This window comes from Condylostylus longicornis, unplaced genomic scaffold, assembly GCF_029603195.1.
Source record: "Condylostylus longicornis isolate FDR11 unplaced genomic scaffold, ASM2960319v2 ptg000135l, whole genome shotgun sequence".
NCBI classification, from domain to species: Eukaryota; Metazoa; Arthropoda; class Insecta; order Diptera; family Dolichopodidae; genus Condylostylus; species Condylostylus longicornis.
Window position 1 is genome coordinate 2752489 of NW_026578103.1, and position 53333 is coordinate 2805821.

At 26.3% G+C, this 53333-nt stretch overlaps 3 protein-coding genes across 4 annotated transcripts; 1 reads left to right on the forward strand and 2 right to left on the reverse strand.

The window, feature by feature from the left end:
• Positions 1-600: 600 nt before the first annotated feature.
• LOC129615384 (serine/threonine-protein kinase grp) lies at positions 601-24853 on the forward strand. Its single transcript, XM_055530553.1, has 6 exons — positions 601-1082; positions 12676-12899; positions 19285-19462; positions 19608-19750; positions 22291-22500; positions 23921-24853. The coding sequence occupies exons 1-6, from the start codon at positions 802-804 to the stop codon at positions 24580-24582; spliced, it is 1698 nt and encodes a 565-aa protein (XP_055386528.1). The 5' UTR covers positions 601-801; the 3' UTR covers positions 24583-24853.
• A 2743-nt stretch (positions 24854-27596) lies between these two features.
• Positions 27597-29199, reverse strand: LOC129615385 (zinc finger protein 626-like). Of its 2 annotated transcripts, none has more exons than XM_055530555.1 (4): positions 28957-29199; positions 28750-28897; positions 28133-28679; positions 27597-28070 (listed from the first exon to the last, which is right to left on the reverse strand). In XM_055530555.1, the coding sequence occupies exons 1-4, from the start codon at positions 29120-29122 to the stop codon at positions 27633-27635; spliced, it is 1299 nt and encodes a 432-aa protein (XP_055386530.1). In that variant the 5' UTR covers positions 29123-29199; the 3' UTR covers positions 27597-27632. The 2 variants fall into 2 exon arrangements, with proteins under 2 accessions (XP_055386530.1, XP_055386529.1); XM_055530554.1 differs by having other exon boundaries at positions 28750-28915.
• Positions 29200-40660: 11461 nt separating this feature from the next.
• On the reverse strand, positions 40661-51585 carry LOC129615122 (zinc finger protein 91-like). The gene is made up of 11 exons (XM_055530199.1): positions 51314-51585; positions 51104-51251; positions 50867-51039; positions 50689-50812; positions 49725-50622; positions 49207-49659; positions 42840-43089; positions 42639-42786; positions 42409-42581; positions 42207-42345; positions 40661-42152 (listed from the first exon to the last, which is right to left on the reverse strand). The coding sequence occupies exons 1-11, from the start codon at positions 51489-51491 to the stop codon at positions 40823-40825; spliced, it is 4014 nt and encodes a 1337-aa protein (XP_055386174.1). The 5' UTR covers positions 51492-51585; the 3' UTR covers positions 40661-40822.
• Positions 51586-53333: the final 1748 nt, after the last annotated feature.

The window sequence follows — 53333 nt, forward strand, 5'->3', positions numbered from 1 at the left end:
ATAACTTCACTAAAATCAACAACAACAAGAAGAATAAATTCTACAATCAATTTAAAATTAAAATAGAAAAAAAAAGAACACTTAAAGAGAAAAATTGTCGTTGGCGATTTTCCACAAAGCTCTTCCAAATTAAATTTGTTTTTTTCTTGATTTTAAGATTTTTATTACGTGAATATCTATAAAAAAGGATAAAACTTGTCTAAAACTACATTTTGAGATAAAAATTCATTACTATACACATATTTAAATACGTAGAGGTATTCTTCTATTTATAGATATTTGCAATTGTATCATACACAACAACAACAAAATAATAATAGAAAACTTACACAGTTTGTTATAATTAAATACGGCAGGCACAGAAATTTAAAAAAAAAAAAAAAACAAGAAAAAGTTTAATGAATATCCAATCATATACATATACACATTTATACAAATGTAAAATAAAAATATTTTTGTATTTCGAAATTCTATATCGCGACTTTGCCACATGTATGTATTTCTGGAATTGGACCTAAAAAACGAGAAGAAAAATAAAAAAACGGAGAATTCGATATAAAATAAGAAAAGAAAAAAGGAATACTTAAGCCAACTACAAATATACAAACTACAAAGACATTACAATTTATAAAAATATAAAATATTTCATACTTATATTTATGTTTAATAAATTATATACATACGTACATGAGAAATTATTAAAACAAAAAAAAATTGAACAGAAAGAAGTTGTAAAAAGGAAAATTGGAATAATTTTGTTTTTATTATAATATATAAATAAAGGATAGAATCAACAACAAAATGATGATGAACAACAGCAGTATAATGTCTTCAATACAAAATGGCAGAAATAACAACAGCAGTAGTAGTAGCAACTGTAATGGCAACAGCAACATTAATAACATGAACAACAACGGCAATGCAATTGTTGTAAATAGCAATAACCTTGCTAATAATATTACCGGCAACAGCAGCAACAATAACAACAGCAATAATAATAATAATAATGGTAGTAGCAACAATCGTGAATTTGTAGAGGGATGGACGCTTGCGCAAACTCTCGGTGAAGGTGCCTACGGCGAGTAAGTTTTTATTTCTTATCAATTCGTTTGTTTTTTTTTCTATTAATCTTTTTGTCCTTTTTTTTTTTTGTTTTACCTTCCCTTCATTTTTTATGTTCCTTCATTTTTATACTTTTTTCCCTTTTTCCACTTTAATTTTTTCTTATATTTTCGTTTCAATTTTTTAGTAAAAAGATACTATTACTTGAAGGAAATGATAATATATGTATATTTACATTGAAATATATATAATATAGAACAATAAGTATGTGCTCATAAAAGAATAAATATAAATAATAAATTGAATACATACATATGTGTATAAAAATACCTTTGTTTATGATAATATACTAAGATTTTCTTGTTAGAAATTTTAATCTTACATTCACATATAAAATTATAAATACAAACCTGGACAAAGAAGAAAATAAAATTTTTTATATATATTTGTAACATTTTTACTTAAGATAATTAAATAAAACTAAGGAAAATTGATTCAGAATCATTGTTAATTATATTTGCTCAAATTTTTGTAAATAAGTAAGTTTCAAAATTTCATAAAAAGCTTTATTAATATTAACTTATTTTTATTAACACTTTATCAATAATAACACTTGTCATTTACATGCATAATAGCACTATTTAATTACTTAGGGTAATTTTAATTTTTCATTTAAAATACCATTTTACGGTTACAATTGCACTTTGTTGAAAATTGGCCAGTCACATTTAAAAATCTCAATTTTATAAATATACCTGAAATGAATGAATATATATTATATTTATTTAGTGAAAAATAGTATTGCAGAATAACTTAGAATTACTATTATTTTAAATTGAAACTTTGGTAAACAATTTTTAAAATATAAATATTAAATTTTAAAGAACTTAAGGCTTTTACTTTTGGCCACGTTTGTACCTTTTAAAATCCATACATATATATATATATATATGTGTAAATATATACATATATAAATATATACATATATAAATGTATATATATATACATATATACATATATATACATATATACATATATGTAAATGTATGTTAGAAAATTATACGAACAGAAAAATTCTATTTATCGTAGATTATGTTTAGCTTCTTAATTTTCTTTATTATTCTTCCATTGTTGCATTTGTTTCTTGTAATTTCTCCTATTCATTACGTTATTATTACTACGATTTTGTCTCGAAATATCCTTATTAGTATCTATTTGGTCCTATATTGCAAATTGGTTGATAATTTTAAATTGCAGAGCGTTTTTATAAACAAGTAAACGTTTAATATTTTTATAATATTTACTTTAAATCATATTTATTTTATAATATTTACTAGGAATTAAGCTAAGATTTTACAATTTATTGCGTACGATAGTAGTTTAAACCTAGTAACATTTGCGAATTACAAGATATCTGTGTATAATACAGTACAATTTATATTAAAATCAGAAAGTTCATAATTATTATTGCGTTAAACAAATGTAGTTATGGATAGTTTTTAATAAGTGCAAATGAAAATCTGTAGTTAACAATTATTCATTTTAACATGTTGCTTATATATACACAAAGATATATTTGTTAAAAAAAAGCTAGCGGCTTAATTAATTTTGTATTTTAAACGACCAATAATTGCAAATTCATTTATAAGAAATTAATTCGTAATTTATTTTTCGTAGCATACCTATTTTGAGCTAGGATTTACTTTAACAAAACTAAAATGTTTTCTACTTAGACTAGGAAACAATTACTTGCCAATGTGACAAACATGTAAAATTTTAATTTGAACTTAACTATTTGATTACTTAAAGTAATTTTAATAAAATTGAATAGATTTAAAATACCTAATGTTTCAGTTTTGAATTAAATTGTGTTTAATTCCTTGTCAATCAAATTTTAATGTTTTATATATATTATTCATATTCCGTATGTAATACGTGTTTTCCTCGCCACTGTATACAAATTACATCTTATTCAAAAAATCCAACAGCTTGACCCATATTAATGTTATTTAAGTTAATTGTATAATAACACATACATAGTTTATATTTTATTTTCTACTTCTAAAGAATTAAAATCAGTGAACCTTTGATTTCTTATTCGATTTGTTTGCAATTTTAAACATTTTAATCACGTTTTGTGAAGAATTATAATGAACATTAAGTATAGATGAATATTGAATATTAAATAAAAATAATATTATTATACATATGTATGTATTTAAGTGTCAAACCACAAAAGGAATCATTAAAATCGCAATATTTAAAGTAAAAACATTCACAATTATAACTTATTTTGATAAGAACAACGCCTTCTCCCATGTCAGGATCGCGTTCTATTTAATTTGCAATAAGCTCTTTATTTAAATACATTTTGCATTTTGTTATAAGTACGTATTAAACTTTTTTAAATAGTTTTTCACAATTACGATATAATTAATACAGGCGTATAGCCGCATATTCTGTGAATAAATGATTGATAATTTAAATATACAAAATATATAAGTCGTCGCCAGGAATTTATTTCCTTTATTTTTTCTTAATGGTGTTTAATTCAATTAGTGGTTAGGAATTCAATTGCAGATTACATTGCTATATAAATTGATATTTTTTGGCAAAAACTTTTTTATATCAAATTCAGTTTTGTCCATAAAATTTATTAACAGATTATTAAAGTAAACAAAGATAAATCATACATTTTAATTATTAAATGATATAATTGTTATTAAGTTGCAAATTGAAGTTCCTTTTCTGAATATTAGCGGAAAACAATTGATATTGGGATACTTCAGTTTTTTTGAGCCATATATTCCAATAGTACCAATATAATGGTAAATAGTTTGAGAAAAAAAAACAATGAATAATAAATTACTTATGAAAAATAAATTATTTTTTCGAAAAATTTCGATTAGTATTTGAAAATTTTTTCGAGTAAATTAAAGTAAAATCAGACATATCAAATTTATAATTTGAAAATGTGCATCAACATATTATTATGCATTGTGTTGCTATGAATTTAGGACTCACATAAAATTTCTATGTAAATTTTATTTAAGTAAATAAACATAGTAATTCGGTATAAACTGAAATACCGCATTACGTAACGTATTCGTATTATTTTATTTTTTTTAAATAAGAACGAAAAATAAAGTTGATAACTTTAAAAATTTAAATTTAAATTTTTTTTTCTAATTTTTATTTTCACTTTTATAAATCACAAATCAGAAATGAATCATAAAAATTAAATTAATTTAATAAATCTTAAAACTAATTTTTGTTTGTCAATTAAATTTATTGATTTTTTTTTGTCTGCAGTATTTGATTATAATAAAAATTACTTTTGTATTTAAAAAGAAAATTTGTATTTTGTTTGACAAAATAGTGTAAATCTGTAAGCTATTGTAATATACAATTAGGCTTAGCTGAAAGAATAATCAAAGTTACAATACTTTGTAATTAAGTCCTAATTAGAGGAGTACAAAAATCCAGGATTGCAATCAAGGAATTGTACGATTTTGATCGAAAGCTTTTTTCTTAAATGTAAAAAAAATTGTGCATAATTGAAACATTTAAAGTAATACAACATTGTTTTGAGAACGATGATTACAAATTGTTCTTAATCCGTGACCGAGTTTTTTTGAAGACCAGTGTTTGTATATACGAGTAAAATATTTTATTATTTGAAATATTTTTTTAGCTATAATTACAAAATGTATAAAAATTATGACTTTCACATTAACCATATGTAACATGTACCTACACATATATATATAAATAGACATACATTTTGTCTTATATTTTCATCTTTAATATTCAATTACTTTCTATATATTATGAACATAATACATATATTTATTAAATTATAATTTAACCCCAAACGGTTTTTTTTCCTCATGAAAAAAAAATTTCTTTTTGTTTCAACTCTAATATCTGCAAAAAGTTTATATTGATAAAATTATATAGAAAATAATATACACTTACGAATATAAAATGAAAAATAGTTCCCCGTTTTACCTAATTTTCATTCTATATTTAAATTTTATATGTCAAAACTTTTTCAAAAACACAACAAAAAAGAACTGAAAAAATTCTTTTTTAACTGCAATTTAATTCCAAACAAATAAAAATAACTGAAAATGATGGAAAGAAAGAAATAACTTTAGAAGTTTTTATTACTCTTCTGTTCCACTGTGCTCTAATGTTCTCTAATTTTATAATATTTTTGTCTTCATTTTAGCTTGGAATGACACAAAAAAAGAGGAAAATAGTCCTTTTCATCTCAAATGTGCAATATTTTTATTTGTTGCTGTTGTTTTTTTTAGTTATATTTTTTTTGTAACATTATGAATATTAAATAATCTATAAAAAGGTAAAATTATATTTATATATATTTTTGTACATAAATTGTTTTTTTTTTATACAAAATTTCAATTCTCTAATTTTCATATAATGTTTATATTTTATTTCATTGTATTACCATATACCGTTAAATATGGAAATATACATACTGTGTTTATCCACGTACATTACGTACACATTATTTACTTACATCCCCTATTCATATACATACTTGTATGTACTTACACTTATATACGTACATATATATTATGAGAATATATTCTGTACCACTATAAAATATTCTAATCTAAGAAAAGAGAAAAACGAAAATTTTTCATACAACTTTTTTATAAATAAAATTGAAAAGGAAAGGAAAAAAAAATATATATATTACATATATACACGCAATAAAATTATTGTGTTTGTTAGTAGACAGAGAAAAAAAAAATTTTCATTCCCTTCTTCTCTCTTTCCTTTTTCCATGTTTTAATTTTCTTAATTTTTATCTTTGTGTGCAACGAAGATCTTTTCTTTTAAAAAGATTTTCCACTCCGTTTTTCATTTATTTTTCCTGTTTTAAAACAAATATACATACATATACGTAGAAACTTAATAATATTATGTGTATACATATATAGCATTAATTAAAAATTTATGAAAAAGTATATATATAAGTATACGTATGGATGTAAAGCAATGAGAATTTAATATACCCTATCCGCGTTTTTGCATAAGTATGTATACACATGTATATATATTTATTTGCATACATTTGAATAATATATTAAAAAAAAGAACAAGTGAAAATTTCGTTCATTTTCATTGTACGTGTTTTCGTATGTGCAGTTGCTTGTGTTTATTGTAATGTTTATAGTTGAATCTCATTCAAAAAAGAGAATACTGAAAGAAGGGAAAAAGGATAAAAAAAAAGGAAATATTCTTTGTTGAATTTTTTTTACTCATTTCCACCTTACGGTTTATAAAATATTTAAAATGAAATTACCTTTTTGTTATATTTTTGATTCATTTTCTTTGCGCGATTCGAAATTCAAAATTTTTTATTTCATTTTTGGGACAACCATTTGAAAATATTTTTAATATTGATAAAAAATGCTGTTGGATAAAAATTTAAAATCCTTGAAATTAATTTTTCAATAAATTTTACGAATTTTTTATCATATTTAAATTTTAATAGCGCAATTATGTAAAAATTTAGCGCGATCCAGAAACTGATTTTTGATTTTTCGATTTAGATAATATTATAGATGTGTTAGACTATATACAGATAATATTATTTTTGTGAAAGAGTTATACAATATCGTAAAATATCCACATTTATTTCAAAGTTCAAATTCTTAAAAATCAGTTTAGTTCAAATTGAAATACAACGTGGCACAAATCAACAGAAATCTCGCTTAAAATTGTTGGCGTGCTCGTCTCCGGCATGAAAGTTACATTATTGTATGTAACAATGTAAAATATAATGAATTTTAACTGTTTAAAAAATATTGATTTAGTTTTATAAAGGTAAAATTTAATGTGTTGTAAACTAATATTTTATGAAGTAGAAAATCAAAAATTTAAAAACGTAGAAATTTTAATTTTTATATTTGGTATATACCCCCCCATCAAATCAAGTATCTTCTGATATTTTGGAAACCATAACCCCAATTCGAAAAAAATATCCCCGACCCTGTAAAAGAAACTTAAAAAGCAACAAAAAATAAAAAAAGTAGCAAAAAATTAGCACAGTTATTGTGGATTCTACTTTTTATTATATTTACGGTCTTCGAAGAGATTTGCTTAAATTTACCACAGTTTTCAGTGTATTGTTCATTGACTTGTATGATCAATCACATTCTGTGATCGATCTTTGTTTGATCTTAATTAAAATATTAGAAACCATTGAAACATAAATAATAAAAAGCACGTATTTTTGATCAAAAACGTTAAAACAAATTGTTTGATATGAATATATCAATAAAATTTGTATGATTGATCAATGGCTGAAAACATGATCAGATCTGGAACCCTAGTATTAAGTTGTTTTTTTTTTGTGATTTGTTTTCATTTGTCATGAACTCGAAAAAAAAGGGACAATGAATTGAAATTAAAATTGCATGAATTGAAATTAAAAAACTCGTTTCTAAAATATTTTTCAATTTTTACATTCGTTTATAGACTTGGATAATCACATGTATATATCATTTGTTAATTTCCAAAAACTAATTTTTTTAACAATTCAATAACTTTCGTCGAAATTTATTTTTAGCTTGAGTGACACCAGTACTTGTGTATAAACTAAACGAACCAAATTTTCAATTTTTTTTTGATTCATATTATAAATTGAATACAATTTTATGAACGCATGTTTTATAGTTTTAAAAAGATATGTTAAGCATAATACACAATAAAATTATCATCTTTTTTGCATGTTAAAAAAATCTGTATCATATATTTATATGGTAAAAGGAAAGAAATGACATCCTTTTGAATTTAGTTTGGTTAAAAAGAAATTTTTGAAACTGCTTTTGTTTTAAATTTAAAATATGTATGAAATAATTTCATACTCTCAATAGTTCAAAATTTAGCTTTTATTGCAAAGAATTAACAGATCTTCGTTCAAAATACAACGCCCGATAAAGATTAAAATATGAAAGCATGAATATTCGTAATTTGAATCACAATTTATTCAACATATTCAACATCACATGGATTAAAGAGGAAACTTTTAATTTCATAGTTTATACTATCACTACAAGAAAAAAAAACTAAAATTTTGGAATTAATTTTTTTTTATTTTTTCATTTTAATTTCTTTATGTTCACATAGTTCATTGAGCGTCTTAAAATTTTGTTGTTAGAAAAATATTGTTCTATATGATCTAAAATTATCAGAAATTTTTTGAATTTATAATATTTCTTTCTTAAACTAGAAGAATAACAGAAACTTTTTTATAAATTGTTAATGATTATATATCTGTATAAAAGTATTGTACAACAAAATTTTTAATACTAATTAATATAATATGAACTTGAATTGTAAAACTTTTAAGTTTATTTAGAGTAACTTTGCATTTTTATACCCGTACCAACGTATGTTCGAAGGGTATACTAAATTTGCCTTACCGTTTGTAACGCTAAGAAATAATGGTCTGAAATATAGACTCAGATATGAGTCGATATAGCTTTGTCTGTCCGTCCGTCCGTCCGTCCCAGCAATAACTCAAAAACTAAGTTCACCAATTTTCACAAATGATTTATTGTAGTAAGTGCCAGAAATCTATTTTGATTAATTGGACATGATCGGGGTTCTGGTTCGGGTAGCAGCCATACAACTTCAAAATTTATTTAACTATATCTCAGAAAATATAAAACCTGTTATATTAAAATTTCAAACAAACGAATATATTAATGGGGCCAATATGTTTGTTAAAATCGTTGAAATTGCTTGGCTCTTTCTGGTAGCAGGCATACAACTCCAAAAGTTATTTGGCATTATCTCAGAAATTATTGGAGTTATAATATAAATCTCGTGAAAACAAGTGCATTATTAGGGTTGTTATGTGTGATAAAAATCATTGAAATTTCTTGACTCATTGTGGTAGCAACCATACACCTTCAATAATAGTTTGGTCATATCTTAGAAAATCTTGAAAACACAGTACTGAAATTTTACATAAATTAATATGGTAGTACGGCAACTTAAAGTCATAGTTTGTCGACACTGCATGACACTGCATGTGACAGTGCATGACACATTTATTCGCACAAAGGATAACAAATTCGTACGGGTATGACAGAGTTGACAGGATCAACTCTATTTTTTCTCGTTTTAACTGGCTTTCTTTTCAAAAAGCAAAAAGTGTATAATCAGTATATAGAATATTATATAGAATTTGAAACTGATTTGCTAATAACATATCTTAATAGTGATTAATAAATTATTTCAATTTTGTTGAACTTTTTTTTATGCAGATGTAAGTAATATAAAAGCATTATATTAAAAATTACGAAATTTACTTTGTATAAATGAACATTTTTAATTTATATGTTCAAAACTAGAATCTACATTTTTACTATTACTTTTTTTTCATATTGTTTGAAATCGTTTTAAAATTTAACAACCAAAAATTACGAATTCACACAAGTTCAAAAATTTTGTTTTATACATTTTTCTTATACGTACCTCTTTCTCTCTTTCGAAATTCAATTTTTAAAATTATTTTTAAATGCCAAATTATAGTATTTTACTTATTGGTAACTCTGTTCTTATATTTTATATTGTTTTCATTTTATATGTTGTTATTTTGAACATATACCGCATAAAATACAATACAGTAATTTCCAAAAATAATTTCCTAATAATTTTGCCGGCAAAATAATTTTTATGTAATTTAAAGAGATTCAGAAAGGACTAATTTTTGTGTTTTCATTTTTATTGTTGACAGGATCAACTCTATTTTTTCTCGTTTTAACTGGCTTTCTTTTCAAAAAGCAAAAAGTGTATAATCAGTATATAGAATATTATATAGAATTTGAAACTGATTTGCTAATAACATATCTTAATAGTGATTAATAAATTATTTCAATTTTGTTGAACTTTTTTTTATGCAGATGTAAGTAATATAAAAGCATTATATTAAAAATTACGAAATTTACTTTGTATAAATGAACATTTTTAATTTATATGTTCAAAACTAGAATCTACATTTTTACTATTACTTTTTTTTCATATTGTTTGAAATCGTTTTAAAATTTAACAACCAAAAATTACGAATTCACACAAGTTCAAAAATTTTGTTTTATACATTTTTCTTATACGTACCTCTTTCTCTCTTTCGAAATTCAATTTTTAAAATTATTTTTAAATGCCAAATTATAGTATTTTACTTATTGGTAACTCTGTTCTTATATTTTATATTGTTTTCATTTTATATGTTGTTATTTTGAACATATACCGCATAAAATACAATACAGTAATTTCCAAAAATAATTTCCTAATAATTTTGCCGGCAAAATAATTTTTATGTAATTTAAAGAGATTCAGAAAGGACTAATTTTTGTGTTTTCATTTTTATTGTTATTTTTTTTTATTACAAATAAATTTTAATAACAAAATTTCAAGCATGCGCAATTAAAAAAATTTTCAAGAAAATAAAAAAAAGAAAAGAAAAATCTTATTGGTAAAAAAAATGGAAAAGTGGAATTTTCATATTTTTCTCTCTGTTATTTCTCAAATATTTACCTATACACATAGTACATACATGCAAGATTAAATAAATTTCATATGCACATATGCATATAATTTTATACAAAGATATATTAATCAGTGTTAGTAAGTGAAAGGTTATTACAAATCAGTTATTTGTTTTTCTTTTTCTTTAAATAAAAACTATATTATACTAATTTATAACAGGGGCTCCAAAAACGCGCATAAACTTCTTAGATTATGAAATTTGATTTTTAGAATTAAAAAAATTTGTTTAATTTTGTACTTACTCTCATTATCCCTAGTAACTAAAAAAAAAATAATTCTGAAAACTCGTTTTAGGATTTTTTCTTCCATCTTTACTCCTTGTGACAGCATAGGAATTCTGCTTTGGGCCATATTTTTTATTTCTGCTCACATGTAGATAACTTTTTTGATTATAGTTGTACGGTATCTATTTTTTGGGCACCCAAAACCTATTTTCCAATCCTTGAAGGTTCCACTCTAGTACCTGTATGGCAATTGTTTTTTGTGGACGCCTCAAAGTGTGCCCAATCCAACCAAATTTCATTCATCTTATTGTTAAAGCCACCAATATTTTTTCTTGTTTAATTAGGCCCCAAGAGTTGGCGTTGCTTTTATATTTTTCAGATAGCACCTAAAAACTTGTTTACAAAGACCTGCAGTTTATTTGTTATCTTTTTGTACCATCAAGGTCTGAATGACAAGAGCGCGTTAGTACTTCAGGACTGATTTCTCATTTATTAAATATTTAACATTCTTTAATGTGTAATACGTTTTTTGAAGTATTTCATTTTTAATTACAATATACTAAAATAATTAACAATGCACAATAGTTAATTAAATATTAATCGTTAATATAAAGGTTCCATAAATATTTGTTTATTATTTTAAAAACTGAAGTCGTTACGGAAATAATATCTTAAACAATTTACCTAATCACATATGGATCTTTGTCATGTTAAGGTTAAAACAGTTACTACACCTTTCCTTGCAATGACGAACTGAATTTTAAATTTAAAGAGTACTGTTTAAAACAATTTTTTTAACTCTATATACATATGTACATATGCTTAAATCATCCACTAATACTATCACTGCAGTGTTTTTGTTTATACCTGTGGAGAGAATAAGCAGTTCAATTGGGGTGGAAATGTATCCAAATTAAAAGCAAAAAAACAAAAAAAATTACTAATTTTAGCATCAACAAAAAATAAGAGTGGAAAATATCAGAAAATAAAAATGAAAGAATATTAATAACACAAAAAATACTATAATAGTTAGTATAGAAATTCGAAATTATAATCGTCGCCGATGAATTTCTCTCAAACACAAAAAAATTATTTTCTTGTTTAAATGCTTTTTCATGACTTTACCTATTAGAAAAGAACTCAAAGAAGAAGTGCAAACTTAGAAGTTAAAATGTAAAAACAATTGTTGAGGAAAAAGAAAATTAACAATTTTGAATAGAAGTTTTGAGTACAGCAGCCGTTGCGCATCCTTGTTGCGCTTTTTCTTGAAAAAAGGAAAAACATTTTTTTTGTTTTTTTTTTTTTTATTCTAGTGCATTGATTGTTATTTTCTTCCTTCTCTTTGTATCTTTTCTTAAATTTTTGTTATTTTTTTTTAAATATTTTTTTTAGTATACGGCCAATATTGGCAGCACAATTATTCAAAAATTCTCAATTTCATTGTTCATATGTATGTTTTTGTGTGTATATTGATGTGTGCTAATAAAATAATATGCTACTGTTTTTTTCTATATCACGCTTTTGTTTTGTTATTTTTTTTTATAAATTGAAAATAAGCTAAATGGAATAAATTTAAAAAAAAAAAATTTTTAAATATTTTTCTTTACCACTATTTTTTTTTTGTTTTTATATCTGGGTTTCTGATTTTTTTTAAAAGTTTAATATTTCCTTCTTGTCATTTTGATATCCAAATTAATTATGAAAGTTATATAACGCATTCATTAAATATTATAATATTTATTTTATTATATTATATAACGCCAAATTAGTTTTTTAATTATTGTATTTTTTTTAGAGTTAAATTGCTAATTAACCGACAAACTGGTGAAGCAGTTGCTATGAAAATGGTTGATTTAAAAAAACATCCGGATGCTGTGCTATCCGTACGTAAAGAAGTTTGTATTCAAAAAATTTTACAAGATCAACATGTGTTAAGATACTTCGGAAAAAGATCACAAGGCGATATTGAATATATATTTTTAGAATATGCCGCTGGTGGTGAATTATTTGATCGAATTGGTAAGTCAAAATGAAGGGGGAAACAAAATTAAATTTTTGATTAACGGATTTTTTTAAATTTCATAACATCATTTATAGCAATTCTGCATATAATGGCATAAAATCATTATTTATTTGATTTTCAACCACTTGTAATTAAACCGCTAAAATTGAAAATCAAAAGAGATTTTGCAAAGTGTTCAATCTTTTATTTGTTCATAAGAGTTCATTCTTTTACACAATTACATAATCAGTCATTTTCATTATTTATTATTTAACGTATTTAGCTTTTGTATCATTATTATTTTTCTTTTTTTTTTAAATGCATAGATTGGTAATAGATAAAGAACTTTTTGAATGCAAGCTCAAGTAAACTCACAAATTATCAAAGATAAACAAAATTTTGATTATTATAATGAAAACATACAATAATCGTTAAGTATATTTCGATTTTAATTAGTTTTAATTAGTTTGCAACAAAAATTAAATATTTTTTGTTATCCTACAAATTAAAATTCTTTAAATCAATCTCAACGATCATATAAATACATACATACATAAGGCATATGGAAAAATTTATTTTTTTAATAATTGACAAAAATTTTAAAAGAAAAAACAAGAAATCCAAAATAAAGTTATTTCACAGCCGAAAAAAAAATCAAACTACACATTCCCTATAAATATGCTAAAAAAAATTATGAAAAACTAAAAATAAAAATTTAAATTGAACAGAAAAAAAGACACGAAATGAATAAAGAAAAAACTCATGTATTTTTTTTTCTTTTCGTTTTGATGATTTTCGAATTTGTTCGTTTTTTTTCTTTCTTTCTTGGTCCTTAAAAAACGAGAAAGAGCGAAAACACAAAATTAAAAGTACATAAAATGTTATAATAAGCTTTTAACTAAAATTATACATAACCAAAACGAAAAAAAAGACTTAGTGAACCATGACATTTAATTTATCAACTTTTATATCCTGTTTTTAATATATGTATGTAATCCATGTTCTTCTTTCTTCCTCTTTTTACTTTTTTCTCTTTTTTCTTCTTTTTAGTTGTTTTGTATAGATATATGTACATACATACATATATTAATATATTTGTATGTTGTTATATGTTATGTATTCATGCCACACTTATGCCACATTGGTTTGAGTATTAACCATTAACATATAACATAACATAGAGTAAAAAATTTCTTTGTTTTTCTTTGTTTGATTTAAACTTTTTGGTCCACACAAGGAAGAAAACAAAAAGCAAAGAATGAAAAAAAAATTAATTTTTTTTCCTTTTTTGTAATTGTAATTCATCAACATTATAATCATTAGTATTATCAACATCAGTATTGTCAATCATTATCAGTATCATCCTCACTATAATCATTCATGATTATGAATCCTTACCATTTTATTTATTTATATATTATTATTATAATTTTTGTTTTTATTTATTTATTTTTACGACTTATATACTACTCCTGTTTTTTTATTATTATTATTATTATAATTTTTTGTTTCGTTTTCTGTTGAACATGTTTTTAGTTTTTATTATTTATGTAAAATAATAAGTAACGCGCGATTTTCCAAAAGACAAATAAATATTATATAACTTTTCTATTTAGATTAAATTAAAAAGAGAAAAACGTCATCATGAAAAATAAGGAAAGTGTGTTTTGGAAGAAACAGGAGGGTAGAACGACTGAGAATGAAAGAAAGAAAATGTGTATGTATTTTTTTTTTGTAAGGGGGAGTTGATCAAAATTAAGGAAGGATTCTCTTTGTTACCGTTTTAAATTCTGTGTAGAATTATGTTTGAGAAAACATTGAAATAACAAAATAAACGTGTTTATGGTTCTCTTTGTGCTACTGTAAATCTCAAACAAAGAAAAATTTATATGTATGTGTGAATATATGTACGTAATATAAGCTGTATATTTAAAAATATTCACGAATATCAAATATAGGTACATTTTATATTGTATATTTATATTATTATTTATACGACATACATTTATATGTTTAGTTAATCAGTTTATATATGTTCACAAATATTAATAATCGAAAATGATGCAATATATCATCTTTGTTTCATTCTTTTGTTCTACATAACGTTCCTTTATATTATATGTCATTGCGTATGGATGTATAAAATATCGTTATGTAAAAATATAAACATAAAACTTATCATTCCAATCATTTTTATCAATATAATATAAACTAACAAAAAGAACATGATAAAGATAATATAAGGATGAAAAAAGAAAATAAAATATAAGCATGACTGCTAACATCAACCAACCACTTAACAAAGTGAAGTGATTTAAGTATTAAGTTAACTATCAAAGAGGATACAAGTAGTGTATAATTGTTGTGTGTTATTCTTTTATAAAATAATATATTTATATTATGCACTTTTTTCAATTAAACTGATTTTAAAAACGATTGTCGTTTCGTTGTTTTCGTTTACTCATTTTATTGTCCTTAAATCTAATAAAAGAAAAATTAAAAATTATTATTGAATAGTGCTTTTTTTCGTTTGTTTAGATAAATTTAATAAAACAAGCGTTTATAGTTTAAGCGGGAAATATAAATGTTTTTGTTTTTTTTTAATAAAAATTTAGTGGGTTTTATATTCTAAGAAAATATTGCGTTTATTTATACTGAAAAATATAATATTATGAAGAATCTAATAAAAATATGAAAAGAATTTATGACACTAGTTTTGCTATAATAACGTTGCTTGAATCGATTTTTCTTGATCTCTTGATTTTGCTTACAAGGTTGTAGTATATTCAGTTTATACGAATTATAACCCTGAGAAACAAAGAACCATAAAAAACATCATAATTAAGAACATCGTAATGTCTTTTGTGTAAACCCCACAAATACCTTACTTAATTTCGCTTTAGTTACTTCTTGTTTATTATAGAAATGTTTTATATTATTTAAAACATTTCTATAATAAACAAGAAAATCTTATTACAATTGTTGGATAGTAAAAAAATACATATATTTATATATTTTAAGTGTTAGTATTTTGTAAACAGTTAATTAATTTTAAAAATTTCAATAATATTTTCGAAGTAATTGAAATTACAAAGCAATAACATTAATTCATATACAAAATATTTTCGTAAGGTGAATAAAATATTGATCATAATTTGCATTCTTATCATATACATATTACTTCCCGAAATTATTTTGATTTTTTTTTAAACGTTCTACTTGCACGTCCTTATTGCACAGTAAATGTTTCTTATGGAATAACGTATGTTATGCAGTTTTCAAAATAATATACAGTTAGTAGAAAAAGTCTGCGTACACTGAGCGTTCCTATATATTTAGCGTTAAAAAAACATAAATTACATTGTTTAAAAATTTCATGTGGTTTATGGAGCATAAACGACACCGAATATCTTACAAACTAAAGAAAACAGGAAAAAACGGTTTGTATCACGTAAAAGAGCACTCGTCAAAATCTATTAAACCAAGCTTAAGTCAAAATTTTCAAAAATGGCTTATGGAGCAAATTAGAACTCATATTATTCGTTTTTTTGGGTCAATATAATGTGTGTGTGTACAAAAATTCATATATATTTGTTTTTATTAATATTGTATAAAGTGTTATATAACTTCACATTATAATCTTCATTACACTATGATTCCTTGAAATCTTAAATTTTATTTTAAGATAGAAAACTTTTTCATAATTTATGCCTAAATATAAGTTGTCGAAATATCTGTTTGATAGTTGTAAAGAAAGAAAAAAAGTTCACTGACACATTTTCTCCATTTTGATTATCCCTTTCTTTCTCCATACTATTGCATGATTCTACCTTGTTTGTAGAAGTTTTTCTTCTTCGATTATTGCAAAATCGATATGAAAATGTATGACATGAAATATAAAAAAAGTCATAAAAACAAAATTTGTCCTTTATGGTTTTTCATTTTATTCTAGGTTAGGATAGAAAGAGAAAGGATCTCTGAATCTAAGATTTTATAAGTTCAATTGCTGCATTTTTGAACAAAAAAACGAAAAATAAATAGAGAGAAGTCAAAAATATAAAACGAAAAGAAAAAAGAATGTCGACATTAAACGGTGAAGAAAATCCTTTGAAATAGTTTTTAAATTTAGCTATAAATGTTTTTTTTCTGCAACCAAGTACAAAGTAAATTGTTGCCTTAATACATGCGATTAATTTTTTTTTAGACAAAAGCAAATTTTTTAAATTCTAAGTCAAGTAATGTGAAATGGCACAAAATTGCTTCTTGTGCGTTACTATCTAAATTCATTAAATTGTAAAATAAAAGTTTCACAAAATTTTAATTATAAAAACCATAAAAAATAAAAACTGACATAGAAATAAGATGTTCAGCAATCTGGTGCATCATGGAAGTAAATAAAGCGTTAAAGATGAATATATGTATTAAGGAATTACATGTTGGAACTTAAATAATCGCTGAATAAGTCTGTAGAATGACATATAGATGGCGATACAAATACCGATACCGTATGGTTTTTAGAAAGTAAAAATGTATCCAATTTCGAGAAAAAAATGTATCCAATTTCGAGAAAAAAATGTTTCCAAAATGTATCCAGCCTCCTAAAGTAGAATTATTATACTAAATCGTCTTATTTTATACCAATAAACTCATAAATAATATTAATTTGCTTTATTCAACAATGTGAGTTTCGTTATTTATAGTAAATTTTTTTAGAAATCACACGCAATTTCTATTACATTTTAAAATTTAAGGTCAGAAAATATATGTTGTTTATCTGTTGAACTATGCGGTAAAAACGGGCAAATTTTATTTAGTCAGCAAATAATATTTTTTGGAAGATAAAGCAATTTCACGATTTAATATTAGTAACCTTAAAAATTTTGTAACATTTATTTAGTGTTCGAGAAAGAAATGTATCCATATTTCAGCAAAATTTTTGAAATGTAGCCAATTTCGTCATTTTAGCAGATTTGAGTATCTTTGTATCCAAGCTAAATTTTAAAGCAAAAATGTATCCAAATGGATACAATTATATCCAAGTGGGAACGTTGTGAACGATTGAATCAACTTTTGTGAATTGAAAAAAAATGAAAAAATCAGAATTTCGTGTATTTCTCATTAAGCATTGTTTTTTTATGATAAAAAACACGGTGCAGACCTTCATAAGTATTATTCGGACTCCGTTCCCTCGAGGCGAATGGTTGAAAAGTGGTTTGCTGACTTTAAACGTGATCGTACAAATACCGATGATGCTGAACGCTCCGGTCGGCAGTTACTAAAAAAGCATCAAAAAAATCCATAAAATCGTCTTATTCGACCGCAAATTAAAATTGAAAGAGATTGCCGACACTGAAAAGATATGAAAGGGCAGAGTACTTACTATATTACACGAACATTTGGGTATGAGAAAGTTCTGTTCGAAATGGGTGCCGCGTTTGCTAACACCGGACTAAAAACAACAACGAATTGATGATTCTGGCCCTATTCTGGCTTGCCTGGCCCTATTTCACCGTGTTAAAAAGAATTTTTTGAGTCGCTACGTCACAATGGGTGAAACATGGTCAAATCGACAGTCGGCTGAGTGGACACCAGCGGATGAAAGCCGCCCAAATCCATGGAATATTGTTCATTGATTATCTTGAGAATGGTAAAACGATCAACAGCGAATATTACATGGAATTATTGGAACAATTGAACAGCATATTTTGAAGGAAAAGATAAATAGTGTATCGCCTGAAGCATATTTTGAGCGAAAAGAATGACTATATCGCCTTAAAAAGAGACTATGTTGATGAATAAAATCAAATTATATTAAAATGTTATTGTTTTATTAGCCATCCTACGGACTTATTGAGCGATGCGTTAAGTTGGAAATTGTGTTCGTAAAACGAGCAATTGAAGTACACAACTCAAATAATTAATGACACAAACCATAAACTTCTTATTGCATTTTGGCTTGATAAATTTAATGAAACAAATTTGTGTTACTTTTTGTTTCCTTTTTTTTCAACTAATTGTCTTTTAGTTTAATTTCTCCATAGCTTCATAGTATCGTTTAGTTTTTTTTGCCAGTCCCTATTGTATTTCTGATACAAATTTAAAAATTTCTCCATTTTTTATATTATTATTGATTACACATGATTTTTGTTTCTTTATTGATGGATACTTTAATATTTAATGATTTGTATGTATGTGAACAAATTTTTTTTTTTTGCAATTTTTATAATGCATCCGTCGGGAGAACGAAAAATTTCACTATAAAATCTTAATTTTAGCTTTTAAAGGATGAATTTATTTTTCTTTGTTTCACCTTATAAAATTATTAAAAAATCGTTACGAAACCAACATTTAAACATGTATGCATTAAATTTTTCATTCACTTTTTTGTTTTTTTAATTCTAGAGCCAGATATTGGTATGCCGCAACATGAAGCTCAACGTTATTTTAATCAGTTATTATCTGGAGTTAAATACTTACATTCACGTGGTGTGGCACATCGAGACTTAAAACCAGAAAATTTACTGTTAGATGAGCATGATAACATTAAAATATCAGATTTTGGCATGGCAACCATGTTTAGGTATGATGGTATAAGCTTTGTTTATAGTAGAAAATGCGATTACATAATATATTACAAATTATTTATTAAAAAATTATATTTTTATGTTATTGATGTCTACATACATATACATATATGTATTTAAATTTTTTATAAAAAAATTTAGAATGAAAGGTAAAGAAAGATTATTGGACAAACGATGCGGGACACTTCCATATGTAGCACCAGAAGTATTATGCAAACCTTATCATGCACAACCAGCTGATTTATGGTCGTGTGGTGTCATACTTGTTACAATGTTAGCAGGTGGTAAGTAAAATAAATTATATATGAAATATAATATAATAAAAATTTCTATATACTATTAGTTTTGTTTATTTTTAATTAATAATACTTTGTACTTTCTTGCGCGTGTAAAAGTTTTATTATGTAGTTATGATTGCTTATATATGTAATACACCTTTAAACTTAGTTGAAAAATAGATTTATATAAATATTTTAACAGCTAACATTTGCCTAAAACAAAATTCCTAATATATGATTATTTTACATTTTTTGGCATGCTAAACTTTATTCTATTAATTATGTTATAAAGAGCATTCTGGCCAAAAACAAAGTTAAATTTTTATTGTTGTTTCCTTTTTAATTTTAAAAAAACTTATATAAAATCTTAAATTTTATAATATTTATACGCAATAGAAACAAAGCATCAATTTTGTGTATGAAGTGCCACCAAATTGCATACGCAGCTTCCAATTTTGTCTAAGAATAGGCTTAGAGGAAATTGAATACATAAATGAACTCGTTTCTCTACTTTTCAAATTAAATATGTTGCAACTCAAAAACCATATATGTATATTTTTGTAGTCAAAATACTCAAGTTTATTTATTAAAATTAGACTCGAGTTTATTTTGTTAAACAAATATTTCGTTTAATTTTGTTCTTGTTTGAATCACCGAAACTGAAATGATTTGGTTTTCATAAATTTGAGTTTCCTTTTTTTGAAAGAAGAACGCGTTTGCGTCCTAATTTAATGTAATTTTTTTTAATTGTTTTTTTTTTATATTCGATAAGGACATCGGACTAAAACAGACGCATCCATATTTAGTTTAATTATCCATTTTTCGAAATAAAATAGAAATTGCATGTTACATCAATCTTCATTTTACTTTCTTGATTTTCTATTCTCGTTTTATATATTTTTGCTATTCATATTTTATTTATATATTTATTACTTTTTAGATATAAAAAAAGCAATTAGAATATGTAAGTTTCGTGCAATGCAAAAAATTTTATGTAAATATGTATATAAAAATCAATTGTTATGTGTCATGTGTTATGTTTTTTTTACTTTGAATAAAAAATTTAATAGGAAATCCCAGAAAAAAGAAATTGTTAAAGTTATATTAAATAAGTATATGTGTATGTAAATAAAATAATGTTGGGTCAAACCAATGGTTTGTAATATGATACTTTTCCCTTCAACAATTGAAAATACTGCTTTTAAAAACAAACTAGCGATGTACTACATTTACATTACTTTCATTCATATACGAATATATTTCAAAAATTTCATACCTTTAGGATGATCAATGTATTCAATCTATCTTTTTGTATTCAATCAATTTTAAGATTTAATAGCGTGAGTTAAGGAAAATAATTATATATTTTAATGGCGTAGAGTTTACCGTTAGTTTTCTGCGTTTATAGAAATTTGAAAAAGCAATATAAGGTGCCAAAAATCCAAATCTTACAAATTTCTAGTGGCGATAATTTAAAGAGTTCATTTCGTTAGAAGAAAAAAATTTTTCTTCTAACGAAATGAACTATTTATAAGTTTCTAACAGCTGTTTAAATATCAGACTCCCACAACGTACGGTGTAGAAGAAAAATGGTATCAAAAATTTAGAAAAAATTTTGATACCGTTTGGATTAATTTAGACTTCATATAACGGTAAATTGTTAAACGGCCATTTTGTTTTTTTAAAGTTCAGGTATGATACGCCGCGGTAGAAAAAGCCAGTCAATATTTGCGTTTGCTTATGGTTTCACTTCAGTAAAATACTTATGGTTTCACTGCAGTAAATGGTTGAAAAATGGCACTTTTAGAATTTCAGGGGGTTATAACTTTTTAAGGGAGGGGTGAGATAGGAAAAAATTTTCTGTTTCTAATAAAGATTTATGTACATATAAAATTTCAGCTTTCTATCTTCAAGGGTGTAGAAGTTTTGTATACAAGTCCACGGGCGAACGGACGGACAGAGTGAAAATATTAAGCACTTTTTTCAAAAATTTTTTTTGGAAAAGTGCTTAAAAATACGAAATTTTCATTATTTTTCCTTGTACATTTTATACATACATACATATATAAAAAATATATCTACATTTTTTGTTTTGTCTTCATTTTTCTTTTCTTTTTGTTTGTTTAATTAATTTAATTTTTTGTTCCAAGTTTTTTCATCACATTTTTGCAGGTTCTTTGGTATTCTAGCTGTAGATTTTATATTTGAATCCATCTAAAGCTTTAATACCAAAGCTCCCGCTTAAATTGCTTGCTGCACATATTTTTTTTTACTTATTTAATTTTTATTACAGATTTCATAAAACATTTTTATTTCATCTTTTTTAATTTATTCTATTTTCTTCTTTATTTTTGTTTTTGTTTTATGTTTATTCCATAATTAATATTGTTGAAATATTTTGAAAACAAAAAAAAAATTAAAAAAATGTATGTAAATATAAATAAATTCTATACAATAAGTTTTTAGTACATAAAACAAGAGAATTTAATTAAAAAACAGTATTTTAATAAAAATTAAAACAGAAAAAAAATTATTGTAAATTTCAGAATTACCATGGGATCAGCCGTCAACAAATTGTCAAGAGTTTTTGAATTGGAAGGAAAATGATCGATGGTCTACAGCAACACCATGGAGCAAATTGGATACATTAGCGATTTCGTTACTTAGGAAAGTTTTATCAGTAAATCCACCAAGCCGTTTAAAATTGGATATTATTTTAGAACATAAATGGTGTCAAATTCAATTTACTGATTCAGGTAAATTTTTTTTTATTAATTCTAAATATACCCGTGTTTACTTGTTTCGTCAACATTATTTTTATTTATGTTTGAAGGATTAAAAAAAAGTTACAATAAAAAATATAAAATATTTGAAAAAATTAAGATATTAAAGAGACCTTGATATATTTAATTTATTTATATTTTAAAAACAATTATTGGTATTCAGAATTTTTGGTCAGGTACTAAGTGACTCTCAGTTAATTTTTTTTTATATATTCTGCGAGTAACTTGGTACCTAACTGAAAGTTTTGATAGAACATACGTGATTTAATAATTAAAAAAAAATATTAGCATGTATATTATTTTATTTCTATTGCGTGAAATATAAATCTTTGATCTTATTTTTTTTTTTATTTTTTTAGGTACTTTAATACTCTCAAAAAGAAAAAATTATTATTATTACTCGAAACAGAACAATTGTCATTGCTTTGGCGCTTTAGCTGTATGATAGAATATATAGTTCATAAAGCTAGATTACCAAAGCATTGACGGTATGTTATTTATCAACAAGTGTAAAAAACAATTCTGTCGGACATTTGGGAAAAATAATTTTTGTTTACAAATATAACGAATTTAAACAAAATCCTGAAATCCACCAAATTTTATAAAAAAAATTATTTACAATATATAATATTTTATATATTTACATATTTTATTATACAATATATAACATTTTATATATATAAATAAGGATATTTTATAGATATGTATTATGTTATGTATAAATACAGACAAAATATATATTTCGATGTAGTACATTGATTGAACCTTCACAAATTAATTGGAAGTCGGGAACAATTAAGCGGTCAAGCCATTTTTCTTAACTAGCAAAAAGAACACCATATTTTTATATTTTACGATCACTTTTATTTTTATAAGAAGTTATATACATCTATAAATAGAAAGAAGCTATATAAATAGAATTTAATATTTATATTTTTTTTAATTATTTGAATATTTAATTAACAATTATTTGCATAAGATATTAATACATATGTATTTAGTTATTTAGTATATTTTATTTCTCATTTATTTATTTGTTTTATTTTTGTTTAATTTATTATTTTTAGCTATTTGGACTTTGGTGATTTTTGCTGTATGGTGTTTAGAACTATTTCCATAGAGCTTTATTACCAAAAACCAAATGGTTATATTTTGATTTTCTTCGTTTTTTTTTTGTTTTAGGTTTTTAAATTCTTTTTTTGATTTTACAAAATTTTATATTCTACAAAAATTTCTTTTACAATTTATACAATTTCAAATAATGAAAAAAAATATATCAAAAAAATAAATTTTATTAATATATCATATGACTTATACATATTTAAAATAGTTTTAAATATTATTTTATTTTCTGCGAATATTATCTGATTTTAAATTTTACAAATAATTTCAGATCTTAAATCAATCGATATAACCAGTTATGGTATATCACCAAAAGCCAAACGACAACGTTCAACATTAGATATATCAAATCAATATGATGATTCAATAACTCGAAATTATTGTTCCCAACCAATGCCAATTATTAAATGTGATAATAATGAATTCTTTCAACATGGTGACATACATAGAAATGGTGGACGTACTGTTAATAAAGGAGATGAAAATAATCCAAATTATACAGGATTCTGTTTTTCACAGCCAGCATTATTGGATGATTTAATATTATGCTCTCAAATGAATTCAACACAAACAGCTAGTCAAAATGTATTCCAAAGATTAGTCAGACGTATGACCCGTTTCTTTGTTAAAACTAAATGGGATGAATCTATTAAACATTTGACGGAAGCACTTGATAAATTAGGTTATACATGGAAAATGAGTGACGACTCAATAATAACAATATCTACAATTGACCGAAGAAAATTACGTTTAGTTTTTAAGGCACATATAATTGAAATGGATAATAAAATTTTACTAGACTTTAGGTTATCAAAAGGTTGTGGATTAGAATTCAAACGACGTTTTATAAAAATTAAGCAGACTTTAGAGGAATACGTCCTTAGAGGGCCAATTAGTTGGCCAATTGCTATTGCGACTAACTCTGTGCCTTAGAGTATATATTTTTAAAATGGATGATCATATTAATTATTTTCCTATTTAAATATGTTATAATGTTACTACATTTTCAAGCTAAAAATTGTATTTAATTATTTTGTAAAACTTATTTTAAATTTTGGAAAAAACTGTACAATTATAAGTTTGTTAAACAATGTACATGATAGACAAATTCTCTCGTTCATGATCGTTTCGCTTAGTTCGTTGATTTGAGGTTTATGAAATATAATGTTTAGAAAAAATTTTTTATTAATAAAAGACTTTTCACTAAAAAAAAAGAGTATTTTTATTTCAGTATTATACGTTATTGTAATTATATTCAACAGGGTTTTATAACATTAAGGATTTCAATAATATGAACATTAAATAATTTTTTTAATTAAATAATTTGAATACCGCAATTTGCTGAATTTACTCGAAACAGTAAAACTGGGATAAAAATACATCGAGCAAATTGAATAATACTTAATAATAGACACAAAAAAGTAAGACTGAAAAATGTATTTAAAAAGAAAAAAAACGAATAGGGGTCTTATGACACCAACCACTCTTTACTTTTTGTAATGAATTAATCAAAAAATTTGTAATTTGTGTATTGCATCAAGAGTCAAAATACTAATGAACTATACTTACAACAATTACATAATAAGTAAATATATAAATAAAGTTGCAGTACATATGCAGTACATATTAATGTAGAACTACTTTGCATGTAGTAAAATCCAAATTGCCAAAATTGGGTCTTAACTGAGTTTGGTCGCAGTAAGAACGCAAACATCGTAGTAAAATATGTCAATTACTAAAGTTATTCAAATAATAGCTAATCAATAAATTTTTGAGATATTTGACAACAGAATTCATTCATTTGACATTCATTCCTTTTCAAGGGTGTTTTTGATAATGCTTTCGCACTTCTTATTTCGAACTAAAATAACTTACTGCATTTTTGATAATTCAATTCTAACTTAGTACTAAATATGTCCCACATATATAAGACTGCATGTTAAGATATTTAAGATTTTTTGCGCCACAATTCTGTTTTGATTTAACTGCTGCATGACCTATTTTGTACTTAAAAAATACTTTACCATTTTTTTTACAATGCAGTTGTTTTTAAAGTTTGCTTTGGTATTAACACTGCAATTAAACTGTAGTAAAACTTTTTCACTGTATTTATGATGCCACGTTATTTTTTATGACAGCTTAACAGAAAATTTTTACGTTAAAAGAAAAATAAAAATATGATTCGTAAAATAAAAAAAGAAAGCTTTTAATCCGAAAGGCACTTTAATTTTCCTTATTGCTTAAGCACTTCTTTAAAGTCTATTTAATGATTCATATGTAAGTTGTCCTAGTAGCCTCGCGAGCGCACGTACAAATTTTGTTATATTCTTGGTATAAATCAGTGATTCCCAAAGTGGTCTATATAGACGCCCAGGGATCTATGAAGACTTGCTAGGGCCCTACGAAGGTAGAATAAATTGGGAATGAAAAGTAAATATGTGATAATATTGACTGAAAAAGCAAGTGATATGTATAAGATTGAATTTATTTTTTGTTTTGTTTCGTTCATGTAAGAATTACTTTACTTTTATTTTAATTCAATAATTAAATTATTTAAATTTAATAACTAAATTAATTAAATTTAATAAAAAAATATGAATTTAATAAATAAAAAATTATTTATATATGCAATTAACTATTAAAAAATATGAATAATAAGTTTTTTTATTTAACTTTCTCACATCATAGGTGTATTTTGCGACTGTTAGAAATTTAAATGCATCAAAAAAATTGAAAACCACGACAAGGGGTCTATGAGAGAAAAAGTTTGGGACCCTCTGCGATAAATAAAGAAGGGTGCACAAAAACTGTCTAGAAGAACAACAATTGTGTTATCATACTATTTCACATTTTTGTATAAAAGGCTTACACTTTTGGTGGTCTATAGTTGGTTTGCAGAACACCAATTTTCATATATGTACATATGTATGTAGGTCCTCAGACCAAAGTCGTACATCTCTTGGAAATCTTTTTTAAATATTCTTCGCAAGATAGCATTTTCTTTCAATTTGAATTCTTTATTCTTAAAGGATGTTGGAGTGAAAGCTTATTAATTTAACAATACATAATTTATATATCAATTTTAATCATTGTCATCAAACCATGGAATCTATTTCCAACTTGTCGAGACATTTTAAACAGTAAGTTATTTAACTATATGTTGTGAACTTTTTTAGGGCTCTTGGGGACTATTTTAGGACCTGCAACTTCAAAGAGATTTCCAATAAAGGTGGAGAAATGCGACTGGATGAGGTATTTGAAAGAGCATTTCATATGGTCACATTTTCTGAACTTTTCTGCAAATACTGGTTAAAAAGCCCTATCTTAGGGCTGAAAAATTAACATTTAATTGTAGTAAAAATACTTAGTATTCTAAAAACTTTTCGACAATGCAATAGTATCGTGTTACTTTACCTAAATAATATGTATGTAAAAATAATATTTATGTATGTACATTAACAATTCATTATTAATAGCGGCATCTACAAATAAAAAATAATTTCGCATTATGTACATTATGTAGGTATTAGCTTTTACTTCTCACACGAGTTCTTTCATATTTAAAATGCAAATAGTTTTAATTTTATATCCTTATAAGTATTTTACATTTTTAAATTTTTAGTGTGAAGAGAGAATAACAAAAATTTTATTTATTTGTACGAATCAGGCCATCAAGCTCAGAGAGCAAATCAAAAATGAATTCCAAATTTGCATGGAGTTTAAATGGAAGGTGTGTCAGAATTTATTTGTGTGAAGAAAATTATTCAATATTTTTGGCTCTACTGATTCTACATATTTTTTGAAATTTTAAATTTAAATTTTAAAAAAGTCGGTTGGTAAATAATTGCATTTTGAAAGACAAAAAAAAGGTCAAGAACAAGTAAAAACACTAAAAAGTTTTTGTAATTTTTGAGACTTCATTAATAAATGAAATCTCAACTATTTTATTTTCCCTATAAATTACACCCTACTTTTACCCAATTTTAATCTAATACTTCCTCGTGTCTTTTTCTATGTTTAATTAAGCTCGCTATCTGATTAAAAGCCGAACCACAAGCTTTGCAAACATATTTTCGTTCATCCAAATGTATTTTCATGTGCTCCTTAACGCTTGCTGGTTTTGTAAAACGGGTCGTACATAATGGACATCCATACGGTCTTTCTCCAGTATGAGTATATGTATGAAATTTCAATTTTTGTTTTGCGCAAAATGTTTTTTCACAATACTGGCATTTATGACGTCTATTGCTTTTATCGACGTGCCATGTATTTTTATGTGCAATCAAATAACTATTAGAAGGAAAGCACTTACCGCAATATTGGCATTGGAATGGCAAATCTTTTGTATGCAATATTTCGTGCAATTTACGTGTACGAATACTTTTGAATTTTTTACAACAACCGTCGTGCGTACAAGAAAACTGTAATAAAAATTAAAGCTTTTTATCTTCATTATTAAAATTCTTCATATATTTTGGCTTACTGGTCTTTCGTCATTGTGGCAAACTGAAAAATGATCTTTCAAGCTACTCTCATATCTAAAAGATTGATCACATTTTTCGCATTTATGAAATCTCTCTTCTCTTGGCAACTTTTTATGGTGATACAATCGATTTGCAGATTTTTCGTTAATTCCTTCCTTTTCATTTTTTTCTGCTTTAGAATCCAAATTTTTTGTATAAAAATTTTCAATAATTATACAACTTTTTTCATTCAGATTTTTATTTTGTTTAGATAAAGTGTTCATATCATTGCTGTCTAATATTGTTTCATTGCAGCTTTCCGATTGGGATTGGCATTCAGACTCCGAATTACTATCACTAGAATCAAAATGTGATTTTAATATGTGATTAATAAAACTTTCTAAACTTTGGAATTCACTTTGACACTTCCAACAGATGAATTTCAGTTCTTTATTATGAATCATTATTTCACCACATTTTTTGTAATTTTTAAACTTTTCGTCTTTCTTAGATACGCCACGTTCTGAGGCTGAACAATTCTTTTTCCCAGTTTGTAATAAAACATCACTAAAAATTTATATGCGTACAATATACATAATATGTAAAAATATATATCTGCTTTCAAAAAATTTTTTACTTTGAACTTCTAATATCTGGATCTTCTAATAATAACTTCAAATTTTCATAATGAATCCAATTAATACCAATCCCTTTTTCAAGAGCCTTACGTTGAAATTTCCTAAAGCTATTTTTCAAACTTTCCCATTTTTTTTTACAGACCTCGGCTGAAAATGAATAAAATCCTTTCAAATAAAATTAAGAAAAACTTTTATAATCTGTTTACCCGGTAGTCCCAATGATTCCTGAATTTCTTTCCAAGCACTTTTTCTTTCGCCAATCTTTGTAGATCCCTTGGAAGCATTTTGATACAAAAAAGGTTTTTTTTTAATTTCGTCGATCAATTTACTTTCAAAATCTAACACATCTATTACGTTGTTCATTAATGCCATAGAAGAATAAAAATTAAAATTACAAACATAAACAAACTTCCAATTAATTTATTTAGTGGATTCGTAACTCTCTTGGATTCTGTCAATCCCAAAAATAGTAAAATCAACGAAAAATCCCAATAAAAATTCAAAAATATGTTTTGTTTTAAGTATATACATATATGTTTTTGTCGCTGTCAAATTCTTTAATATTTTTTTAAGGGCTGCACCATGGTCTAAAAATTTACACAATATACTGGATAGCTTAGCGTTTAAGAATAAATGTCATCAGGCAGAAATTTATTGGGGGAAAAAAGTACTTGCTTGTAATATCACTGAGACTGTATGTCAAAATTCAACAATAACTTTATATAAAATTAGAACCAATATAAAAATCACCCCACAGGGCTTTTCAAAAACTTGCAACAAATTGACTTTTACAAAATCTGAGGCAAATCTGGTGCGAATAGAAAAATTTCAATTATATACTACCATTACACTTTTATATTTATATTACACCAGAACCTACTTTTTTGTGGATGCATTTGTAAATTGCATATCGCTGGCAAACCTGTAATACCACGTAAGTGCAAATATTTCCAAAAGTACCCTATCAATTTTCTGTTTATGAAATCTCAAACAGTCCATCTTTAAAATTTACGAAACAGTAAAAACTAATAAATAATTACATATTCTTTAAATAATTTTCATATTTTCATAAATTTAAAACATTTCCTAAACAGAAAATTGGTAAAGTAGTTTTGGAAATATTTGCACTTACGTGGTATAACAGCCAGCGATATGAATTTTAGGCGAAATGACATTTCTGAAGAATCATTCTTTTTTTGTTGTTTTTTTTTTGGAAAAATTACGATTTTTGCCTATTTTCATTTCGAGTTTTCTATACGAAAAGTTGACTGAAACCTAAAAATTTTATATTAAAATGAAATTTGGAGTTTTCTGAATAACATATCAAAAATTTAAATTCTGAATAACATATCAAAAATTTAAATTTCAATTCAAAATTTTAACTATAATTTTGATTAAATATATTTTCGAGTTTTTTCCGCATTTTTTTGTACCGCCATGTCAGGCAACATATCAAAGAGAATTGAGAGCAAAAACTGATAATACAGCGAATAAAAGAAATTTGGGGCTATATTTTTTTGTGTAGATACACAACTTAAAATAAAGTTTATAAAAATTTTATTAGATTTAAATTTAAAATTTAAGTTTGTAATTATTTGGTTTTAAGTTTTATAATTAAGAAAGTACTTTTAAAATTTTATAATCATTATAAAAGATGCGGCGTTTGAAGTTGTCCCCTACATATACACAAACATAATAGAAATATCATAAAGAAACTTAAACAAGTTTCAAAGTTTCTGATGCAGTAGTTTAGGTAATTCAGTGAATTAGCCTTACTAACAATGTGAAAATATTTCCTAATAAAATTAAAATCACATACATACCTAAAAAGAATTATATGACTTTAAATATAAAAAGAATTCACATATGTATGCTATAATTTGTATGAATTTTGAAGCATATGAATTTAATTAATATAATATACAAATGAAAAATATATAGATAATTTATATGTGATTATATCAGAAGTATGCATTTTGGGAAACATATCATACAAAATTAGCAAACTCATTAATATTAAATGTGCATTTTCTCAAATTTGAAAAAAAAACAGCAAAATCAACTAAATACTTCGAAAAAAAAAAATTGCACTATTTTTTTTTCCTGTATTGTAGCATTTATTGAAATCTAAAAAAAATAAACGGAACCTGGAGGGTTTTTTTTAAAATCATTCTTTTAATTAAAACATTAAAAAATTTAAGAATGTAAACATTAGTGAAGTAGAAAAAGACTGAATTTTAACTTTTTCTAATTAAAAACTTGAAAAAAGTTGATCTTCTGGCAGTTTTGTGATGTTAAAAAGAGCCCTCTATAGATCCCATAAAAATACGTTTAAATTCGTTAGCTGTGAACTGTCGCTTTCTTAGAGTCTAAGCCTGTTTTTCTTTCAGCCGTGCTTCCTTTAGATCAAATCGAATGTCAAACGAAGTTTACACTTACCTAGAAATTTCGATATGTTACAATGAAAATTTGATATGTAAATGTCCAATCAAATCAAGCGAAATCAAATGAGAAAAATAAAGTCTTGTCCAATTTTTCACTTAAACTTTTTCGAAAGAAATAAAAAAATAAAATGCCGAAAATAAATTTTACTTGTTATGTGCGTTGTGATTAGCTAATTGTGTTCAATCGGTTAGTTAGTTGTAATCAGCGAAGTTTAGTATGAATGTTCTTGCACCCTATTTTAAAATTTATTTTTTATAAAATTTTTGAAAATTTATATTAAAAATGCCTCAAAACAAATATTAGTAGGCGACAATTTAATTCAATTTTTTACATCAATTTATTCAAAAGATTATAAAAATCTGTAAAATAACACAAAAGCATTAAGAAAGAAATTCGGAATAACAAATGAAACGGAAAATGAATGGATAATAACTTAAAATACCAGACTATGTGGTCATTCAAATGTATCATGCTGGTAAAATTTTTAAAGCACAGCTAGCAGGTTAAAGAGAAATTTAGTTTCAACGTCGAATAAGGAGTTTTTGCTCAAAGATAGTTTTACCCATATTTTGTTTTTCCTTTTTCTTTTCTTTTTTGATTTCCTTCTTTGATTTATTCTTGACTCGATGAGACAGATCAAAATGGTAGCAGCTCTATATCTGTAAACAAATTCATTGAAAACTAATTTAATTTTAAATTATTATTCATTTTATCTTTAATTTAAGTGGTTTACTTTTCCCTAAATTTATTTTAAATTATTTACATACATATGTATGTTTCGCTTATTTTTGTTTTGCTAATAAATCAATCACTTTTTAATTTTTCTGCCTTGAATTCTTTGATTATGTGATCCATCTATTCTAAAGTTGTATGATGGAATTTCTATTAGTTATTCTCATATGAAATTAATAATAAAGATAAACAATTACACGTTGTGTTGTAGTTGTTAAAAATCAGTAACATCATTAGTGTAATATTAGTGATACACTAATAACATTAGTGCATCGAGGATTTAAAAGTAAACTTTAATCTTAATGATTCTGATTGGGCAAGTGATCCAAGCGATAGAAAATCGTTCTCAGGATATGCATTAATGATGTGTGGAGGTCCTATAACAAGAAAAATACAAAAACAAAAAACTGTCTCCCTGCCTCAGAAACTACAAAAGAAACTTAATTTTTACGCCAACTTCTCAAAGATATTGGTTTTCAACTAAAAACTGCAACAACAATTCATTGTGATAACCAAAGTTGAATACAATTTATGAAATAAATTAAATAAATTTTTGAACTGAATAAGATTGGTCTGGAAAAAAAAATATTAATACTAAAATAAATCAATATAAAATCAGCGGCACGTTTTGATGTACTGAATTAAGAAGAAATTTTATTCTAAAGTGATTAGGTAGAAATTGAAACATTTAGAATAGAAACAATTGAATAGAACAACATTTGAAACCTGTTTTGAGAAGGTAAAAAAGTAAAAATAAAATTTTGTTTCTTCGATTTTGCACACTCCATTTTTAAATTTATTTTGTATTTGGAGAAAGACAATACAGCTTGATTCTCTAACTTCGAAAATTTTTGAATGTATATTTATAATGAGAGAAAATTGTATAATATGTAATAAAACTTTTTCACGATCGAAACCCGAGTCTATATTGTGTAAAGGTGGATGCGGTTTATCATTTCATGTTAAATGTGTGGGTTTAGCAGCATATGATATCAATTTATTAAATACTAACAAGTATGTTGTATTAATGTGTAATGATTGTAAGGACAGAAATAATAAAATAAGAATAATTGAACTACATATTGCTGCAATAGAGGAGAGCATTGGTGAATTAAAACATGGTTTTGATAAGCAAAGAGAATCTTTTAATGAAATACTAAAGAGTAGTAATAATAATGAATGTTCTAATGAAATGATCGAACGAGTTAAGCAAGTATGCATTAACTCGCTTAAGCCTTCTTATGCAGAAATAACAAAAAAATGTTCGAATATTATAATTAAGCCAAAACAAAAACAAAATAATAAGCAAACCAAAGACGATATTAGGCAGAGTATTGATATTGTAGAAAATAATTTATCTGTGTCTAGTATTGAGAATGCGAAAAATGGAGCTGTAGTAGTTGCATTTTCACATGTAATGAAACTGTGAGTAAATTAAAGTCTGTAGCTAAAGAGAAATTGAAAGATGCATATGAAATAAAAATTGCCAGTGGTAGAAAACCTAGAATAAAAATTGTAGGCATATCTGATGAGATAGAAGAGGAAGATTTAGTTAGAAAATTGAAAATGCAAAATGAGGTGTTGAAAAATAGTGATATAAGTATGAAAGCCTTATTTAAAAACAAGTATAAATTTAATCCATATGTTGCTATTGTAGAAATAGATATAGAATCTTATAATAAAGTAATGAATGTAGGCAAGGTTAAAGTGGGATGGGATGTATGTAAGATATTTGATGGTCTGTATATTAAGAGATGTTTTAAATGTTTGGGTTATGGACATGATATTTTGAAATGTACTTCTGTAAGAAAAATTTGAGGTGACTGTGCGCAGGAATATAGCATTGGGCATGAATGTAATAATAAAGAGAAAAAATGTTGCAATTGTGTGCGTGTGAATAGAGATATGAATATGAATTTAAATATTAATTACAGTGCCTTTGATTTTAACTGCAATGTATATAAAAAAAAGGTTGACATAGAAATAAAAAAAATATTCTAGCAATTAATAGATGATAATATAAGAAAAGATAATGGTACTTTTAAATGTTTATGTTTAAATATACAAGGTGCAATCAATAATTTTACTGAATTGGAAGAGATAGCATATGGTCACGAATTTGAATTTATAACGCTTTCAGAAACACATTTGATTAATGAAGATGGTGATACTCTGATTCACCTTAATAATTATAACATAATTCGAACTGATTCAAGTAGTCGTCATACTGGTGGGGTGTTATTTTATATAAAAAGCACTTGGAAGTATGAAATAATAGAAGAAATTATTATAGGTGTGAATTTGTGGTGTCTCTTGATCAATGTACACAATTATGCTGAAATTTAATTTTAGGAATTTTGTATAAGTCACCGAACCAACTGTATAGATTTGATGATTTTTTTAATACTTTTGAAGGAATGTTGGAGAAGTTAGTTGAGTTTAAAAATGACATTGTAATTATGGGAGATTTTAATATTGATTGGTTTAGCAACACGAATAAAAAAACTCGAATGAATCAAATTTTTGCTGATGCTGGTTATAAACAAATTGTAAATGTTCCTACTAGAATAACAAAAAATAGTTCAACCTTGATTGACTATGTCATTACAAATAATTCTAATACAATTAACATAATGGTAGATAATAGATGTAAAATAAGCGATCATGAAAGCATTTCTGTAGAAATTCAGGCTAAAAAAAATTAAAAGAGATATTGCAAAAACAAAAATATTGAGATATAATAAAGAGAAATTTAGAAATAAATTATTTTTCAGTCAGCTAAACACTAGATTTTTTGTAGATGGGAACACAAAAGTACAAATTTTTAGTTGGAATTTAAAAAATGTAATTGATGAATTTTTAATATTCAAAAATATCGAATCTGCATCGACTTCTTGGTTTACTATAGATTTACAAGTGCTAAAAAATAGTAAAATTGACCAGTATAGGAGAACTTTGTGGGTTAATAATGAGACTGAATGGCGAAAATACAGGCAAATAAGAAATTTATATTCAAACAAAATTAAAGAAGCGAAGAATAAATATTTGATTGATAAGGTGTTCAACGCGACAGACCAAAAGTCGATGTGGAAGATTATAAAATGCCATGTTTTAAACAAAAAAAAAACACAAATGTGATACAATAAAAGAAATATTTTTTAATAATACTAAAGTTACGGAAACAGTGAATATTGCTACAAAATTTAATGAATTTTTTATTGAGAGCATTAAAAACATAAATAATTGTATTCCACATATGGAGTTTTATAACAATGTGAACAATTGTAATAGTGTGTTCAAATTCAATGAGATTAATATTGCAAATTTAAAATCAATTATGAAAAAAATGAATAAGAAAAAAGATGTAAATTTAATGAATATTACAATACTTTTACATAATTTTGACATCGTTGGAGAATTTATACTAGACATTATTAATGATTCAATTAGAGCAGGGAAATATCCAGATGTATGGAAAGAATCAGTGGTAATTCCAGTTCAAAAAATTAAAAATTCAAAGAAATGTGGTGACTTTCGTCCGATTAATATGATATTGACAGAGGCAAAAATTTTGGAGAAAATAATAAGTATGCAACTTGAAGAGTATTTAGAAAGATTTAATTTGATATAAGAAAATCAATCTGGTTTTCGTAGAAAGCACAGTTGCGAAATACTTTTGAATTTGGTTCTGTCCAATTGGAAAATGTCAATAAATGAAAAAAAGATCATAGTTGCAGTGTTCATTGACCTTAGGAGAGCATTTGAAACAGTTGACAGAAGCTTGTTACTTAGAACAATGGATAATTATGGCATTAAAAGCATAGAACACAAATGGTTTGAATGCTATCTTAGCGACAGACGTCAAATAGTAAAAGTTGATAATATACTTTCACCATCAGAAATGATCCCGATAGGGGTTCCTCAGGGGTCCGTGTTAGGCGTGCTTTTATTTTTGATTTTCATAAATGATATGGAGAACGTAACGAATTTTGTTAAAGTTATGCTTTTTGCAGATGACGCGTTGGTATACTTTGAGGGAGAATCAGTAGATGAATGTGCAGCAAAAATGAATGCAGATCTAGGAAAAATTAGCCACTGGTTTCGGCAAAATAAATTAAGCTTAAACATAAATAAAACAAAAGCTATGATGATAAATGGAGTGTTGCAAAATCATTTAAAAATTTATAATCAAGACATTGAAATTGTAAAAGAAATTAAATATTTGGGTATCGTGATTGACGATAAATTGAATTTCAAGAGCCATGTTGATTACATGTGTAAAAAAATCTCAAAAAAGTTGAATTTTTTGTGGAGAATAAGAAATCAGTTATCGATGAATTCTGTTATTAATATATTCAATACTATGGTAAAACCTCATTTCGAATATTGTTCTACTGTGATAGCTTTTACTTCTAATGAAATGCAGTATCGGTTACAAAAACTACAAAATAGAGGAATGCGCATTATTTTGAAATGCAACAGATTAACGCCAATTAGGTATATGTTACACACGCTGAAATGGCTGGATATAAAGCAAAAATTTAAGCTAAATGTGAAGCATAATCTTTTACCGCAATATTTGAGTAGAAGGCTTATATATGTGCAAGATGTTCAGCATTATTATTTGCGCAATATTTTTAATTTTAGATTAACTTTTTTTAGAACGGAAAGTTAAAAAAACACTGTTTTATATAATGGATTAAAAATGTATAATGAATTGCCGAATAATATTAAATCTATTAATACTCGTAATTATGTAAAATTTAAATTTCAAGTAATTGATTTTTTGAAAACTAGTTAGAATAACTTTTATTGATTTTTTTCAAATGGATGCAATTTTTTGTTTTCTTTTTAAATTAATTTTTATTAAATTATGAGTAATTATGTATATAATAGTACTTAACACTAAATAAATGAATAAATAAATAAATAAAAAACAATGCTCGTATATAAAGATCAATTGTGAAGGTTAAGCAAAATAATTATATTATTTAATGGCATGGCATTTACCGTTAGCTGCCAAAATTTCAGACTCAAAATAAGTATTAAAAGTTTTAATTTCTCATTAAAACTTTTAATACTTATTTTGAGTTTTTCTTATTATAATTTTTCAATCACTATTTTTATAATGATATGTTTAAGTTTAAGAAAATAATTATAATATCTAAGATACATTCAATAACCATTTAAAAATAACTACAGAATGCCTTGAAATTACTTATTACTGAAATTAAACTTACTTATTACTGAAACTAGAAAATAAATCTGCTATAACTGCGGCCCGGGAAATATTTGCTTTTTCTCATTTAGCCCAATTTAAAAAAAGGTTGCTCATCACTGTCTTAAACGGTGTCTTATCAAATAAAATTATCTGTATCAGTGTAGTAAACTGAAATTATCTGTCACAGCTCAGACCTTAAGTCAAACATCAATAACTTTCTTTTTTACTTTTTTATCAAAATATAACCATTAAAAATCAATGTTTATGGATCTCTTTTTTTTTCAATAAAAACTCTTAACGAAAACAATGTTTTTTTTTAAACTTTGTTGGCAAAATTACTTTATAATAAAAAATTAATTACATTAATGAGATTATATTAATTAAATGAAAAATTAATTATATTAATCATAGGTATATGTATATGCAATATAATACATGTATGTATGTATCTAAAGTCTTGAAATCATATTTTTTTTTGATGTATGAAAAACGAAACTTTCTTTTTTTCGGAATAAAATACTTTTATTTCTGATAATACGAGTATATTCGTGCGCGCTACATACGCACTTTATGAGAGCTGATTTTCTCTTTTCACCTAAAATACATTTAAAAAAAAATTTTATATTTTGGAAAATAACATGATCCACCCATCATGTTTGGTTAGCCTGTTTTTCTGTCAAGTCTGTTTTTTGTTCAAGATTCCAAAAATGTTTTAACAGCCAAAAAAAAGTATAAAACAAAATCTTAAGTTCCACAATGTAAAAAAAAACGCTTTTAAAATGTTAGATATACATTTAAAGTTTTGAATTATTACAGAGTCTTGTTTAAAAACTAATGTATCACATTAAATATAAAAGATTAAGATTGGACATTTGTGCGTTATAAAGTTAAAAATGCACACATCGAACAAAATTAAAAAAAAAACCAGTGATCCACGTTTAATATAAAAAACTGGATTTCAAAAATGTCATATTTCTTTAAATTTATAAACTTACCCAAAATATTAAAAATTTTTAAATAAAAAATTTAGGTTAGCTGTAATGTTTGACTTTAAATTGAACTGCTGACTTACCAGTATGTTAATAGGTATCCATAATATGAAAAATATAGATATCTTCCTACCTACCTACATACATACTTATGTATACTATGAAGTTCATAATGTATTAATACAGTCTTTAAATTAACTTTAATTCAGAAATTAATGTTTAAGTACCTTTGTATTACCACTATACACCAATTTTAACTTCCGTTCTATTTAAGTTTTTACTGAGAGCTAAGAGAACACTAATTATCTAATTTACGAATATGTAGATATTAATTGTTTTTTTTGTTAGATATTTCAATTCAAGTTTAACATTTTGTTCAACAAAAATGATGAACACTTAAAAGCTAAAAATTTAAATAAATATTGAACGTAGAAACCAATATTAATTCTAATTTGTTATTCTAAATTATCTAAAAGTTTTATACTGATAAATTAAATATTTAAAATCCATCTATTTCTTTTAATATAAAATCGAAAAATATTTTATGTAAAATTGTGAAACTCAAAAATTTGCTATAGCTGAGTTAATAATTCAATAAAAATTTAATCATTAAAAATAAAAATAGCTTCACAACTAAAGAAGAATTCTTACGCGATAAGGTCTTTACTATACGGAACAATGACAAATATAATTGCGAATTAATATTTTTTAATTCAAAATTTAATATTTTACGTATATTTCGGAATAATATTCAAATTTTATTTTAAATTTTTGTTTTGATTCTGAGTCTTTACATAATCTTTAGTGTTATACTGTTTTATAATTTTTACAAATACGTGCATGCAAAGCTAAATTTTGTCTTTCGTTTCTTGAAAAATAAAGAAATAGCAAAATGGAAAGGGAAAACTTTATTACTTTTAAACTAAAACCCATTTATTGGCAATCAATTGATGAGAATAATATTATAAAAAAAGGTTCGTTTTTGTAAAATCAATAAAAAAAATGCAAAAGAACAAAAACGTGCTTCTTTTGCATTTACAATAAAGACGAGAAAAAATAGAGTTGACCTTGTCAACTCTGTGATACCCGTACGAATTTGTTATCCTATGTACCCGAATAAAGATGCCGTAACTAACTATGGGACAGACTATGACTTTAAGCTGCCGTATTAGAATATCAATTTATGCAAAATTTCAGTACTGTGTTTTTCAAAATACTGTGTGTGCCAAACTACTATTCAAGTTGTATGGCAGCTACCAGAAAGAGCCAAGAAATTTTAACGAATTTTATTAAGCACATCGGCCCTACTAATATATTTGCTTGTGTGAAATTTCAATACCTATTAGTATTTATAGTTTCTGAGATATAGCCAAATAACTTTTGAAGTAGAACGACAGCTACCAGAAGCAGCCAAGCAATTTCAACGACTTTTATCAAACACATTAGCCCTACTAATATATTTTCTTGTGTGAAATTTCAATGCCATAGCTTTTATAGTTTCTGAGATATAGCCAAATAACTTTTGAAGTTGTATGGCAGGTACCAGAAGGAGCCAAGTGATTTCAACAAATTTTATAAAACACATTGGCCCTACTAATATATTTGTTTGTGTGAAATTTCAATACCACAGCTTTTATAGTTTCTGAGATATAGATAAATAAATTTTGAAGTTGTATGGCAGCTACCCGAACCGGTACCTCGATCATGTCCAATTTAAATAGGGTTCTGGCACTTATTGCAATATCTCATTTAGGAAAATTAGGTGAACTTTAATGAATAATTTTTCTGCCTTTAACTCGTTCCTTTGATTACGTCATCCATCTGTTCTGCAGTTGCATGAAGAAATTTCCATTAAGATAAATTAGTAGTGTAATAGGCACATTCTTATTGATTCCGCAACTATAATGTTGTATTAGTAAAATTCATAATATAATTAGTGGAATAGGCACTATCCTATAAATATACTCGTATATGTTCTTGTTATTGTGTGTTTCAATGGATTGTATGTAGCAATCAATGTAAACAAAAAACAAATACTTAGTAATCATGTGAATTACAGTATAAAAGCAATGTAGAGAACATTTCGTCGGCAATTTCTTCATGCCTCTGTAGCTCAGTTGGTAGAGCGTCCGCCTAGAAAGCGGTAGGTCACTGGTTCGAGTCCAGTTCGAGGAGAAAAATTTTTTAATGAATAATTTTTCTGCCTTTAACTTGTTCCTTTGATTACGTCATCCATCTGTTCTGCAGTTGCATGAAGAAATTTCCATTAAGATAAAAAAGGTGAACTTAGCTCAATTAGTTTTGTGCGACGGACGGACGGACGGACAGAGAAAGCTAAATCAACTCAGAATTTGACGCTGATCAAAAACATACACTTGAGTCTATATCTAAGACCGTTATTTCTTAGCGTTACAAACGGTAAGGCAAATTTAGTATACCCTTCGAACATACGTTCATACGGGTATAATGATGACTGATTTAAATGAAAGATTGTCATTTTAAATTTGTTTATTTATTAGGTAATAGAATTTAACTAAAATTTGCTTAAACATATGTTTGAAATAGGCATAAATGATTATATAATTACTAATTATAAACATAAAAAAACGTCTTTTAATATTTAAGACTTTCCACTTAAATTAATTTTATTTAAACTCGTGAAAGAGCTTTTACTTTACATATTTACTATTCAGTCACTTTTGTTATGCCTTCATGTAGTCTTTTTTTATGTCTCACTAATCCAGCTACTTGGTTGAAAGCTGCTCCGCAAACTTGACAAACGTAATTTCGCTCACCATAATGTATTTTCATATGTTCTTTAACACTCCAAGGTTTGGTGAATTTAGATGTACAAACTGTACAACCATAAGGTCGCTCTCCTGTATGTGTATAAACATGATATTTAAGATTTTGTTGAGTACAAAATGATTTTGTACAATGAGGACATTTGAATGGCCGATCATTTTTATCCATATGCCATATACTACGATGCATTCTCAAATCATAACTCCTAGGAAAACGTCTACCGCATTCTTCGCATTGGAAAGGTAAATCACCACTATGAATAACTTCGTGTGAGGTTCTTGTCCTTTTTGTTTTAAACCTTTTCTCACAACCTTCATGCCTGCATTGAAATGGCTTGTCTTTTGTGTGTCTAAATATGTAGTGTTCTTTTAAATTATCATATTGCCTAAATTTTTTCTCGCATATGGTACATTGATATGGACGTTCTCCTGTATGAATTCGTTTGTGTTTACGTAAATCATGTTTGTATTGAAATCTTCTGCCACATTCATCGCATGTATGTACGCCAGGCTCTTTTTTCTGGTCTGCTGCACTTATTAAATTTTTACGGTGTGTTTCTTCATGTTTCTTCAAGTTTTCTTCTTTATCAAAAGAAAATGAACAACTTTTACAAGGATATTTCCCAATTTTTTCAATTTTTACTGATTTGTTTTGTTCTTGAATTCGTTTTAGGTCAGAATTAGTCGTAGTGTTATTTTCATCACCTTCTTCAGCAAGCGAATTATCTTTTATTTCATTTTTAATACGTTTCAAAGGAATTGAGTCGCTTTCGTCAAATTTTTCATTTTCTTCATTGGAATCGACATCATCTATCTCATTAAAAAAGTCATTTTCGCTTGGGACTTCAAGTTTTTCTATAGGATCGTTGTCAAATAAAGAGGAACTTCCATTCTTTCCCATGTGCTTATCTAAAATATGGTTTGTAAAGCTATCAACAGCTGCCATACTATCATTACAAATACTGCATTTATACGAAAATTTTTCGTTTCTTGTGATTAAAATTTCCCCACATTTTTGTGGAACATCGCCAGAAAATTCTGGTTTTTCTTCATCCTCATCACAAAAGCTTTCCAAAATATCACTAAATTCCGTACAATCCACATTTTCCGATTTTAATGAAATATCTCCAAGAGGAGGCAGATTTCTAAGTTCCATGGGAATTTCCGGTTTTGAAGGATTATATGTATGAGGAGGTCTTATCTCATTTAAACTAAAAAAATTTTTTTACTTATTTTCGTTTTTTTAATTTGAAGAGTTCAATTACCAGGCTGCATCATATTCCAACAAAAATTTCAAATTATTATAGTGGACCCAATTTATTTTTTTATTATCGTTTGTCTCTTTTTTATGAAATTTTCGAAATGTATTACGCAAATAATTTAATCTTTTTTTACACATTTCGACTGAAAATTTAGAAATGTAAATTTAAATAAAATCGAGATTTGAAAACACGCAAGCGAAAATACCAGAAGAATTCATGATTTTGGAAATTTCCTCCCAAGTTTCTGCTCTTTCTCTTTTGTTTCTAAAAGACTCATTCATAGGATCGTATAAATTCTTTCGTTTAACAATTTCCACAATAAGTTTAGCATCAAATTCCTTTTGTAACTCATTCATTTCAGAAGGAAGAGTGTCATCGCTAAAATACAAAGTCAAATAATGGAAAATGAATAAAGCAAGAATGCTAGAAATTTACACTTTAACATGCCCATCGAGAAACTTTAAATTTTGATAATGTGGCCACTTTATTTGGATCTTTTCCCCTTCTGCATTTCTGTTTTCTCTTTTATAGCATTTTCTATAAGTATTTCTTAGTCTTTCCCATTTTCTTTTAAGTTCATCAACTTCAAGATCAAAAATTTAAATAATCTGAAATATAAATAAGATAAACACTTACCAGTTTTATTCATATGTTTTGAAATTTCTTCCCAAGCATCTATGCGGAGTTGGAACTCGAAAAAATATTCATGAGTTTTATCATACAGAAAAGGTCTCCTTGCAATTTCAGCAACCAATTTTGCCTCAAAATCGCGCCCGGAATATTTTTTTGGATTTGTTTTTTTTTTAATTTTTTCCTCTTGATCTGTGTTTTTTTTCGGAGCTCTTTTTTTTTTAATGGTACTCATTTTCACATACCAAATTTTATATTTTAAAACAAATATTTATTTTTGCTGCCGTCTGTTAAGCTCTGTTTGCTGAATGCTGCGCCGAATCTGTTAAACTATCAATGACAGTTGTTCTTAGTAATTCACAATAACAAAAATGTATACTTTTCTGCAAAATATAATGTCGATAGAGTAGTCCCCGTCTTTTTGTCAAAAAAATATTCTATGCTTATACTTTAATAATTATTTGATGCTAATCACACATATTGGTGGTGCTTTTACTTTATGGGCTATGGTTTGTTATAGTCATAGGCAATATCGTTCATTTCAACGATTCGTTCTGAACGAACTACTTTTTTTCACTGACCGATTATAAAATCTCGTTCAATCGTTCATTTCGTTCATTTCCCTTCTGCATATATAATTACATGTTTTTTGGTTATAATTATATGGCTATTCGTATTTATGTTAAATTTTAAAGAAAAATATATGTAATGGGTTTTGTAAATTAGTAATAAGTTTTGAACCACAAAATGTCTCTACTTATATAAACCAAATAGTTTAAAACGTAAAGAAAACTTTAAAACTTTTACTCAAAAAACTGTTAAATTATAAGTAACCGTGACTTCAATAATTCTTTATAAAAAGTTTAAGTACGGTATTAATACGATTGTAGTACCGTCTCAGAGCTTTCAATACCCTTACATTGTAAAAAAAAAATGCTAAAACTTTTGATACATTTAGAATACAATTTTTACAATATTATATCATACTTTGAAGTTTGTTGAAAATTTCAATTTAAAGCTCTGTGCAAATGTTAATTTTTAATAAACGTTAGCAGTTAAAAACATACATTTTTATGCCGCATTTTAGAAAAAACTTAATAACTAGCACTCAATTGCTGAAAATATATACTAATTTATTTAATTGGTTATTTCTGGCAACATTTATATGACTTGTATAAAAAAGCGTGCTCGATTTTTTCGATACCCAATATACTTTATACTTACACAATGTCAAGAGCTTTTGCTAAACTTTTTGGAATGTGATACTTTGTAAAGTTTACGTCGTTAATGCATTATTGAAGTCACAATAATTTCTTAAATTTGAAAAAATAAAAATTTTAAACCATTTGAGTTTGAATTTATTATTCCTCACAAGAAATTTATAGAATATAAATATTTGTAATTATCTTTATTTTTATTGCTCGAAAGAAACTGAAATCCTATCCTAATTTTTTTAAACTTTTGTTTAATTTACTTTAATATTTTACTTTAATCCCTAATGCGTTATAATGTTAACTTATAATGATTAATTTTTTTTTACTTTTTTCTTTTATTTAAAATATTTAGGTAAAAAAGCGATCATAATATTTATCTTGATTAAAAATTTTATAGATAAATATAAGATATATGGTAGCTCAGTTCAAGGCTTCCTTTTTTTTTCATTTCATTTCGGTTTCCAGGTTATTGAATTTACAACTCGAACCATCCTGGAAATATAGCGAAGGGCGGAACGGCGATAATAATAAAAGAAAATGTGGTGCATTGCGATCTGCACCAGATGCAAACCGAGGGAATGCAAATGACAGCGGTTCAGATCACTTCGACTAAGCAGAAATTTAGAGTGGCTGCATTATATTGTCACCCTAGATTTAAAATTACGGCAGAGATGTTTCAATGCGTTCTGACAGACCTGGGCGATAGATTTGTATTGGGGGGTGACTTTAACGCCAAGCACACTGATTGGGGTTCAAGGCATACTTCATCTAGAGGAAGAGAATTTAGGACAGCAATTGGCGGCACGGGGTGCCTTTTTCACTCTACTGCGAAGCCAACGTATTGGCCAACCGATGTCAATAAGTGTCCAAATTTAATAGATTTCTTCATAACGAAACGGATTGCGAAAAATTTCATCGAGGTACATGACAACTACGATCTTGACTCCGATCATTCAGTGGTTATTCTTGTACTTAAGGAAAATATAGTTATGAAAAGAGCGAAACCTGCGCTGACAAATGGAACTACAGATTGGTCAAGATTTCGCTTAGAGATTGAACGACAAATAGATCTAAGGAAAAGAATAAGAACGACCCAGCACATAGATGAGGAGGCCGAAAACTTTACTAAAATTATTCAAAATGCGGCTTGGAGTAGTTCCAAAATTAACGTTATTAGGAGGGGAGAGGGCATTAACTATCCCCCACATATACTAGCAAAAGTAAAACGAAGCAGGCGGGCGAGGAAAAGGTGGCAGCAAACGCGTGATCCTGCGGATAAAACCAGATATAATCATGAATCGCAACAACTAAGACGCTGTATCATTTGCTGATGATACAGCAGTTATCGCAATTGGACGAAATGAAAATGATTCTACACAAAAATTGCAAAGGGCCAGTGATGAGATCTCAAAATGGACTAGAAAGTGGAATCAGTACATGTAAATTTCACTAATAGGAAAATTGACAATTCATTTTCGGTTCAAATAAATGGCGTCTTGATTCCGTCCGCAAACACGGCGAAGTATTTGGGAATGACGTTGGACGCGAAACTCAGATGGACGGGCACATAAAGAAAAAGAGATCTCAACTAGAGGAGGAATACAGAAAGTTTGAATGGCTTTTGGGGAGGCGTTCTAAATTGACGATATACAACAAAGTTTTGATATATAATCAAATATTTAAGCCTGTCTGGGCTTACGGTATTCAGTTGTGGGGCTGCGCTGCGCAGACTCATATCCAATCTATACAAAGATTTCAAAATAGGGTATTACGGGACATTGTAAACGCAACTTGGTATGTCCGTAATGCCGATATACACAGGGATCTCACGATCCTAAGTATCACAGACGAAGTTAAAAAGCAAGCAGCCAATCATAAAATGCGTTTATCCAATCATGTCAACATCGAGGCGGCTCGATTGGTTGACAATCAAAACTTTGTTAGGAGACTTAAACGTACGAGACCTCTCGAGTTAGTTTAAAGTTTTTTATTTAGAACAATGAGTACTTAGTACACTATTGTGCCAGATCAAAAGCTTGTAAATAATCAAAAAAGTTAGAGCAAAATTAATGGTTAGTCGTTCCGACTAGTTTTATAGTTTATTTTGAGGAGGGTGTTTTTTAGTGGATTAAAGTTCCACACTACTGCTTTTCGTCTGGCAGTGTCTTTCGAGATTTTTCACCCTTCCTCTCGGTAAAAACAAAAAAAATTCATACAGGTAGCTTTCAATTTGAATCAATTTTGTCCAATTTTTCAATTTTCTCATTTGGGTAGATTTTTAATTTGGTCACTTTTATTTGTATTGCATTTAAATTAGGCAATAGGCAGCTGTGACGTGAATCGGTCAATTTATTTGTATTGGTGCTGCATTTTATATATATTTGATCAGCTCCCGTTCGTTTTTATTTGTATTGTATTTATTTTATATTAGCAACTGATTCGGTCACCTTTGTATGTATAGCATTTCATTTATTTTATGTACTTCTCATTTGTTTTTATCAATGTTGCATATAGGATTATGTGGTTCGTTTTTATAAGGGTTATGTCGTTCAATTTTATTTGTATTGTATAGTATTAATACAGAAATAAGGAAAAATATGAAATGTATATCAATTACCACTGCAGTCATTTTTTTAATAACTAAAAAAGAGAATTGGAATTCTTAGTTCTTAGAACGATGAACTTTTCATTTTTGAAGAAGTGAACTAATCAGGTAAGTTCAGTGAAGTGACTCGTTCTTTAAGATAAGTTCCTTCGTGAACGAGACTTGTCATCGCTTATCTTCACATCTATCACTTTTCTTCTTTTTAACTTGAATAATTCTTTTTTTATGACTTTTGTTGTTTTCCGACTTAAATTAGAATTCTTTACAGCAACTTCAGTCAACGACTTAGTCAAAATTGTTCGTATCTTTCTACCCGACTTTCATTTGATATTCGCGATTCATGATGCATATAGCAAAGCCTAACTGAAAAAATTATTTTCTAAGAAAATAAAAAAAAATTGTTTTACTAATGAAGAATCCCAGAAAACAACTCAATTATGTATTTCGAATAGTTACGGCTCTGCAATGGTCAGTTTTACACGAAGCAGCTATTATGCTACTTATAAAACAAATATAATCAGCAAAAAAAAAACCCTGGAGGCTTATACTAACTTTTTGTTGCTCAAAATATCAACTCTATTCAATATCGAATTTAGTTTTTTTTTCGTGAAACGTAATTTTATTCCTAAATATTCAATAGTTCTTTACGTGTTTATATATACAGCTGCTATAAGTTGCTTATGTATAAAATGAAAAGCTACTTATGTATAAATAAAATTCAGCAGCAAAAACTGCTATTGTAAAACTGACCAATCAAGCCACGTAAAGAAAGCAATAAAAATATGTTAATATGGCAATTAATTAGCATTTTGTTAGCAATCCAAATCGGCTGCTCTTTTACTCTCGCCCTCGTTCGACTTCCTTTGATCGATTTTCAAAATTCGAGTTTTTGAAGTTTATTTGACGCCAGCACTTGGGATCAGTACAATTAAAAAAATTTCTGTTCGAACGATATTTTTGCAGGACTTTCAAAAAAAAACAACAGAAAAAAAAAAATACAGCAATCCCTCCTATAACGTAATTTTTGGGACCGAACAGAACATTTTGGACACTTTTTACGTTAAGTGAAATTACATTATAGGAGGTCCAACTAAACTAATATGACTAATATGTATGTATGTACTTGATATTTGCCTAAACTAGTAAGTTGTCTGTTGGTAAAGAAAGAAATTTAAATGAAAAAAAAATAGAAATTAAATTAGAAAAAATAGCATATTAAATTATTTTAAAATTACATTAAGTGAAAATAGGTAGGAAAAATAAAATTTACATATATCGAAATTATATAGTAAGAGGTTACGTTATAGGAGGGATTGCTGTATATGTTTCCAAATTTATATCGTTGACCAATATATTATGTGAAATTAAAGATCCTATTTTTCTTGAAACAAAATTACAACAAAACAATGCGAGCAAGTAGAAATGGCACGAATATTAGCATTCATGAACTGTACCAACATTTTATTTATAAATGAAATAAGTGTTATCCATTTTTTATATATGTACATATATGTAGATTTCGATTACTACACGCTGTGATATGAATCAAAGTCTTAGACGTCATAACTATCTTTATCTTATTTGTTGTTTTATTATTTGTATACTTAACTTCTTTCTACAAGATCTTTTCTTTTGAGAAAAATTTTTTTGGGAAAATATCAACAGCCAAAAATTTAAATTTCCATCAAAAAATGGTACATTTTGATAAAAATCGTTTAAAAAAGTGGTACACTTAACGTATCATGACAAGTCAAAATTTTTAATGGTTGTACTAAGTCTAGAAAATTGTTACTGTAAGATTTTAAAAAAAAATTTTTGGGAAATTTCGTACATTGTACGCAAAACCTTTGAATCTCCTGAAGTGTTGAATAATTTTAGCGCTTATTTTAAACATACTAAACATTTTTTGATAATATTTTCGGTTCAAAGCGAAAAAATGTCGAAAAACATTTAGGTTGATAATTTAATAAATAAAATTTTAATATATTTTTTTGTTGAATAAGCAAATATACTTTTTGAAATTCAAATTATTACAGCCCTGAGTCTGATATTTTACACAAGATTTTTGACCTTATTTTATACGTTATGTTTATACTTTACCAGAATATACACGAAATTTTTATATCAATGTTTGACATACGTTTCATTCCCTTTGCACACAAATTTTTAAACATAGCTTGGCTAGGCTATTTGAACTTTTACATACATGTAATAAATTATGCCTCTATAACTCAATCTATACCTGCATTATTTGCATTCTATAAGTACACAAAATTTTGCATGTTTTTAAGTATCTATCAAGTATATTTCAAGTTTAATCGTTATTTGTCAATATTAATATTCAATAACTTTTTTAATACTACTTACAAACATTTCCTGGATTTTTAATTTATACTCTCATCATAAAATTTAAACAATATTCTAATCCTTGTTCGAAAAATTCGTTGTAAATGATTTTTTAATTTTGTTTTATTTTTATGAAAGAGCCACAATATAATATTGTTGTACAGATAAAATTAAAATTTTTGATTTACTAATTTATTTATTATTGGTAGTTTAGTTCTAAACTGTTCATTACAATATCACCATGCGTTCTTTTATGTCTTATTAGACCAGCCCTTCGTGCAAAATTCTTCCCACAAATTTCACATGCATAATTTTTTTCACCTGAATGAACCTTCATATGCTCTTTCACACTCCATGCTTTAGTAAATTTTGCTGGACAAACTGTACAACTGAACGGTCGTTCACCAGTATGAGTATAGATATGATATTTCAAATTATGTTGTGTACAGAAAGATTTTGTACAATGAGGACATTTGTAAGGTCTATCAGTTTTATCCATATGCCATGTATTTCGGTGCCTTTTCAAATAACTGTTTTTAGGGAAACATTTACCGCATTCGTCGCATTGAAACGGTAAGTCATTGCTATGAACAACCTCGTGAAACGATCTTGTCTTCCTCGTTTTAAATTTTTTATCGCAACCTTCATGTCTGCAAGCATACTGAAATACAATAACTGTAAGATAGATCTATGAGTATTTACTTCCTAAAAAACGTAAATACTCACAGGTCTATCTTCTGAATGTCGAAATACGTAATGTTCCTTTAAAGTGTCATAATGCCTAAATTTTTCCTCACAAATTGTGCATTCGTATGGTCGCTCTCCGGTATGCAGTCGCTTATGTCTTTGCAATTGATAATTGAAAGTATATCGTCTATCACATTGATCGCATGCAAATTCTCCTCCCTTTTTCTTTTCAAATACAAAATTTCGATGGGTTTCCTCATGCTTCCTTAAATTTTCTTCTTTATCAAATGAAAAACAGCAAGCATTGCAAGGATATTTCCCTACTTTTCCAATTTTTACTAATTTATTGCGTCTTTTGATACGTTTTAAAGCTGCAGTTTCAGGGTCATCATCCGGATTTTCTCTTAAACTTTCATCAATTAAAGAATCTTTATGCGTACGTTTTTTTACATACTTTAAAGAAGGTTTTAAAATCTTCTCTTTTTCTGGTCTTGATACATTATTACCTGCGATATCATCATTTGTATCATTATCGTTAATGAAATCATTAGTATAGTGCTTATCGAGCTCATCCTTCGTGATTTGATCTTTCGAAATATTTTCAAAAATGGAAACAGTTTCATTTCGACCCATGTGTTTATCCAAAATGTGTTCAATAAAATTTTCGATTATTATCGAAACATCATTGCAAATACAACATTTATAAGAAAATTTTTCAGTTTGCGTTATCAAAATTTCACCACATTTTTGAGATACAACTTCAAATTCTGATGGAAATTTCGACTCGTCTTCCGGAAACTCATAATAACCTGAAGAATTTATGTTTCCTGATTTAAGTAAATCAGCATGTGTTGGTGTCGAATTTTCTAAAGCGTTAATCGATTTTGACGAACTGTTGCATACTGCTTTTTCATCTGGTGCATTGCAATTAATAGCGCTAAAATTAATAGGTAGAGTTTGTTGTACTGCGCTGTTTTTTTTTTAATTTTCGACTACTTTTTACCTCAGTAAAAATTTAAGATTTTTATAGTGAATCCAGTCAACCTCCTTTTTATCTTCTGTTTCTTTTTTATGAAGATTTCGGAAAGTTTCTCGCAGATAAGTCCACCTTTTTTTACAAACTTCGGCTAAAAATAATGAAAATACTTTGTAATTTAATTTTTTTATGTAGTAGAAATTACCAGAAGCATTCATAACGTTGCATATTTGCTCCCAAGTTTCCGCTCTCACCTTCATGTTTGCAAAAGACTCACTCATGGGATCGTATAAATTTTTCTTAGTCTCTATCTGATTAATTAGTTTAGAATCAAATTCCTTTTGCGTTTCTGCTTGTTCAGATGGTAAAATCTCATCTCTGAAACAGTTAATTTATACAGTTTCGGAAATAAAATAATAAAAAAAAAATTAATAACATTTACAATTTTATGTGCCCGTTGAGAAATTTCATATGCTCATAATGAACCCATTTCACTACACCTTTTCCTTCATTTAAGCGGTTGTTCATTTTTCTATAAAATTTTCTATAAGTATCTCTTAGCGCTTCCCACTTTTTCTTTAATTCTTTTACTAAAAAAAGGGTTTATTAAAAATATTAAGTATGTACATACGTAGGAAATTATTCACTTTACCCGGTCGGTTTAATGATTCTGAAATTTCTTGCCAAGCATCAATACGAAGCTGAAATTTGGAATAATATTCATGAGTTTTATCGTACAAAAACTGCCTTTGCGCTATTTGCGTAATTAATGAAGCTTCATATTCCTTAATAAACTCCTTCTGTGAATTTTTTTTATTATTTATATTCATTTTAGTACATAAACTTTATATTAAAAATATAGTAATTATTGCATAAAATCTTAAAACACGGTTTATTGTTTAATGTTTATCATTACTTGGCTGAATCTGTTTACTTAAAAAAAAATATAATTGAAATGTCATTTGATATGTCTGCTAAAATGTCCGATGTGATTTTTTATTCACAGTATAACCAAAACGAAAGTGTCGAAATCGAATTTAGCAATTTTAATGCCACGGTAAACGAAACCACAAAATTCATATGGTAAACTTTGTGCGTGAAAACCAGTTTCTCATTCTATCAATGTCAAACAATTAAACAAAAACTGTGGTGATGTGAATAGTTCTTTTAGTTTAGTGCAACGAATTAGAAATATGTACTAAAAGAAGGAGGAGCATATTGAAAAAATAATGACCAAATTTTTTTAGTTGTCTCTTTCTTTGCTCCGAGCATTGTCAAAGTCGCAACAAGAGCGTATTTATTTTATTTTCTCATTTGGTGTCTACTATAAAACATGTGTAATTTATAAAAACGATAAGTTAAATTTTTTTTTAAAGCGAAAACTGAAAAATATTTCGAAATTTTTTTTCATTTTAACAGCCTGATCGTTTATCTCACTTTTTTAAACACTTTTTATTCATTTTAAAATCAGAATTTTCAGTATTTTCTAATGGATGTTTCACTTTTCCAATAAGATTGATTTACTCTCATGTTTTTAATTGGATTTTGGCACTTTTCTCGAATTATCGACTGAACGTGTCACTTTCAAAAACAAAGTGAACAAATTTTGTATACATTTCAGAAAAAAGGAGATACACAATGCCAAATAATTCTACTCACTCGAAAATTACATTATACAAGTATATAATAGTTAAGGCGGATTTCCACTCAATGTCCAGACGTCCGGACAATAATATTTTTACATTGTTAAGAAGATACTAGCACATGCAAATATCATGAACGTAAAAAGGTTGATTTCCACTACTCCCGAAGAACTGACATTTCTGATGGACTGACGTTTGCTATTGAGTTTACTTTTTGGTCAAGAACTAAACAAAAACATTTTGGCGCTATTTTTATAATAAACAAAAAATTCAAAAAATTTTAAGTTTTAATAAAGTTTTTTAAAATAAGTTGTGCCGAGCATGCATTTCGTCAATGACTTCATTAGCTCTGTCAATTAAAGCTGTTTTCTTCCTTTTGGGTTCACGAGCACTTTGAAATCCTATATTTGCGGTCTCTTCTGTGGTACTACAGAAGAGGTAATCCGTAGAAAATTCATCAAAAAAACTTTGAGCGTCATTTTTGAAGTTAGTTGTTTTATTTCTGTAAGAGAAGAAAACTCATAACTATGTATATACTTATAACTATGTAACGGTACATATAATACATATAATTCTGGAACTATTACTTACTCATCTCCAATTAAATATTTTTTGAAAAAACTCATCTCCCTCAATATTTCTAATTCACTTGGTTTAAGATTTTTTGTTTCACTACCACTTTTACTTTTATTAATATCATTGAGATATTTTCTTTTTAGGTTTTTCCAAAGCTTTTGGATGTCGCAAACTGATGTTTTTAATTTTTTTAGCAATTTCTCCCCACAACTTGCTTTTAAAACCAATTTTTTTTATATTTTGAATCCTGCGGATCGTATAGAGCTTCTCTGCCTGCTTGTTTTATTTCGTTTATTAACATAAACGCATTTACCTTTTCTGTAAGGAGCAAAAAATGGAATATCTGCAGTTTATAGTTTAAATATTAAAAACTTACCTTCTTCACTTCCTAGTATTATTACATTTTCCATTTTATTTTTTTAAATTTGTTTTTTGACAGAAACAAAAATTATT

Excerpts from the sequence above, each read along its gene's own strand:
- LOC129615385 (XM_055530554.1), bottom strand. The coding sequence starts at position 29,122 with ATGGCATTAATGAACAACGTAATAGATGTGTTAGATTTTGAAAGTAAA. Across the intron at positions 28,680-28,749 it reads CCAGATATTAGAAGTTCAAA|TGATGTTTTATTACAAACTG; the intron begins GTAAAAAATTTT and ends ATAAATTTTTAG. Across the intron at positions 28,071-28,132 it reads GCCACAATGACGAAAGACCA|TTTTCTTGTACGCACGACGG; the intron begins GTAAGCCAAAAT and ends TTTTTATTACAG.
- LOC129615384 (XM_055530553.1), top strand. The coding sequence starts at position 802 with ATGATGATGAACAACAGCAGTATAATGTCTTCAATACAAAATGGCAGA. Across the intron at positions 12,900-19,284 it reads TGAATTATTTGATCGAATTG|AGCCAGATATTGGTATGCCG; the intron begins GTAAGTCAAAAT and ends TTTTAATTCTAG. Across the intron at positions 22,501-23,920 it reads AATTCAATTTACTGATTCAG|ATCTTAAATCAATCGATATA; the intron begins GTAAATTTTTTT and ends AAATAATTTCAG.
- LOC129615122 (XM_055530199.1), bottom strand. The coding sequence starts at position 51,491 with ATGAATATAAATAATAAAAAAAATTCACAGAAGGAGTTTATTAAGGAA. Across the intron at positions 50,813-50,866 it reads CAACGTTATGAATGCTTCTG|CCGAAGTTTGTAAAAAAAGG; the intron begins GTAATTTCTACT and ends CATTATTTTTAG. Across the intron at positions 42,582-42,638 it reads CTCGATGGGCATGTTAAAGT|CGATGACACTCTTCCTTCTG; the intron begins GTAAATTTCTAG and ends TTTGTATTTTAG.